This window comes from Diospyros lotus, chromosome 8 (genome assembly GCF_014633365.1).
Source record: "Diospyros lotus cultivar Yz01 chromosome 8, ASM1463336v1, whole genome shotgun sequence".
Classification (NCBI taxonomy): Eukaryota; Viridiplantae; Streptophyta; class Magnoliopsida; order Ericales; family Ebenaceae; genus Diospyros; species Diospyros lotus.
Window position 1 is genome coordinate 27,757,863 of NC_068345.1, and position 60,948 is coordinate 27,818,810.

The window sequence follows — 60,948 nt, forward strand, 5'->3', positions numbered from 1 at the left end:
GTGCACGGGACCGGGTGCGAAAGGGGGGCGTGCGCGGGAGGTTGTGCGAGTGAGCAGCTGCGCCCGCGGGCGGCTGCGTGCGCGGGCAGCCGCGAGCAGGGTGTGCGCGGCCGCCCGCCGGCAAGGGCGCGCGGGGCCGCCTGTGCGCATGGGGGGTGCACTCGGGGGTACCTCACCCCCGAGTGACCCTCTCTCGGGGGGGAGGACTGCGCGCAGATGCGCGCGGCTGCGCGGGCGGCCGTGCGCACGCCCAGCTGCGCCCGCACATCTGGGCGCCCCCGGGTGGGGGCACTCGGGGGTACCTCACCCCCGAGTGACCCTCTCTCGGGGGGGGGGGGGGAGGACCGCGCGCAAATGCGCGCGGCCGCCCTTGTGCAGGGGCGCGCGCGCGCGGCCGTGCGCACGCCCAGCTGCGCCCGCGCAGCTGGGCGCCCCCGGGCGGGGGCGCTTGGGGGTACCTCACCCCCGAGTGACCCTCTCTCGGGGGAGGACCGCGCGCAAATGCGCGCGGTCGTCTTTGTGCAGGGGCGCGCCCGCAGCCGTGCGCACGCCCAGCCGCGTGCTGCTTGGCCGGGCGAGCGCGGGGTTGCGCAAGCGCGGAGGGCCGCGCTAGGCGCGCCCGCGCCCCTGGGTGGCCTTCTTTGGTTCCTCAGGCCGCCACGTGGCGCTTCCTCAGGCCGCCACGTGGCATTTTTTCAGGCTGCCATGCTTGCATTGCTCTTCAGTATCTTCACGCATAACAGAGAGAAAGGGAGATTAGAAAGAATAGAGAGAGAGAAAAGAATCATGTAATTCAACAATAATTCCCATCCTCTAAGAATTAGCCTATTTATAGGCTTTCTAGCTTTCAGTTTTAGTTGTAACTGAAAGGTACAATGTGAACAGCAGCACTAAAGTACAATACAGTAATTGCTATAGGCTGCAATTACTGTTATAACCCTAGAGTCTTGACAATAACCTTTTTCAAGCTTATAAAGGCTGCCTTTGCTTGAGGATTTCATTGAAAACCGTCCTTCTTAAGCAGTTCAGTTAAGGGTTTACTAATAATCCCATAATTTTTATGAACCTCCTGTAATTTCTGGTCAATCCTAGAAATCCTTTCAAAGCCATAACAGTAGTTGGTCCAGGCCGTTCAACCATTGCAGCAATTTTCTTTGGTTCCATACTAACTGCTGTACCTGAAACATAGTCCAAGCTGCCTTCTTTGATCCATAGTGAATGGCTTAACCGGATTGGATTTTGGTAAAAGCCTTAGGATTCACATTTCCTTTAGACATTCCAGAATTTGCAGCCCTAGGATTTCCTCCAGGTTGTTTGCCAATTAATGGATGGCTTTTAGGCCGAACCTTATGCTTCCTAAAAATTGCTTCCAATGCCAATTCCTGTAATCTGGCTTTCTCAGCAGCCTGCTTAACAGTTGCTGGCTGCACCATTTTCACCGTAGATCTCAATTCTTCAGTTAAGCCACTAATAAAACTTGACACAAAATAAGGCTTATTTAACGATGGATGAGAAATAAGCAACAGTGATTTCAACTCTTGAAATTTGAGCTGATAACCCATCACCCAGCCTTCTTCCTTCAACTTATTGAATTCCTCTATCACATCAGCCATAGATCTTTCATCAAATCTATCACAAAAATCCTCCACGAATTCATTCTAGTTCAGTTCATATCTCATTCTACTCCATCCTTGATACCAAGCATCAGCCATATCATTAAGATATTTTGCTACTAGATTAACTTTCTGGGCACTCCATCACGTTATAATACTGGAAGACTCTTTCACACGTCCTAATCCACCATTTTGGCATCGGTGTGTGTTGGTGAGTTTGATAAGATCCTCTTACCTATACTACCCCCAATTCAGGTCTTTCCTCATCTTCCTGTAAGGTAGAAGTATGAGGGAGGATTCCTGCTCCTGTAAGGATCAGTTCTGAAGTGGATCTTGGAGGAAAATCTACTGGTAGGCTGGCCTGAGGTATTTTTGAAAACATGCTCAGGAATCCATCCAACCTTTGGCTGAATTGGAGAATTCTTCCTTAACTCCTCTCTCTAATGTCTGCACTATCTCATGAGTGGCAGCATTCTCAGCCCTGCCACGACTCACCTCCTCCTGAGTCTTGCACAATCCTAGCTCCATTGAGTCCAGCCTGTCCTCCAATTGTTTCATTCTCATTCCTTCTGCCATTATCTCCTTCCACAATTCCGATTCTGCTTGCTTCTTCAGCAGCAACAGAGGATCTATGCTTGCTTCTTCAACAGCAACTGAGGATTGGCTGCTCTGATACCAATTTGTCAGGAATTGGTTCCTGACCTAGGGTTTGTTCGAAGACAGAAATGAGGGAGAGAGAAAGATGAGGGAGAAATTAGGGAGAGAATTTAAGAGAGAGAAGAATTCAATCTGTTATTACTCAACAACCTCCCAAAACCATCTCGAGTAGCTTATATAGATACTCTTAAAGACAGTTCTTTCAGTTAAAATTGTAACTGAAAGTATACAGCTGTCAACTAACATAACAGAAAAGAATTGACAGCTTTCCTGAGAAATATTCTGGTACATCCAAGATCTTGGACATTGCTTTCATCCGAGATCTTGACTAAGTAACCAGAAAAGGTCATATGTACGGAACATTGTCCCAAAATACCAATCCTGTACCCGATACAAGTCATCTACCATTTGTAATCAGAACACAATATAGATAATACAAATGAGAATAAGCAATATGATATAGTGATGAACAAATGTAATTTATAGCCTTCAAAACACAGTAATCCTCAATACGACCAGAGGGGGCAACCCCCCACCCTCTCCTCAAAGTTTCTAAAATTCTGTCTGCCTGTGAAAATTTGAGCTTTTCTTTTTTTATAATATAAAGGAGATTATGAACATCATGTTATAGAAATAAATAAATAAATAAATGTATAGCCTTCAAGGCACATTAATCCAATAATAGGCTCGGCCAGGAAAACCTCCCCTCCCGTCCCCAATGTTTCTAAAATTATGTATGCCTTTGAAATTTTGAGGGTTTTTTTTGTCTTGGTAAGAAATTAGCATCTGCTCCCTTAGACTTTGAGAAATCCAAAACTTAGAAAAGTTCAATTTGAACCCTACTAGGATGCCCATGATTCTGCATGCTTGAAGGATAAATTTTAAGTACTTTGTTGCTTCTTCTTCCACGTTAACAGACCTGCTTTATCTTTTGTGACCATATATTGGCCTCTGAAACTGCATGGATATGCATGGTGCATGGGCCACTTGGCTGTGGTTCTCATGTTGATGTTGTAATTAATGGAAATCTCTGTTTCTTTCTCTCAGATTCCCTGCGATATACATCAGCCTTATCTGTGGGTTTGGCAGTTGTATTTGTGGTGATAATAGCAGGGGTAGCTATTGTTAAGTTGGCTAATGGAAGCATTGCAATGCCACGTTTGTTACCTGAACTTGTTGATCAGGCATCTTTCTGGAAGCTTTTCACAACTATTCCAATACTAGTCACTGCCTATATCTGCCACCATAATAGTAAGTTCTAATATCTACATCCTTTTTGTATTTCCATTTCAGAAAAACAGAAGTAATGGACTCAAAACTGTGTCACCTTCCAAATTTATTTATTTGTTTTTCTAACCTCATAAATTGAAGTATTCAACTGTGATCCAGGCATATGACCCATAGCCTACCTGTGTTGGGTTTGTGGTGCTTGGTTTATAATTTGTTCGTGAAATTATCACGGTGAAGGTAAAATATAAAGAATGCAATGCTACATCCTACCCATTTATTACTAATTTGACCGGGTTGCCCAGCTTTGTTCTGTAAACCTAGGAAGTTCAGAATATTGGTTAATGAAGCAGTTTTTTGAGTTTCCTACAGCTCAAAGACCAAAAGGTGAAATATACCTAATTGCTAGCGAGTGCAACTGGTATATTTCAGATCAGGCTGTATTAAAGTGTTCTTTTTAAATTTATAAATGTTTTATTGTTTTTAGATGTCATTTATTGGACAATATGAATGTGGCATATTGTTCAAGGGGAAAATCAACAAAATGCTCATATTTGTGTATGGATTCCATCTAATGTATTCAGGTGTCCCATTCAGTCTGGAGAAACAGTTTCCTATTTATAAAAGTATTGCATCATTTGAATGAGGCTGGCTCTAATAATTTTTCAATCAACTTTCTGCCTCTCAAGAACTTAAACAAGCTGTTGGATGTCTCATTAAATGTCCTTGCTTTTATTTGTCACAAAGATGGTGCGTAAATATACCAAGTCTATATATTGAAAGTGGTCCATTCAAGATGCTTTGTCTCATCTAACAGTTAAGACTTGAAGATTGGATGCACTTTAACTACTTCATCTACTCTTTATTCTTCTCCTTATTTCTGTCTGTTCCAATACAGTTCACCCAATACAGAATGAACTATCGGACCCCACCCAGATGAAATCAATTGTCCGAACATCAATTAGATTGTGCGTTATTGTCTACATGGCAACCAGCTTCTTTGGATTTCTCCTGTTTGGAGATCACACACTGGATGATGTACTTGCCAATTTTGATGCTGATCTTGGGATCCCGTATAGCGCACTGATTAATGATGTGGTGAGAATGAGCTATTGCCTCCACTTGATGCTTGTTTTCCCCATTGGATTTTTTTCCCTTCGCCTCAACCTAGATGGCCTTCTCTTTCCACATGCCATTCCCATTGCTTATGACAACAGGAGATTCTTCTCAGTAACAGCATTTCTTATGGGTTTCATTTTTCTGGGAGCTAATTTTGTGCCTAGCATATGGGACGCATTCCAGTTTACGGGTGCCACAGCTACTGTTTCTGTTGGATTCATTTTTCCTGCTGCTATTGCCCTTAAGTGAGTCACCTCAATTATGATAGATATACTCTCTTTGCAACATGCAACAATAGTCCATGCAAGAAACATTAAGATGCTTTGAAAATCTTTAACACTAGCTGGTAGCCATAATCTGCAAGGCATTTGTTTCTGCCTTATCTCTTTAGCCACCAATATGAGATTATTGTCCTGAATAATGAGCTTAAAGGAACTGTTACATATTATATGACAACTTCTTTAGATGATTTTATACCATCCAATATAAACATGTTATTTGGAAACATGTCCCTAAAATAGATTTTCATGTTTAATCATAACTGATTTTATTGAGGAGATCTGATTGCTTAAAATCAAGATATTTCGTAATCACCTATTCTTAAAAGGGCATAGAATTTGTCAGGTTTATGTTTCTCAGATTTAGATGTTGGTTCTTTTTTCTATCTAATGATGTGAAACATTTTTTATGTTCTGTACTCATTGTTATTCTGCTCTGCAGGGACACCCATGGGATTGCAGTAAAGAATGACAGACGGATTTCATTGGTTATGATACTTTTGGCTGTATCTTCGAGCGCAGTAGCCATCTGCAGTGATATTTACAGCATTTTCAACAATGACAATGTAAAGACAAGTTAGTAACCAGTGGATGATTATGTTTTTTGATCTCTGACACTCCAGTTTTTTTGTGAAGATAGGTACCATTTTCACGTTTCAAAGAGGCTTCTAATTAATAGCTTCCACGTCTGAAGAAAAATGTGCTAACTCTGGATAGTCATGGCTGGTGAGTCCCAATTTACCGAGGAGCAGAATTGTATTTTTATACAGTTGTTTCAAATTTGTATATCTAATGCTACTGATTGAAAATAATCTTTATATCTAACCCTTTTGTAGTCAAATATGAGTTTTAGCTTTTAAACAGTAGACTACAGTTGCTTAATTGAAATAACCCAATTTTACCTCGCCGCACGGAGACACTTGAGATTGAATTAACTGTAGAACTGAATTGCTTGTGGGTTTATTGTGGTTATTGCAATTTTCTGTAAAGATGAATGTTACATTTAGTGTGTCCCCTTCCATGTGGTGTTTATATTCTATGGATTAGGGGAGAGAACAAAGAAGATGATGAAAGAAATATCACCTGTAAGAATGGAATTGGTTTTTGGATTTTTATCTTCTACTGATGGATGACTCCTGCTAATGCCTGCAAAATAAGTCATTACTATTGCCCGTTGTGACTCCAGAAAGGCCTTCCCATGCGCAAGAGAAGAGCGTGGGATATGTCTGGTGACCGGAGACACAAGAGTAAGGCACGCAAAGAATAGCAAAAGAAGAAAGGTGATACTTATACCTGTACCGATGGTACAAGGTAACCTTTAGGGGCTCTTGGGTTCTTTGCTCGCCTAAGTCTCTGGATTAAAGTCGAGATTGGAGATGTGATTTAGTTCATTTCTATCTGTTTGGCATTTGATCGACTGTGATCTAGATTTAGCAAGGATGCATTTGAATTAGGAAGCAATGACCGAGATGGGGGATTATTCTCTAAAGTGGGGTGCTTGGCTTTATCCCCTTCCTAGGATAGGCGATTTATATGCTCAAGAGGTGATTAGCATTCCTTCATCGATTCATCACTTTTAGGAAATCTTGTCTTGTTAAAGCTAGATGCCTATATAGCATAAATGACATGACGTGGACATCAGACCACATCAAGAGTCCTCTACTTCCTTAGTGTAATGTCAATTAGAATAAGAAAATTGGTTGTTAATGATTCTGATAGAAGGTATTTCTTCTCATTTGGGAAGAGACGAAGTGTTTGAAGATGGTTCTGATAGAAGGTATTTCTTCTTTCTCTATCTTGTTATGTTTGTCTTCTTTTACTTGATCCTGAATGTTGGCCATGGTCAAAGGCCGTCGTTGGTGCAATGGTTGAAGGCATAACCATATGTTGGGGTTCAATGCAACTCAACTATAATGGACCTCAAAATATTTTAAACCATAAAAGGTGTTTGTGCAAATGATTCAAACTTCATATGATTTGAGAGTAATTTACTCTAAAAATTTTATCATATAACTAGAGATATGAGATATCAAACAAGTTTATTCAACTCATATTCAACGGTCATTAAATCTACTATATTAAGACTAACTTGTTAAATAAATAAGTTTAAAAAAAAAAAGATGATTTCTAAGGGAAGGCTTGGCATGACCTATGGCCTTGCTTAGGTTGATCTAGCTCGTGGGTTTAGGGCAGGCTAGGGCGTAGCCTCAAATTGTGGGCTTTGGTGGGCTAAATCATCTTTTTTTAAGTACTATTATATTTTTGTTTTTTTAAATGCATTCAATTTTAAATTTAAAAATTGAAATTTAATTGCTATATTTAAGCATTTAGTTCCAACTTACTAGTAAATAATAATAAGGTAAATTATATTGAGAACCCTTAAGTTTAGGAAAATGGTTGGATGGCTTTAATATGTCAAAAATGATTTGAGATCCGTCGCTCTTAACTTCTTATGCAAATGTACCATGTTACCCTTAATTTTAAACTATCTTCACTTTTTCTCTCATCGCCCATACTTTTTACCAAGACAATCAATTCTTTTCCTCGATCACGACCACACTTTTTATTATAATGACAATCATATTTTCTTCGATGGAAATTGCAATCACATTTTCTCTTATGATAGTGTTCAAATTGCAATCACATTATCAGTCAAATCTTCTTCTATAATCTTTTCTTTTTCTCATTTCTTTATTTCTAACTTTGCACTTGTGTTCAATTTGCAAATGAATCAAACCCACGTAAGTTCTAATCCACCTACAAACTTGAACCTTATTGGGGTTTGATTTTTGATTTTCAACAAACAACGGAGTTTTCTTGACCCACAGTATACAATGACAAACCCTTTGATTTGTTGGCCAATGCTAGAAGGCAGAAAAAGAATAAATCCATGGTTATGACAATAAGAAACCCTTTTGTCTTTCTATAGAGGATCTGAAATTCAAATTTTACTAGTCTTTGATAGAGAAAACCCTGTTTGGGTTCTTCCTCCATTGACGCAGTTGGCTAGTGGAACCTAGTTCTATGGACAAACCTAGACGAGGTTCTTTCATCCCTAGCTTAAGGTTATTTTTTATATGCAAAGGGTATCTATTTAGTTTTATCAAATCTTAAAGGTGTTTGGTTTAATTTACCTATAATAATACGCTTAACCTACAAACTTGGAGTGCTAACAAGCCATCACCTCAAGAAATTATAAATATTATAAGAAAAAAATCAAATGTGATATTCCTGATGATTAAGATGATTGTAAAAATTATTCTTGACGTTTAAGAAAATACAAATAAATACCCCTCTAATGTTTATTGCTAGTTGCAATTTTTCTTTTATTGCCGATGAACTCTAATTAAACATTATAAAATGATCAAAATACCTTTATATATAAACATTTTCTTCTCCTTTCTCAATTTTATTTCTCTCTTTTTAAACTCTCCCCCTCTCCCTCCCTCCCTCCTTCTTACATATCTAAGTCTAAGAAAAAAAATTGGATTTGCGCCTTCATCACATATCTAGACTGAAATGCATATCTACATTCATTATAGATTTGCATTTCCATTAATCCATCTAGGTTCATTGCAAACATTAGCAATGGATGAACCCTAGTTTATCCTTTCCCACCTTACTTTTTTTTTTTTTTTTCGATAACCCAGGTTTTGAACTTCACCCGACTAGTCCTAGGAAAGAGTGACATTCCCCCCCTGGTTCGCCCTTCAAGTAAATCCAGATACGCTCATAACCTATATAAACTCATAACAAACATTTGGGAAACAATTATTTTCTTTGTGGACCTCTCTTTATGTCATGCGTATGGAATCTCTGGAGGGGCGACAGGGCCCATCAAGACCCTGCCTCCACAAAGATTCAAACCTCCGATACTCACTTAAACCTCTTAGTGCCTGTAATATCGTTGTGCCATGCTTGTGGAGGCAACTCTTTTTCTCTCTAGCAATGGTCACTGGTTGTTGTCGACCATTATTTTTTTTATATATATATAAAGTTATGGGAGAAAAGAGAGAGAATGACGGATAAGATGGTCTCTTTGTTAACTTGTTTAATAGTAAGGGAGGTTTTTGATATTTTCAAAATGTGAGGGGTGATTTTTCCTAAAAAAATGCCTAAGAATGGATGAAATGGACTTTTAAATTTTTAAGAAAACTTAACAAATCTTATAGAAAATATTTGATGTTATTTTTCAAGATGGATAAAGTTACTAAAACTAAGCAAAGGTCAACCACAACACAAGAAGTATTATAGAAATTTGACTTATTAAAGTTTACATTCTCACCCCTCAAGCCAAAACTTAAGAGTTCCACTAAATATCAAAGAGAAATTTCACCAGCCTTTGTTAAGAGTTAGAAAACCTAATATAAATCCCCTTGCATGACACATATAAACTTGAGGCAAATAAAATAAACCCTCACTTTAAGTGAAATACAAATTACACATAAAGTGTAAAATAAAATTATGACTTATAACCTTTTTTATAACAATAAAGATGAAGGAAGAGCACTAGCCAAGTCATTACACCAAGTACATTTGAATGCTAAAAAGTTTCTTGTTGATCATCTTCTTCTTTTTCATACCTTTTAGAGTAAAAAGTATATTTCTTGATTGGTGATTGAGAATCTTAAATACTTCAAACATCACGGATTTATCTATTGGAGATTGTTTCTTCATAGGGTATTTTAGAATTTGAATAATCTTCTAAGCTGCAATTATATGAGAACGGACCCTTTGTTTACCTTTTTTTTTTTTTCTTTTCAACTTTGAAGGATCAAAGACTATCATCATAAAAAGATAATAAAGAACAACTGACCAAAGAATCATATTTAATTATCAGCATTAAAATAGGTAAGAAGTGTAGTTACATGAGATAATTTAGCATTTCAAATAGGACAGGTAGCCATTTGGTGAAAAACACTTATGTAAGGAGAAGAGCTTAATTTGTCTTTAGTTATAAATGAGAAAAGTTGTTTGCCTTCAAAATTGAAATACTTGAGGAGTTCCTTAGGTATTGTTAAAACATCAAAGGATAAAAAATAAGGAAATGACTATGACGTAAAAGAAGAAAAAGAATGTTGACAACATCTAATTCTAATTGATCAGTGTCAAGATTGATCGACTAAATGCTCTTCTCTGAAAGAAGGAAAAGTATTGTGCGATAATTTGGTTAACCAAATCATGTATTTGGTCGACTAATTTAACCTACGCCAAAAGTTTTCAAGATACAATAGATGCATTTAGTCAATCATGTCCTGCATTTTGTTAACTAAACTAGATATTTAATAAGACCATGAATTTTGCTTCTTTTGGTTGAATAAATTCATTCATTTGGTTGACTACATATACTCAACCCTCAACATGATACACATTACCTCAAACTGATTAACAATGTAGAGATATTGGTTGACTAAATAGAAACAAATTAAAGATAACACTAGTGGAGTTTAAAAAATAAAATAGTTGACTATGAAAATAGTTTGGTCAACCATTCTGATTGAGTAAACCTTTTATTATATAACACAAAATATTTCTAATATATTATTTTTAAGAAAAAAAATTATCATCTACAAAACAAAATTATATCCTTAAGATTTAACAACCATTCTTATAAATACTATCAAATTTCAAAGACATTTATTACAATACAGTTGTCTTTTTTTAATATATTTGATTTGAATGTTATTAGTTAACTATTTATATAATTTTTATTTTAAAAAAAAAAATAATTTCCACTAGTGTCTTGAAAGCCTAGAACTAGAATCATTAAACCCACCCGATTCATTTAACTTCTTTACTAATGATTCATATTTATAGATGTTATAATACATTCTGATAATATTGTTTAATAAAAATTCTATATAATTTTATGTGAATTGGAGTTGGAGCAGTAAAGTAAAGTAATACAAGAGGTTACGAAATACGAGGTACAACTATTTTTTATTTGTTTGGATCTCAAGAATTTCATTTTGTTCAAACTGTTCATATTCTCTCTCTCTCTCTCTCTCTCTCTCTCTCTCTATATATATATATATATTTGTATTTGTTTTCACCACAACAAATTAAAGCCAATATATATAAAAATTAAAGCCCATCAAATTAATCCAACAAATTAAAAAGCCCATCACTTCTGACTTCACCAATAAAAATTCCCAGTTTTCCCCCCTCAACTCTGAATATACATATGCTTTGTTTATCTGTCTGTCTACTCTTCTTCTTCTTCTTCTTCTTCTGCTAAAATTCGAAGAAAAACAAACAGTTAGGAGCTGAGACCCCCCTATACAAATACAACTCTTTTTTCCTGGTTTTCCAGTTTCTTTCTTTCTTTCTTTTTTTCTTTCCATTTCCATTGCCAGTACAATCTAATCTGCAGTCAACTTGTGAGTAGTTGAATAGCCTGTGTTAGAACTCTAGAGGGAAGCAACTCTTCTTCCCCTTGGATAAATCTCATAATCCTGACGGCTCCAATTTTGATCCGCCTGCACTAACAAACATAACGATCCGCGTTTTTGAGTTTAAAGTAAGAACCGGTAAACAAGTTTGCGGCCACCGAATCTCAACCGAGCTTCTTGCAGTCACCATTTGGTCCCAGATTGCTGATCGCAGGATTGGAATCAAATCCCATTTGGAGAAAGCTTTGGAGCTCATTGTCCCCCCATGCATTCTGCACGTGTAAGAAACGTAACGTGTCATGCGTCGATGCATTTGGTGACGATTAGAATACAACAATTAAGAAGGGTACTTTCTGCTTTCGATTCTTATGTACTCACCGGATGGATGGGATGGAATGGCAGGATTCCCTGCAAGGCTGACTGTGGAATACCTGGTGGGTAAGGGTGAGAAGTGCTTATTCCTGGAACAAATCCAGGAACGACTGCACTGCTGCCACGTGAGATCGGAACCTGCCCATAATTAAGGAAAATTAATTAAGGTGAAGTTTGGATCGGCAAAAGGTAGGTTTTGATTGATTTCTGCAACTCCAACTCACCTCTTTGGATAGGATTCTGTCTATATCAATGTCAAGTTCTGGATTGACAGTGGCGAGTTTCATCGACAGAAACTGCAGCAAAAATTTATGCAACTTCATTGAGCCTTGAACTATGTAAAAGCGCGCAGTTAATCGATCAATTGTAGTTAGTTGAAGAACGATTCACAAATTCTTGTTCCATCGTCCAGCCAACAATCCAGTTGAAGAATCATTCACAAATTCATGTTCCCTCATCTAGTATAATCTAAGAAAGTCGTGAAGAGGGATCGATCATTCGTATATCAAGAAAATTTTCACTAAAAGACACAGTCAATTGGCAATGAAATGAGAGGCAGGGAAAAGAATAGACAATATGAGGAGTGTGTTATACGACCAGAGTAATATAAGCAGAAGATGCTTGTATAGTCGTCATTCCTCATAATCAACAGGAGCCGAGGAAGGTTCCCATGTGTGGAGGGAGGGCAGGGCATCTAATTCTAACTCTAGACAATAGTCAGATCGACCAAGCAAGATGCATGTGTGCATGTATTATCTATTACTCTTTTGCATACAATCTCAATTATATAAAATAAGACAAGATCACCAAAGCCCCTTCAAAAAGAGAGAAATTGAGAGCCTTTTATTAAAGTTGTAGAATAGAATACCTCGACCTGTTGTTGCAACGATTGCACATAGTTGATAATCTCATCAAGCATTACAGCCTTCCCTGTAATCTGGATTTGTCAATAACCCCAAATTAACCGCACTTGTAGCCAAAATTCAAATTAAGCACACAACCATCAGAAGCTCTGGCAACATTTGATTATGGTTTTAAAGTCTACTGTTTACTTTCCAAAACTAGAGAAACTCAAAAGGACAGTAGGTTTGGCGAATTTCTTCCAAGAAAAATGATACTTGTTAAAGTAGTCTTAAGTCAATTTTATAAAACAACAAAATATCAATCATGTCTATGTTGTGGCCTCATCTAATTCCAAATCAACCAAGTTTTTCTTCCATCCACTTAATTTAGCCTTGAAGAAGATGACACAAAGAAACCATAGCCAAACAAGGCTAGAACCTCTTAATTTACCTTATTGCATCCTGGGACAAGTTCTTGAAGCAATCTCATTCGCTCACTAATCCTCTCTCTCCTGACCTGCAACGATTTAGCTGATCTTAACATGACACACAAAACGAAGAATAAACACATGATATAACTGCTGATGACAAGAAGGTACCCTTTCTGCAAGGCTGTGACTATTGGTTGCCTGGCCTCTTCTGGCCCTCACATGAATGTAATTTTCTTTGGACGTTTCCCCACTATTGGAATTGTCCTTCGCTTGTTTACCTGTTTGCTTACCGCGCAAATTCACACTCGCATTTTGTTTAGTTTTCTGTTTCTTCTCCTCCTGTTCTTTCGGGTATTCCAAGCCATCGCCTGAGATGTCCGTTTGCTGCTCTCCATCCACATTCTAAATAACAAGAAAATTCATCAACCGGGATAGTAGAAACACACATGATCAGAGGGCATTATCACCATTTGCATTTGAAGTACAAGCATATAAAGTATAAGGTTATTACCTTACTGGGATTGAAGGGAGAATTGGACTCGGGCATTCTAGATTTCCTTTTCCCACAAGGTGAGCTTCCCATTGCTTCCTCTTCTGAGATCTGAGAAGGTGCACCATTTGTTGAAGCTTTCTCAGTGCCATCCTCCTTGTTTGGGGTATAATTTGGAGGACAGCCAGCACTAGCAATCCGGCCACCGCCCTCCGGCAGGCCAAAGCAACCGACCATCTCCGAGAAGCTTCCGCTTCCGAAGCTCGGAAGTCTTGGGACCATCTCAACAAGACCAGAATCGGATGGGAAGTGAACAAGGTGGGAGGTGCTATGAATCCCCTGATTTTCCATTACCACAGAATAAGGTGAATTGCCAAATTCACTATGAGGAACCACTGGAGAAGCTCCAAAATTCTCACTCTGGCTCAGTGAAACAAGGGGATCCCAACTGGAACAGAAAAAAGGATTCGAACTCATTGCGATTCCTGCAGCCTTATCAGGGATGAGATTCATGTTCATCCCCGTTGATGGGCAATTCAGAATGGTGTCACCACTTCTATGCTGAAATCCCATTTCGTTAGCTGTATCCTCAGAACCCATGTTCTGAAGACAAAAACAAGGCCTCAAAAACCTTCAAAACAAACCGCAATGGCTGCCCAAACCAGGGCTAGATATGGTCGCAGCAAAGAATGAATTATATACAGAAAGGGAAAGTGAGTTTGACCAAAATTAGCTGGTTATATCTTGCAGGGCTCAACCAGGAACAAACAACCATGGCAGCTTTATAGAAGGCAGGGGTTAAAGCAAAAGAAAACCTCCCATTGCAGCATCCACAGTACACACAAAAGAAAAGGGGAAATCAATGTAGCAGGCATAAAATCCACGTAGCACCAGCTACTTGTTACTTCTTTCGAAAACCCTAGGCTCAAGTCTACTCTCTAATGCAGGGGGCAAACCAAAAAAAAAAAAAAAAAAGTAATTCCCAGAGACAAGAAAGTATGAACTTTCAGAGCATAAAGTAGGCAAAGAAGAAAACAAATGGCAATAGCTAAGCAACAGCTCACCGGACAAGCAAAAAGAAAGCAGATTCCCTTTTCTTCCCTCTTTTGCAATGACTTCTACATCCTCCCCACAATTAAACACTAATTTCAATCCAATCCAAGCTTGAGTTGAGTTGAATCTCTTCAAGTGAGACCTAAATGAAGATATCAATATTAAAGGGAATAGAGGCTGAATAAAAGAATTCTTGATATGGAAATACACGGAATGAATTTGAAGATATGATAAACGAGAAAGCCAGAAAAGAGTTGTTGGTGCAGAACTTTTGGGAGGTTATCAGATGGGTACCCAAAAAGGGGCAGAAGAAAGCATCGAATGAATTCGACTCGAATTACAGATAAATTGAAATGGACAGAGTCCGGAGACAGCGTTCCTGAATTTGGGTGTTCGATGGAACCCTGGAAGGCACCAAATGGTTGCTTAAATTCTACAGGACAAAGAAACCAAATTCACCAACAGGGAACTTGCAGAAACAACAACCGAGTACCGAATTCCTACTCTTTATAGATCAAAGACTCACTTTAGCTCTAGGAGGCTAGAGAGAGAGAGCATATAAAGTGACTGTAAGTGAGAGAGAGAGAGAGAGAGAGAGAGATTGGTGACATGTATGATTTTAAAAGACAAGACTAACCACTGCCAACTGCTCTCTGCTAAATTATTTCACAACTAAAGCCCTCTTTCTTCCAAACAAACAAAACTAAGAAGAAAAATCTGAAACACCATCCATCTATAAAAATATATATTTTTTATCAAAATTAATTTTTAAAAAGTTGGTTTTTTAAACGATCAAAAGCTCATGTTTATTTAATCTAGCAACTCTAAAGTTAAATTAAAAGATTAAAATTTATGTAATTAACTCATCCATAAAAGTCTTGACATGTTACTATTCTTGTTGATGTTCAAATAAATTTTTTTTAGATTACTTTAATTATCATAATAACTATGCTTGTTGCAGCAAAAGAAGTTATGGAAAACATAAAAATTATAACCAAACTTTACACTTTGTACAGTATACTACTCTCTCTCTCTCTCTCTCTCTCTCTCTCTGTGCTTGTGTGTGTGTGTATATATATATTCATTATAGAAAGACTGAAGTAATGGTTCTTCTCTTGTAGCCCAAGCTTGCTTTGCTTGACATCTCTTCTGTTTTCTTCTTTTATATATATATTATATATATATATATATTATATATTATGTTTTTTAACTGACACATTTGCCAACTATTCTAACAGACCTCTCTTTGCTGTTACACACTCATTTTTTCTCAGTGCCAACTAACCCAACAATTCTTTTGAGAAATGCCCATTATGCATCTCACCTCCATCAACCCCCATGGGGACCCATCCACCCCCCCAATTATTTCCCAAAACCTCTACTTAAAGCAATCACTCTAATAATGTGTACTACCCCAAATTTTATTTATACGAAATTTTCAATAATTGTATTAACATCATCCTTGTGATCATGGGATGCTTGACAAGTGTACGGTGGTGATGGGGCTCAAGGTAAAGGTAAAGGTGGTGCTTTGTCATGTAAACTGCATCGTAGTTTCTCAAATTTGTATTTTATTTTAATGAATATGTCAGAGGGAACTTTTCCTTTTCTTTGGAACTTTGGCCCTGAGAAAACACCAAGGAATAATGGAATCTCGTGACATAATTACCTCCTTGTCCTTGTGCTAATTCCAGCTGTGTAGTCGTAGAGGTAGAGCCTCCTCATCTCATTCTCTCCCTCCTCCTCCGGTCAAACCTTGGATTATCCGGTCAACACATCTACGGGTTATGATCTCGCTGGAAGTGTTGAAGCTATATATTCTTAATTAACGGCTAAATTTCATGCTCCCAGGCCATGATCCTGTGTGCAGCGGTACACTGTAGCGGGGGATCCGTGGATGTGATCATCGTGTAAAAAAATGGACTCTCCTATTTAGCCCAAATAGTATGGGTCAAAAAATGAGTGATAAATGGACACAAGATGTTTGTCGATTCATCAGGCCCGAGGAGTGAAGCCTTACTTGTCTTGTGCTCCTGCTTTTGCTAAAGGCTAAAAATTGGAGTTTACATTCATTCTTATTGCTATTAAGTTGAATCAAAATGGGAATTAAGTGATTAAAATGATCATTTTAGAAAGAGAGAGAGGGGCACATGAGAGATGAGATGAGATGCTTTGCAGTCACAGAAAGAATAAAGATAATTGGGGGGGGCTATGATATGATGGAATGGACGGGTGATGATTGAGATGGCACACCAAAACCCATCAGTGTGGGCACTCACACCAAATCATTCTTCCCAATACGTCTCAGAGTGTGGGGTTGGTTCTGCCCTTAGATTCGAGATCTAGGCGTAATGTGTGTGTTCATTTCATATTAATAATATTATTATTATTAGCATGGAACTGCATGCAGTTAATGTAGTAGTTTGATAATTAGGCGAAGCGACACCCTTTGCTTATTTCAAAGCAAATCATTGTACTTCAATGCTTCGTTTTTCTTTCTTAATTTAGAGTTCAATTTTTGTATACTTAATTTATTAAGTATTATGATATATATTTTATTTATTTCATAAAAAAACATATATACAACTTCAACTGATCAATCCAACCACTTCAATTTTCTAAACATTAATTTAACTAACATGTCACTGATTTTAGTGACTAATACTAAGAGGGTTTTAAAATGGCTATAAAATTACTATTATTGCATGCTTGCATGCATGGATAAGCTTTTATGTTGATTTAAATTATTATAAAGTATTTTAAATTAAGAAGATATAAAATTCCTATTATTGCCCGATAGTTACCCACACTGCAGTCACTCACTCCCTCCCACGTTGTCGGCCACCGCCACGCTTACCACCTCTCTATCCTGCCCTACTCTTTGTATCTTCGATCTCCCCTTTGGAAATCGGGAGTCACTGCCACCATCTTGGCAATAATCTCTCCCTCTCTCTCTGTCTCTCTCTCTCTCTCAATCCCAATCAGATTCAGATGAAGGCATTTCAATTCAGACTGGGGCATGAAGATTGGTTGGGCGCGAATTCTGAGCACCATTAATTGTTAGCTGTGGGAGGTGGCCAACGATAAGGACTAAGCGTAGATTATTGATTGAGGACATATATGGATATGGTCCTATCTGACTAAGATGTATATATAGATAGCTGCTTCCAACTTAATTTGGGTGGTGCATATATACTGTAAATGAAGAAGATACACACAAACACACAGAGTTATTGGATGGTGGTGGGGTTTAATTGGCCGATGGATGACTTATTGGATGTATTGTAATCGAATTTTCTATATTTCATAGACATTAAATACATAAACACAATAGTCAAAATTATATAATTTCATGCTAGATTGTACATTACAAGCTTAAATATATAACCGAATTGATCGATGATGAGGACTTCAATCTTCTTCCTAAAATGTAATATGAGTTCGATTCAACGATTTCTCTCCCTTGACCTAAATTGACTAAAAAAAACGATTATAATAACATATGACTTTCTGTCATCATATTTATAAGAAAAGAGAAAATCGATAACCACCTTAATAGTTTCTTCCATCAAGATAACTATCCTTCCACTACCCCAATCATCCCACTAATGATAATGAGTGATAACATAACATCATAATATGACAAATTGTTCAATGCTAGTTATGGTGATCATACACTATTTAATGTCGTGCACTCCCCTCCATATATCACATGGCCTATAACTCATCATAAATCATAATGGTCCACAATAATGTCTATAAAGATTTTTTCTATTTGTTTGAAAACAATAATGTGCGCGCACACATAAGAAATAAGAAAAACATTATATATATGTCAAAAACACATCGTTGAGCTTAGAGTGTCATCACAAAATTAATCATTATTATAACTAGGTCTCATTCTATGTACATATTTTTTAAATATCTTAGGTTGTAAACCTTTCGTTAAAGGGTCTGTTATCATAAGATACGTCCTAATGTGATCAATTGAACTCTTTATTCCTAAACTTCCTCCTTAACGGCAAAATACTTCAATTCTATGTGTTTGGCACCTCTTGAGTATTTGTCATTCTTAGAGAAAAAACTGCTGCATAATTATCACAATAGATTTTCAACGACTTATTTATGGTGTCGACGATTCCAAATCCTAAAATAAAGTTCCGCAGCCATAATGCTTGGATTGTGGCTTTAAAACAAGCCACAATCCCTACTTCCATGGCCGATGCAACAATGAAAGATTGTTTTGCATTCTTCCTTGATACTATTCCTTCTGTGAATAGAAACAAATGCCCAAATGTGGACTTTCTACTGTCAAGACATCCAACAAAATTTGAATTCGAGTATTCAACCATTTCTAAACTATTGGATCTTCTATATATGAGCATATAATTATTTGTTCCTTACAAGTACCTCAGCACTTTCTTTACAACTCTCTAATGATCCAAACCATAATTACTTTGATACCTGATTAACATACCGACTACAAAACTTATATCCGACCTAATATAGGTTTCCATATACATAAAACTGTACACAACTGAAGCATATGAAATTGCTTCCATCTGTTTTTGTTTCAAGTCATTCTTTGAACATTGCATGAGATTGAATTTGTCTCCTTTCTGTATTAAAACAATTCCAGCTGAATATTTATCCATGTTAAATTTCTTTAGAATTTTTTTGATATAAACTTTTTGAGGCAATCCCAACATTCCTTGTGATATGTTTCAAAATATTTCAATTTCTATCAAATAGGATGCCTTACCCATATCTATCATTTCAAAATTCTTTGAGAGTAAAACTTAAGTCTCATGTAATATGCCCTAATCATTAGCAACAAGCAAGATATCATCAACATATTGAATTAGAAAGATAAACTTGCTCTCATTAACTTTTATCCTTTGGCTTGGTATTCGGGAGTGTCTTTTTACCCTTAACCACCTCAATTTGTATCTTCCTTTCTCTATCAAGTGTTATCTTTGTCAACCAACAGTGGAGCAGCATGGGCACTTATTCTTTGCCTGTCCATATTTCAAGCAAGTCTTGGATTTCTTTTAGCACGAGGTGAAGTGTAGTTGGCCTTTGGCAGCAATGGGATGCTGAGGTGCTTTAGGTGACTCATTGATGGCGTGGCAACAAGCCTGGGGTGATTGGTAACTGCTACTTCTTCTTCAGGCTTTAGTGTACTTCCTTTAGTGAGAGTGGAATAATTGTGGTTTTCACGAGCATGCTCGATCAGCGTCCTGGCTTGCTTACTTGATTCAGAGTGCAATTTGGACTTGGTTATCCACTTTGCAGTTCCCTCAATCTTTACAGGGTTTGGCTCTGATCCATTTTTAGCATCTTCCTTTAGACTGTCTTTGCTAGCCTTGTAATTTTGTGGGCCTGCTCTGTGAGGCCTCTGGCTTGGTTGGTTCCTTTATGATGTTAGGTTTTCCATTCTTCTAGTGTTTAGCTTGGGGCATGCCCTAGCTTTATTGTTATTTTTCCTCCTTTCTATTCAACGAAGTGCTCATTTACAGAAGAAAAAAAAAAATTAGAGTACACATAGGTTGGATAGATAACCACCCAATCTTTCCTTATCTTTAACCATAAATCATGATTATATTATGAATCATGCTAGATGTACAACCATTTTGTACATCTTGTACTATATAAGGGGGTATTATGACTAAAATACCTTGCCTATCACGCGTCTCTATCCGTCTCATAGGCCTTTTTTTGGTCATTGGTACACCTTTATGTAGCCCAAGGTGTACACAAAGGTATACCAATAACATTTTCCTTATATTATTCACGTCTTAACCATTGTTATCTTATAGTGAGTCAATTGTGATTAATCTTGTGATAATTATCTAAATCATATTTTAACCATTATTATCTCAAAGAGAATTAACAATAATTATTTCAATCATATCTTAACCACCATTATTATTTAAAAAGAGTTAGATTTATTGCTCCAGGACATAGGTTGAGTAGTCGAATTAATGAGCAATATGCTGGTATCAATTCGATAGGTTGCGAGTTCAATTCTTGTCCTGCATAATAATTAAAAGTTCAACTTGTGATTTACCTCTTATGGCGTAATTGAGAGCACGAACACCGGAGGTCGTGTAAGGACAATCATCGCAAGAATTAGATTCATTTTAGAATTACAAAATGTGATTTCAAACAAATATGACTTAATATATGAATAATATCCTAACTGCATAATGCCAAAAATAAACAGAAAATGTAACAAGGGTCACCTTAGTGAAGGTTACGAGAGGGGTTGATCTTTCCTATTGGGAAGTCATTGATAGGGATAGAATATGTCACTATAGTGATAAATTGCCAAGCCCACTAAATAAAGATGTCGGGATCGAAAAACCAAATTGCTTGAGGATCCATCAGACAAATTGCTTGGAAATTTCTTATAATTTAATACGTTGTCTACTGTTCCCACAAAATTATTAAAACAAACTGGTTTGTTGCAGTGTTTTATTTTAAACTGTTTGGATAGGTTTCACCAAAAAAAATTTATAACTAAATGTAGAAAAATTATTTCTTAATGATTCTTACACCAAAAGTTCGACAATTTAGTTTATGAGAAATATATATTTGAATACACAACCACAAAATGGGAATCTCAATATTTAATCCAAAACAATGACATCATGGTATAGTCATGTGTTAATCTTTTTTGTTTGGAACATCTATATAAATTGCCTTACAACTCAATATCCCAATAGTCTATCTATTACTACGTAGTAATCCATTCTCATGCAAATTATTAACAAATTAAAATCTACGTAATTTAAATTTTACAAGTACGTAACTCACTCTATGGAGTCAAAGTTAACTAAAAATCTCTAACTAGGTAAGCTTCATAATTCGAAAATCATTTCATTATTTTGTTCAACAATTTTTTAATTGACCTTGGTCTAACTCGGTCCATGCTACACGTTTTGAATGTGCAAAGATAAATGATAAATTATTTAGTAACGTTTAAAAAATCATTTTCGTACATTATTCATGTTATATGCATAAATATTTGTTTTGACATTTTAGTGCCCTTTCCTAGGATAATTTTTACAAACCTTTACCAGTCTACGAACATGCAAGACTGGTGCTAAATGCAACCCTGCCATTCACCCATAGAAAATGATGCATCACTTCTCATAGTACTATATCAACCTTATGATTATATGATTATAACAATATGTATAAAAAGAAAAAGTCAATTTATTTCATATGCAAATTTCAAGAATCATAGATTCGTGCATTTCTTGTATTGGTCCATAATATATTTATTATGCTGAATAACGAGTTCTGAAAAGACAAACCCTAATCACATTTGATCTATCAACTCTAAAAAGGCATACCTAATAGACAAATGTCACAATCAAAGCACTTAGCCTTGTAACACTTGTTTCTCTTTTTCATCATTTCTTTTATCTTTTTGTATTAAGTTCACATAGACACTTGTCTTTTCCAAAGAAATTATAGCGCGCATATTCTCCACTTTTATATATATAGGCTCAAACCATTTGCCCTAATTTCCCATAATTTGAAAAACTTTAACTTTATTTTTAATTTTAAAATCTTTCTTCCTTGTTTTAAATAAATCTTTCAAGTCTCACTATTTTATAATTTACACTAATATTCGATTGTCAATTGAATTTATCTCAAATCCAATTTTTACAAGCCTCCTCTCAAGAGCAAATTTCTGACAAACCACTCAAATATCGAAATTTTGACAATTACACCAACATTCAAATTTTCAAATAAACCATTTTGATAATTCATTTAACGATTCTTTTTTCAAAATTTATGCTCCAAAATCCTCAGAAAGTTTTGACAATCTCACTAGTATCAAAATTCCCAATTTATTCATCAATTTCGTCTCTTTCAATGATTTTTTCTCATAATTTAATGATCCAAAATTCTTTAAAATCTTCAAGTGTTGAAACCTTTATTGCCATAAGTTTCCTAAAACATCAATGCTCCAAGAGGGTCGACGCGGGATTTGTTGGATGTCTTGGTCACTAGAGAAGAGAAGGAGAAACAGATTTTGGTGCCCTTGAGAGAGACACCATGACCATGATCAGTTGCAACTTTAAGCAGAAGTAAAGGCTCGTGAAAGTTGATTCAAGGTTTAGGGAGACCTTCAAATGCTCCATGGCTATGGCTATAGTAGTAGGCAGGGAGGAGGCACAACTAGTGAAAAGGTAGTAGAAAGTGAAGGCAACCAGTGATAGGGATAGCGATAGGAGAGAATATTATTGCTGCTTGTGCGTTTAGAAAGACATAAACATTTAGTCTTTTTAAGTATTGGACCACTCGATTGGTTGGATTAGTTGAACCGGTGAACCAACTGAACTGGGTTAGCTAAACTAGCTATTTTTTTATTTTTTATTTTATTTTATTTTTAAATAGTAAAAAATATAATAATAATTTCAGGTATCTAAAAAGAGTTGATGTGTACTATTAAATATATCATTTCATTTTTTATAATATCTGAATAATTTTTTGTTTTAATTTTTTATTTTTAATTAAAATTTAATCATTATTTTTATTTTATTTTTCTCATAAATTTGCATTAGCATTGGTGTATAATTTTTTTTAGTTATAAGATAATTAATGTCACTTAATACATTTTTGAATCTATTAAGCCTTACCTCATAAAATTTATTTTTTAAAATTTTTATATCATAATTTTAATTAATATATTTTTATTTTACTATATAAAAATATATCATGAACCGTGACTCTATTCCCTTTACAATTCGATAGTCTAGCCTAAATTTCAGTGCAAATATCCTTAAAAATTATATTATGGACTAAAAAATAAGATGCTTTGAGTATTTTTCTTTCTAAACATATTAAAATTTAAATGTGTAAACAGCACTTTTAATATGTAAATATAGAAGAAACTTATTTTGATTTTAATTTGGTCCTCAAAAAACCCAACTCATAGAAGAAATTAAATAAAAATAAAGAAAGGGGAGGGGGGGGGGGGCTACATTGTCACGCTTGGGTTTTTGTTGGGGGCTGTGGTCTCCCTAATTAATTAATTAATTAATTAAACCAGTGGTCCCTTCCTAACTGCCAAGCAATGATGGGTCTGATACCTACTACTTACTAAATAATCCTAAGAAAGAAATAATAGAAGAATCTCTATGGTTTTGCCTCTACTTTGGATTTGCTTTCCATACTCCACACTCCATGCCTTTGCCTTCTTTTTCGCCATCTTCACTACACCTACTTATACTTTTCAACTAGCTTTTCCTTCTCTTCTTTCTACAAAGTTTTGTCTCCCCTCTTTACAATATAAAATCCACACATAATAATATATACAAATTTAAGTTAAATGCCATCACCATATTCCATCTGATCTGATTTAAGAGAGATTGAATTGATTGGCCAACACAATAAAATTTGTATATTGGGTAACAAACACATAGAAGATTCAATCTCCTTGTTCCGATCCAACTTCACTCTTCATTGTGTGTCTATTACACTTGAATAAATCTAAACCTTAGGAACCAAGAATACCACCGAAACCACTTTTCATTAGACTAAGACTAAAACTATGTTATATTTATATACATATATATATATATATGATTAAGATATATATAGTATTTCACCAACTCTCGATAGATATTTTTATTTTCTTTTTGCTGACAAACCTTTATTCGAGGCTTAGAGAAAAACGAACAAGTGTTGTTGAAAGTAAAAGAAGTTATATTAATGAATGGTATGGCCGAAGCATGCGAGGGAGGGGGAAGAAGCAATCATCAGTTGAATGCTTTTTATTAAAGTTATAAAGCAGTAAGTAAGTAAGGCTACATGCACTTCATTAAGGAACTGCTGCTTGCTGCGACTCTTCTGAATTCTGATGTTCTCTATTCTATTGTATTCTATACATTTGCCTGCTGCTGCTGCAACGAAGAAAGAAAGAAAGACAGAAGAATTCATGCTCATCAAATCAAACCCATCAGTCCTCTCAAAACTGCAACACTAATCATTTCTGAGTGTCTCGTTAGTTTAATTAAGCCAATCAATATCGTAGTTTCTCCTACTTTGCAGTCTGTCTATGTCCTTCCACCCACCCATTAGATTAAACAATGAAACAGCGAAATATCCGCTTAGATTAGACGTGAGGTATAACTAATGGATTGTAACCTTTTAAGACAGGGCATCTCACATATATATATATCACTATCCTTATGTTTTATCCATGGCAACTGGCTTATGGGTAATGATACATAGAAAATGCTCTCCCACATTTTTGTAATTTATTTAAGTGCTATTCTTGGGTTATGATACATAAACACGTCTCCGGGAGTGTTTGTGCTTTATTTTCTTGGGATTCTGATACATAGTCTTGTAATATGAGAGGTAGTGAAATATGCAGGACAGCATTTTGAAGGAATGTAGCCATCACCCGGAGAGCATTAGTGCTCTTCTCATGATGTCGCTTTAAAGCTTCATACTCACTAAGTGGGACAGTTTGAGGAACCATTTCGGAGGCTCCAGGCACTTTTGTCAGAGTAATCTCCCGAGGTTTAGGATTAGGAAGGCTATTAACATCAAGATCCTATTCGTCGTGTATGTTACTCATAGCTTGATATCTTATGTGAACCATTTAATATTCTTAGGATTTTTAATTATTTCTCGCAGACGACACTAATTGTTATCACTTGAACACAACAATGAATTTATTAACTAAAAATTTTGTCATCAAGCCATTTAAACTCTACAAGAAAGAGAACGATTAAAAGGCGTAGAGCAATCCTTACGTAAATACTTCAATGCTTAAGTTAAAAACTGAAAACTTGAATGATAGTATTGAAATCAATATTAGAGGAATACTCTTTTTGGAACGAGGATCATCTATTTATAGAGGAGCATGGAGTTTTATGATAAGTATCCATGATATTTCAAGATCTATTAGAATTGGAATTCTTATGAATAATGTCTATCCTTATCACATAACTCTTTGATAAATTTTCGAATATCGAAATTATCCTATTTGCACTTTATTTGGGAATCCCACCCCCCAATCAAAGAAGAAATTTACAAGACAAACTTTAAGAGGGAGCTTGATTATGGTCTATGGGGAACAATAGTCACTAAAAAAAAATTAAATTTTAGTGACGATTCCTAAAAACCACCGTGCAAAACATGGAATTTTGCAATGGTTTGTAAACTGCTACAAAATATGCTTTTAGTAGTGGTTTTTTTAACATTTTGTGGCCATTTTGAAAAACCATTGCAAAATTCATTAAAACATTTAATTTTGTGACTGTTTTCAAAAAATTGCCGTTAAGTTTAAAAAATAATTAAATAATTAAAAATTAAAATTGAATTTAGTGACGATTTTTGAGAAACTGCCGATAAATTAAAAAAAATAAAATTAAAATATATTTGCAGTGGTTTTTCAAAATCGCCACAAAATTGACTAAAAATTGAATTTAGTGGCGGTTTTTGCGAAATCGCCGCTAAATTAAAAAATAATAATAATTTAAAATTAAAATTAAATTAACATTTGTAACGATTTTTGAAAATCGTCGCAAAAATCATTAAAAACTTTAATTTAGCAACGATTTTTCAAAATCGTCACTAAATTCAAAAATAATTCAAAATTAAAATTAAATTAAAATTAAATTAACATTTGCAGGGGTTTCTCAAAATCGTCGCAAAATTCATTAAAGATTGAATTTAGAAGCAGTTTTTGAGAAATGGTCGCTAAATTAAAAAATAATTAAATAATTTAAAATTAAAATTAAATTAACATTTGGGGTGGTTTTGAAAAATCGTCGCAAAATTTATTAAAAATTTGAATTTTAGTATTTTACTTAAGAAAATAATTAAAAATTAAATTAATAAAAAAGAAATATAAAATCTTAAAAAGAAATTTTAATTTTAATTTTAATTTTAATTAATTACAAAATTAATTAAAAAATTTAATTTAAAAAAATAAAAATAAAAATAAATTTAACAAAATTTTAATAATTTTAAAAAATATATAAAATATTTTTTTTATTTCTTAATCAATTAATTTAGTTAATTTAATTCAATTAATTTATTTTTAATTTATTCCTTTACTCTTTTAAAAAATAATAAATTAATTAATGTTTTTTAATTTATATTAAAAAATATAAAATATAATTTTGGAAAATAGTGATTGTTTTGACATATAATTTATATACGCGGTTATATAACAAGGGGGCTTGGCAGATTAGACAGTTTCGCGTGCACACGCGTACAGAAGAGGTCACGAGATCGAAACTGGGGAAGGGAAGGCTGAAAATTTAATTTTCAGCATCGCCATGTGATTGGGCTGGTGCGTACGGGTGGGCGGGTCCAAGTGGCTAGGCAAAGGCGGGCGGGCCACATGGGAGAAATTAAATTTTTAATTTTAGCGACGGTTTTTAGAACTGCCGCTAAAATTAAAAATTTTAATTTTCTTTTAATTTTTGTGACAATTCTAAAAATCGCCGTTAAAATTAGAAATTTTAATTTTTTTATAATTTTTACAGCGGTTCAAAAATCGCCATTAAATATTTTAAAAATCGCCACTAAATCACTAATTTTGCGGCGATTTAAAAACAGCCGCAAAAAATATGATTTGCGGCGATTATTCCAGCGACTAGTCAAAACTGTCGCTAAATGCTCCGCGGCGACTGATTTAGCGACGGTTTTAAAAATCGCCCCTAAATGCCAGTTTTTTTGTAGTGAGTAGTCCCCCAATAAAGGTATATGGGAGACTATATTGGTCTCTCAATTTTTGGTCTCTCGGCCTTCCAATCTCTGAGATACCGTGATGGACTCCTGGCTTTCAATCTCCAGTCTCCTAGAATTTCATATGATACCATCTTAAACTCATAAATTATTTTGGATTTTTAGACTTTTTTGGTCTTTTAGTGGATTTACGTCCATGACACATCAATTGCTCCTCACTTTTTCATTCAAATTTCTTGAAATGAATAGTAGACTATGTTATAACCTGCCCTTATTATTTTTCTTTTATTTGACAGTTGTGATTTTTCTTAGATTTTCTTTGTTGGATAGTTTGTTTTATTAATTTTGTCATCTTTTTGTCTTTTAAGTTTTTCTATGAAGAATGCCTTGGTTAGTTGTTGAGAAGTTAATCGACACAATGGTTCCAATTTGGAGCTCTTGCCCAATTTTCAATGTGGAGATTCATCCAACTCAGCTAAGGAAGCTTTTAGGGCTCTTTTACTTTCTTGCATCCTTTCCTTCTCGAGTTAGGGTTTGTTCCCCAATCTTTTGAGAGGATTTCGTTTTGTTGAATGATTCTTGTAATTTATTCCATTTTAGCAAGTCTTTGTTTTCATACTCTTGTGCCTAGGGCAAACCCTTGGTTCATAAGTAACATTTAAGCATCTTAGCTGGTCTTCGTTATTCTAAATCATTCTCGCACTTTTATAGTTTTTGTTATTTTTAGGCTTTTCACTTCTCTGGTCTTTTGGTTATTTTAGATTATTCTTATGCATTTATCACTTTTGATTTTGGAATATCCTAGATCATTCTTATGGTTTTATGTTTTCAATTTCTCAATCAGATCTCACTCATTTTGCACTTTTGATGTTAGGTTTTCTCTCTATCATTCTTACAATTTTTGCATTTCTAATACTAGTTTTGTCCTAAATCATTCTTACGATTTTTGCATTTTTTTATTCTGGATCATTCTCACACTTTCTGCATTTTTTATTCTAGATTATTCTCGTATTTTTTGTGTTTCTGGTATTATGTTTGCTTGTTTGCCAAGGTTCTGGCCTTTTTTGTGTGTTCATTGTCCTAATAAACACAATACACAGAAAATAAAATACAATAAGTTAAAAGTCATTTTATTCAAAAATTATATATTGAATAACAAGTATAATTGCTAACAACCTTAATCTCGCTTATGATACTTCCTTGCAGTGTGTTCAAGTGTTCTGATTTCTTTTGATAGTTTTAGGCATTCGAAGTGCAAAACATACTTCTCAGATCCATGTTTCATTGGATTAATAAGAACTTATATTCTCTTCTTTTGTTTCTTGTCTTGAGTTATACCTTTTGCTTTCAAGGTAGTTTGCTTATATTCATCCTTCTAGGCTTTTGTGTCTATGAATTCTCCTAGCTCCCTCCTCCCCCCAAATCAAAGCCTCTATTTGATTATTCAATTCATGATATTTGTCAATGGAATGCCCGTGAATGTTGTGAAACTGACAAAAAGTATACATTTTCTTTTCTAGAGATTTGTTAGTCTTCTTAGGGAATTTAATAAATTCTAACCCTTCAATAGCTACTAATATAACAGATAGGGGCTTTGTAAGCGGAGTATAATTTATGAATTAGAGTTGTGGGAGACCATTAGCTTTTATGAATTTTTCGACTCTTCCACTCATCTCGTCATCGAGACCTGTTTCTTTTTGCTTCTTGTCTTTTTCCTCTTGTCTACCAATTATTTGCATTATTTTGGCTTATAATATATACTCATTAGTCTGTCTGAATAAATCAGCTAATGATATTAGTTGTTTTAAGGCAAGGTATTCCTATAAAGGTATGGACTTAGTGCCTTAAAGCATAGTCGTGATTACCATGCCGACATACAAATTTAGAATTTCTAACATGGCATTTCTTAAAACAGTCCATATATATTATCTTAAAATTTCTTTACTTTCTTGTAGAATACTGAGTAAATAGCATCTTTCTTGCATTGAGAATTTATAGTAAATACTTTTATAAATTCTTTCCTCAATTCTTTAAATGAGGAAATAGACCTTTCATTGAGGTTATTGAGCCAAATTCGAGCATGATCTATTAAAGTTAACAAGAAAGTTGCACATAATAGTATCTTCCTAACCATGTAACATCATGACAGACTTATAGTTTTGTATGTGATCATGGAGATCTGTCTTTGCCAAAGTAAGAATTAATTTAGGGCATTTTAAATTTCAGAGGAAGTGGTTTTTTCATAATTTTTGTGATAAAGGGAGTTTTCATCCCATACAAGTCTTCTTATGCATTAACCAATTTCCTTTGTTATAAAACTTGCTCGAGCAATGAGATTAGATTGATTTTGTTGTGGCTTAAATGCTAATCCGACTGTTGTACTTTCGACAACTTCATGACATTTTTCCCCAAAATATAGGAGGGTTCATTCATTTTGGATTAGAGCCACCCAACAAAGGTCAATTAAAATGTTCTCATGGTATGATTTCCATGAAGACCCTCTTGGCGAGCATTCTCCCAAGAAGGTTCTCCTAAAGATGATCTTCCGAAAAGTTCTACTAGAGACCTCCTTCTAGAATAGTCCTTTGATTTTCTTCTTGTGGAATTCTTTGATGAACGGTCTCCCACGACCCTTTTTCAATCTCCTGGAGACGTGTTTGTACTTTATTTTCTTGGGGTTTTGATACATAGTTTTGTAATATGGAAGGAAATGGAGTATGTGGGATTTCGAAAGAATGTAACCTCTCCTAGAAAGCATTAGTGATCCCTTCATGACATCACTTTAAAGCTTCATACTCACTTAGTAGAACAGTTTGAGGAACCATTTTGGAGGTTCCAGGCAACTCCAACATAGCAATCTCTTGGGGTCCAAAGATTAAGAAGGCTATCAACATCATGTATATTATCCACACTTGAGATCTTGTGCGAACTATTTTAATATCCTGCCTTTTTGAATGTTTCCCACAGACAACACTAATTGTTGTCACTCAAATATAACAACGAATTTATTAAATAAGAACATCGTCATCAACCCACTTAGACTCTACAAAAAAAAAAAAAAAAAAGAACAATCAGATGATACAAGACAATCTCCTCGCAAATACTATGATTTTTAAGTTAGACATTAAAGACTTGAATAATAATATTGAAATTAGTATTAAAAATATACTCTTTTTGAAATAAAGACTCATTTATTTATAAAGAAGTATGAAAATTTATAATAAATATCCATGGTATTCTGAAATTTACTAAAATTAAGATTCTTATAAATAATATCTATTCCTTTCGTATAATTTTTAAAGAGATTTTTGAATGTCAAAATTATCTTGTTTGTACTTTTTCAGAAACCCCTAATCAAAAAGAAATTTACAAGACAATTTTGGAGAGACCATATTGATCTCCAAGAGACCATAATTAGGGATGACAATAGCAACCGAAATCATGGGGAACAGAATTGAAACTGAATCGAATGTGTGGGTAACCGAATCAAATCGAACCAAATATATATATAATATATATTTATTTATTTAATATATTATATATACACAATATATATTGACTAATGCATTTTTTACAAGTATTTTAATTAATGCATTACAAATATTTAACATTTGTAAAGTAATTAACAAATAAAAATAAAACGTAATCTTAAATTATTTTATTTTTATCAATCAAATAATTATATCCAAGAAGTTTGAAATTAATTTGTAACTTTATGTAAGAAGAATGTAACTTTATTAGTTTATTTTCGTTTGTTGTGGAGTTATCAACAATTTTTATGAGTGTTATTTATAAGAGTTTGTCTTTGTTTGTTGGTATAGATCAAATTAAAAAAATCATAGTTAAAATCGAAATTGAATAATTTGGTTATGATTCTTAATTTTTAATTTTTAAAACTAATGGGTAATGATTTGATTTTGATTTTAGTAATTTAAATTTAATTTAGTTATAATTTTGATAAATAAAATCATAATGATATGTAAATATTCCACGCGATATCATTTTAAGTTCTTAAATTATTTTGAATTTTTTAACTTTTTCAAACTTTAAATGTGCCTTTAGCGATGACACGTCAAATTCCATTCTATGTGTAAAGCCATCCTTCTTTTTAAGCCTCAAGTAGTCCATTATGTATAACTCGCTTGATGATGAAAATTAATATTTTTTCTAAATTTATATATATAAACTGTATTATCAAAAAATAATAATGTACAACTGAGATATATCTATATATATGCCACTGTATTTGAATATCTGGCTTCTCAATAAATAAATATTTTGTAAGAAAAACTCTTTTAAAAAACAATAACCTTCTAAGGCCGAGCCCCAGAAAAATAACTCTTACGTGCTTGTTAATCCGCATTCGTTCTTAATTTTTAAATTAATATTTGTTAATTAATATATAAATTAAAAAAATAAAATATAAAAATATTTCAGTCTTTTGACTTTTTCAATGTATTTGTTAAATTTATCTAGGAAAAAAAAAGTCACATAATTTTTTATTTAATATTTTTTAAATATATTTATCTCTTATTTCTCCCTCCGAATAAACATATCTTTAACCTTACAAATAAGAAGGAAAAAACACATTCCAAAAAATTTAATAAATAATTTGATAAAAAAATTTAAAATACTTTCCAACCAACCTTATTTTGAGCATTCCATATTTTGATATTGAAGGCATTTTAACATTATTTTGATATAACCATATCTTACTCATTTTAGGTAACATATGTTAAAATGAGTAAAATAATATTTTAAAAATAATATTATTTATATATATAATTTAATTTAGAGAATATGTTTGACAAAACTAGGACACCACACAAGTAGCAAAAAAACCATGATTATTATTGTTATTGTCATATAAGGCAGGTTCCATTGCCATAATTGTATACAATGAGTGGCGTGGCATGGTCTGGTCTACAAGTTATTTTCCTTCCTAACATTTTAATCCAACAGTTAAACCACATCCCAAAATACATATGTAAAGTAACTATCGTTTTTGGACAATTTTAACATTTGTGTCTGCCGTTAATTAGACATAAGGAAAGAAATAATGTTTGCTAATTAAAAATATTTATTAATATGATAAATAATAACAAATTATTTCAATGATATATTACCACTATCAATTTATTATATATACATATACAGACCGCAATGTTTACTATTACTATGTGTTATTCAGTTACTCCTCTCAATATTCTATGATTAAATAAAAAATCCAAAACAACAGTTCAACACACAACTGATCTCAATTTAATTATTATGCCAAACCATCAAAATAACACGTTATCTTTGTTATATTTTTTCCCAAGGGTGATGAATTGATTTGAAAACTAAAACAAAATGATTGAAATTAATCTAAATAGACAATATTATTATTTGTTCAAAATAATCAATGTTGCAAAAAGTTTGACATTTATCAGTATTAAGTTTATATAAATAATGCCAATTCATAAACAGCTAAAAATAAATAGCCAAACCACAAAACAGATTTTTCAATTTTTTTTTTGCTAAAGAATCGAGCTGAATTAAATCAACTTAATGGGTGGTTCAGGTCAAAAATTCAGTTCCATTCCAAACTAGCAGCATCCCATACTGTTTCTGCAGAAGACAGACCACCTACAAAATTGACTCTTTATTATTCTATTATCTGTTTCAACTTTCCAGTTCTTTCTTGCCAAAACTTAGGCAACTTGAGCTGCAAATGATCCAGCACTAATATGGTAAATATTTAAATGTTGTATATCACAAGTAATTTGGCATTATTATTATTATGATTATATTCACAAATCTACATATAATTTCCTACCGCCGCCATAAACAACTGCAACCTGCTAAGACTTTTATCTTACCATATGAAATCAGTTACATGAATTTTAATTTTTCTAATTATTTCTATTTATGCCCCTATCTCTTATAAAACCACACGCTTATAACTTATATTCCTCGGTCAAAAGAAATTAGTCTATTTGAATAGTTGATACACTTATTTTTATATGTGATTTAAGAATGCTTTTGAGTTGAGTTCATGACCAACTGCAATATGCAAGGCGATTGGTAAACTTCTATTCAACTCTCAAGTTATGTGCCCTCAAGCCCAGACTCAACTTGAGCATTATAAGCCTTGGGGAATGATATGTTGCTCATCGATGTATAGGCAAATCTTACGTTATCCGACGCGAGCAACATAACAATATATAACAATCTCGTATATAAGTGTTTTAACAAAATAATTTTAACTAAAACTCTACTCACGTTGATCAATTTATCAAACATTTATTATATAATTAAACTAAACTCCCCTCACTTCACCTTAATCTGAAACAGGCCTAAGTGTTCATTCCGTTTCTTAAACATTTTTCCTATGATATGATTAAATATTTCCTGAGGGACCACCATTTTTCTTGATAAGCAACAACACATGCATTCTAAAAGAAGATAAGAGGGTAACTTACCATATATGCTGTTGACCCAGAACAGTGTGATAGAATTTCAGCAAGCAACTTGGTTTTCAAATTTCTTATAGCTTCAATAGAAAAACATTCACAAAAATAATTTCAATTCATACGGCAAAAACATCAATCCCGTTCACAAACAACCATTAACAAAATGGTATATTGCATGTGATGCAAAGAGGCCAATATTGAAAAAGAATCAATCTATCAAGTGCTTATAATTCTAAAAAACGAATGCCGCTCACATCTGATCCCCAGATCCTGAAATTACAGGAGTATTCCAACGCATAGAATTTTTAATCCCCAAATCCAATAATTTTATCTTGTACTCTCTAATGCAAAGAAATCTTCATAATAATTGGTTTATGCATGAGAGAGAGAGAGAGAGAGAGAGAGAGCTAATCACTACTAACAAAACACCAAAAAGAAAAGAGAGAATTTGAGAGAGACAGAGAGAGAAAAAGAGAGAGGGGGGGGTGACGATGGATGCCTCAACCAGTATAACACAGACCAAAGTCTTTTTCAGGATAAACATTTTATTAGTAATAAGGGCAATGTTTAAAGAATGACAGATCATAACAAATCCTCACACCAATACATGATTACACTTATACTTCAAGAACCCCAGGTACCTATATAGCTGTGCGTATCAGCTTTTATACATAGGTAGAAAGAAGAAACACTTGAGCAAAATTACTGAGAAATAAATAAAGAACGATTTGAAAAGATTAACTTTTATTAAGGCTTGTATCCTTTATAGGATGTTCATCACGATATTATCTGCTTGTATTTTTTATTTATTCCTAGCATTAAATCCTAGCCTAATAGAACATTAGGGTACATAAACACCTTAATCTGTTTACTTTTTCCATTTTAAACATTTTTGGAATGGTGGATTAATATGCAAGTATCAGCTCTCAGCCTAGAACTACTTTAATGAGGTTAAAAGGATCATGATTATCCCGTGCACCCTAACACAGATATTGAAAACCCATGATGAAGTTCCAACAGTCATGTTGCCCAAAATAAAAACAGAAAAGCATGGTGAATGGGATCAGAACAATTATATTACAGATGCCTGAATCCTGCACCATGAATTAGTGACATCAAAGTGACAGAAAGTAAAAAAAAAAAAAAAAGATCTAGAGAAACATCAATCACACAATCATAGTAAAACAGCCCTAAACCAGCAGTGTCAGAATTCACTAGCCTGTCGATGCCAGATAAGAAATGCAAAGCAGTTAACTAAATTTACAAACAGTGTACCACCATTAATCAACCATGAATACCTTTCCCATTCTGTCCGCTGGAAGTAGAGTCATAGCTTCCACCCATAAGTGAAGAGTTTCCGTTAATATTTTCCCAATTAATCCGAGCATTACACCAGCCCCACCCATTCCCTCGGTTCCATTACGTACTGGCATCAGTACCCATTCCTCCAACCCCACCATTCAAGTAAGCAGGATAGACAGTAGCAATGTTGCCATATGTTGATTGATTTCCCCCAATGCCAAGCACAGAACTATTCCAAGGACTCCTAGGGGCCATAAGGGACGTGGCATAACCAATTCCATTGAATTCCCCAAAAGAGAAACCGGGACCACAAAGGCTTGCCCCATAAGGATATCCAGCAGCTCCAACATACCCTGAATGAGGTCCATAACCAGGGAAAAAGCAATATTGAAGAGAATAATGGGGGTAATTCACACTATGATAGCTGTCAAAAGTATCTTTCCCACTAACCACCCTCATGTTATAACGCTTGTTACCATTTTTGCTTCCTTCCCTTGGCACAGCCCTCTTCACTTCCACTAGCTTGCCAGTCAATTCATGAAAGCTCTTTTGCATTACATCCTCAACAGCATCCTCGGAATCAAAAGTGATAAATCCAAATCCCCTAGGCCGGCTGGTCTCGCTGTCGTGCATAACAACTACATCTGCAATCCTACCAAACTTCTCAAAGTAACTCTTGAACTCTTCTTCTGTCAAACTAGGTGCTAGACCCCCTACAAAAATCTTCTTAGTCCTAAATTGATCAGTGGTCCTACTATCATTTTTCCTACTATTCCTATTGGGAAGTTTATTCTGATATTTATTTTGGTGTTGTTCACTCCTCGGTATCGCTTTTTTGACTTCTACCTATAAAAACATTGCAAAATTAAACAATTACAACAAAGAAAACAAACCTATAAGCATACATATAATTTACCATGAATAAAGACAAGCCAGGAATGGAAAAGGAAATTAAAACAAAACAGTTGCATTGTATCGAAAAAACAATCTAGTTATAGGATTTTCTTTTTCTTTTTCCTTATCAAATAAAAAAGAAGAAACAGAAAATCATAACATGTACCTAGATGAAAAATAATTACATATATTGCTATTAAAAGCCTCAGGCACTGGAAAATTGTGTCATTTGTTTTGCGTGACATGTGAACAAAATTTTCAAGCAAGATCAGCAATAAATACATATATTTATTTCCCATGTACATAATTGTCACATTCCCAGGGTTACCTAGGGTTGAGACTGGAATTAGGGGAGAAATAGGAATGAGAGAATTGAAGGGAGGGAGTAATCAGAGAGAACCGAGAGAGGGATAGAGAGAATTAGAAGGAAAGGATTTCAATCTTATTTCGCATAGCATCCCATCCTGTTACAAATAGCCCTTTTATAGGCATAGTTGGCTACTAACTGAATTCATAACAACACCCATGTGTTCCTAACATATTGCAAAATATCTCCTAACAAACTATTGTAACCCTATTATAATATTGCCCCTCTATTGCTCCTAGGGTTATGACAATTCCCCCCTTCTTGAGATGTTTCTTGTCACCAAGAAACTTATTATTGTTGAGCTATTATTTCTTCATCCAATTCACATTCTCATTATCTATTTAATCTCTCTTTCTCCTTGGCCCATTCCTCTTCGCTTTTATGTTCCTTCTCTTTTGTTTTTCCTACACTTGAAAAATGTTGTCTTCGCAGATCTTCATGCAAAGGCTCTCTTTTCCCATTGATCTATAAGTCCCAGCAATGTCTCGGACAAGGGTGGATCCATGTGTGAGCTGCCCTGAGCTGAAGCCCAGGGCAGCCCACAGCAAAAATTAAATTGCTAGAGTAAATTTTTTTGATTATTTAGTCTTAGCCCAACCCAAACTCAGTCCAGCCCACCCTAATTTTTCCCAGCCCAGCCCACTTGCCTGCAAACCCTTCTCGTCTTCTTACTCTGTCGAACTCGATCTCGCTCACAGCTCACCCTTCGCTACCTCTTGCTCTCTACCTCCTTTTCTCTTGCTCATCCGCTCGTGCTTGGCCTAGCTCTCTGGCTCTCTCTTGCTCTCGCTCGGGCTCGACCTCGGCCCCTCTTGCTCTCGCTCGCCCTCGCTGCTTCTCGCACTCGCTCTCTGCCTCTCTTGCTCTCGCTCGGGCTCAGCCCTTCTCGCTGCCTCTTGCCCTCGCTCTCTGCCTCTCTTGCTCTCGCTCACCCTCGCCCCCACGCTCGCTCGGCCAGTCGGGTTCGCCCTCTTGCTCACTGCCCTCTGATTCAGGTCTTCGTCCCCCCGCTGGCTCTCTCTTGCTCTCGCTCGGGCTCGACCTCGGCCCCTCTTGCTCTCGCTCGCTGCTTCTCGCCCTCGCTCTCTGCCTTTCTTGCTCTCGCTCGGGCTCGGCCCTTCTCGCTGCCTCTTGCCCTCGCTCTCTACCTCTCTTGCTCTCGCTCACCCTCGCCCCCACGCTCGCTCGGCCAGTCGGGTTCGCCCTCTTGCTCACTGCCCTCTGATTCAGGTCTTCGTCCCCCCGCTGGCTCTCTCTTGCTCTCACTCGGGCTCGACCTCGACCTCGGCCCCTCTTGCTCTCGCTCGCCCTCGCTGCCTCTTGCCCTCTTGCTCTCACTCGGGCTCGGTCCTTCTCGCTGCCTCTTGCCCTCGCTCTCTGCCTCTCTTGCTCTCGCTCACCCTCGCCCCCACGCTCGCTCGGCCAGTTGGGTTCGCCCTCTTGCTCACTGCCCTCTGATTCAGGTCCCCCCCCAAAAAAAAAAAAAAAAACCGAGATTTGCTTCATTCGAACCCAGGTATGTTTTATCTCTTTCAATTCTTTGATTCTCTCAATTGACAGATAAATCTAGATAGTTTTTCTATTTTTCGCCCATATTTTTTTTCCTTGTTTGTGCTTGATTTGTTGTTGAAATCTCAGCATTTTTCAGCATCTTTTAAGTGATTTTCTGCTAATTTTGTGTTTGCTTCCCTATTTTACTACTGTGTTTAGTTAGGAACTTAAGAATTGGCGTGGCTGGAAGCCTGGAATTTGTTATTATGAATCTGTTATTGAGTATTTGCATCGACCATACTTTTGTCTTCTCTTGTTTAAACTCTAGAAATACAGTTGTTGTATTGCCTTGCATTTGACTCAAATTTTGAGTTAAATATTTTAATTGTTCGATTATTGAATTGTGCTATTTTTTGTTTATGTATCTTAGAATTTAGGACGAAACAACTTTCTACGAAAAAAGGAAAAACATTGTTATCTTTTTTCAGAAAGAGAGATTATCACACTAGTGAAAGTACTTCAATTCATAGCGAGTAAAATCAATCTAGCACAAGTTTAATGAATTTTTTGTTTCAAAATTTCGTCGAACACAAGTTTAGTGAAAATTTATTGTACTAATTTTTTTGTTACATAAAATTTTTATTACATTAACTTTTTAAATTTCAGCCCCCCCCCCCCCCCCCCCAACACCCAACCTAAATTCCTGGATCCGCCCCTGGTCTCGGATCTTCATACATTAACTATGACAGTGCATGGTAGCAATAAGTAGTCCGGCAACAACCTTTTCTTTCAACAGTTCCTCTATTCAGCCCTAATGTTCGGCTCCCACAGCTCAACGACTAGATCCATGCATTCTTCGAGTAAGCCAACTCCTCCTCCAGAACAAACTAGTACAGTAGTACTTCCATCATATCTAAATGGTTTGATATCCACAAGAGAATGCTGAATCATTATCTCCAAGGTAAGGCTGACCCCAATAGTACAAGGAGGAATTGATTGGTAATCACTAGTCCATATTTGATGAAGCAGGTAGTCATAGCAAGCATTGTCCCTTCCACAATTGATGCAAGATTATTCTCCTTCCTTGAATATATCTGAAAAGGCAAATCACTATGATATCCCTCAATTGGTAGCATTAGGCCATCAACAAACGCATGGTTCTCACTTTTTCACACTCTTAAATAGCTGAAGAGCTCTGACAATTCATCAAGTGCCTTGCGTGTAAGCCTGTCAGCAAGAAGGGCACTTCGCAGCCTAGGAAGGTCCCGGTCTGCAACTGCACAAAACCTTAGTCCTATTGCCTGCAACCTATTTACAGTCACTTCTGTAAGATTAAGTTCCTGCCTAAGTTGGCGTCTTATTACCACCCTTTTTGAGTTTCTTTTGAATGACAGAAGATGCAAAGAGCCTAGCCAAGACAAAAGCTCTGCCACCTTCTGCCTATGCTCTACCTTTATTCCTGCCCCATACCAAATTGCTCTCCGATAAACGTATGATATTTCATAACGTTTGGAAGATGATTTTTGGTTTGCAAAAACCCAATTCACAAAGAGTAATTTCAGCTTGTGGCCAAGCTCAATCTTCTCCCCCCATGAATCAAAAGTTTGAAAGCACTCCTATTTAGTTATGGAAAGAAGTCAACCCCTGAGCTGCACCTGTCAACCTTTTTATCAATCTTTGGCCACTCTTCATCAATTTCCAGTAAAGAGAAAAAGTAGGTACCAACTTGGCCAATATGATATAAAGGAACTCAACTCCAGCCATTTCTACAAGATCTGGATCCTGGTTCATCTCATCTTCTGCCTGACTATTAGCCAGCATCACCAATGAATCAATATTTTGTTCCCATGCTACTTCATCATGATCTATTGCCCGTCCTTCGAATTTCTTGGTAATTGTAACATGATTCATTTCAACGGATTTCTCCTTCGTTGAAGCCTCAATAATTCCTCCAGTAGCTACCCTTCTTCCCTTGTCATCCTGAATGGCCTGCTCCATTTCAGGTCTTTCCTCACTTCTTGCAACAACCATCCTAATCTTAGGGCCTTGGTAGTCTTAGGAATACCTCCAATCTAATGGTTGCTCTTAGTATAACCGCTAGGCTGTTGCCTGTGCTTTCTAGAAATGATTTCTAGTGCTGTTCCATGCAGCCTTGCCCTCTCAGCCGCTTGTTCTACTATGGCAGGACACATCATTTTCACAATAGGTCTCAACGCATCGTTAAGACCATTAATGAATTTCAACACAAAGTAAGATTCCTTCAAGGTCGGCTGAGAATTAAGTATCAATGCTTTTTGTTGGATGATTCGAAGTTATAAAGGAAGGAGGCGTGTGTTGTAGAAAACAGATGGATAATTCTAAGTGTTTAAAAGTTAAAGTTAAATCTACTCCTAAAAGTTAGGAGATAGGTCCCTTAGTTTTCAGGGGATAAAGAACCTAACCTTTCTCCTAATTTATAGGAGAAAAGTTAGGGTGTATTATGTATAAATTTCTCATACGTTTCTATACAAATTAATCAAGGCTTTTGATTGTTTTTGGCTTGTTTCATGGTATCAGAGTCATCCTTACGATCATAACCAGCCTTTGTTCGCTCTTCAACCTTTCTTTGTTTCACCCATGGCCGACGCCCAACCCAATCCTACCCTAACAAAAGCTTTAGCTACCAGCTCTCCGAGCACTCTCTTTCCTTCTCTTTCTCAACAAAATTTTCTCATTGTCCCCATTGATAATCACCTTCTGCAAATTACTCAACATAAGTTAAATGGGAGTAATTTCAGAGAGTGGTTCCAATCGATGATGTTGGTGATTAAAGGGAAGGGTAAGACAGGATATTTAACAGGGTCTATCCCTACTCCACCAACAACAGCAGCCACTTATGGCGTATGGGAGGCAGAGAACTCAACCATTATGGCATAATTGATAAACTCTATGGAGCCTAGAATTAGCTGGACTTATCTCTTCTACAAAACAACAAAGGAGATCTGGGATTCAGTCCAGGAGATGTACTCGGACCTAAAAAATTCATTCCAATACTTTGAAATCAGGTCAGCCATAAGATCTACCAAATAAGGTAATCTAAGTATTACTAAATATTTCAATATTTTGGTAGAGTTGTGGCATGAAATAGACCTATTTCATACTATTAGTTGGGAATCTCCTACAGATAGTCATAAGTACAATAAGATGGTAGAAAGGATCGAATTTTTTATTTCATATATGAGCTTAACACTGATTTGGATGAGGTCAAGGAAAGGATTTTGGGTTCAAAACCTTTACTAGCTTTAGAGAAGCTTTTGCAAAAGTCAAGAGGGAAGAAAGCAGGCGTAAAGTCATGTTAGACCAAACTGATCTTATTATAAACCATCAAAACTCAGCACTAGCCACTGCTAGATAGGGGGAGATCTTTCCAAGAAATTAGGGAAAGGAAAAATTGTGGTGCGATCATAATAAGAAACCATCCCACACGAAGGAGACATGCTGGAAGATCCATAGAAAACCAGCTAATTAGAAGACTAGAATCAAAAAGTAAATACCAAGATCAACATATGTTGCTGAAATTTCTACAAAACCAAAAACCGATACCAATCTAAATCTTTCTGAGGAACAAATTCGGTATAGGCTACTCAGTCGAGGTATTGCTACTCAGCCCACAACATCTATAACATTACAAAGCAACACTCTATTCCACTCCTCAATTTCAAAAAGGCTTCCTAAGAATGTGTGGGTTGTAGACACGAGTGCATCTAACCATTTGGCAAGTTCCAAAACCCTAATGACTGACTATACATCTTGCAAATTACCCATTAACATCTCTATGGTCGATGGTACAACATCCCTTGCTTTGGGTTTTGGAACGGTGTGTGTACCACCATTGAGGCTGAAATATGTCCTACATGTGCAAGGGTTAAACTGCAATCTTTTATCAGTTAGTAGGGTAACTAAGGATATGAACTGCAGTGTAATTTTCTCTCCATCCCATTGTTTGTTTCAGGATCAAGTCTCGAGGAGGATGATTGGCAGTACCAAGGCAATGGGAGGTCTTTACTATCTGGAAGGGGATCCTCCCAACTCTCCTACAAATAAGGCAACTCTAAATGTAACTTCCAATGCCAAAGTCTTGTTATGGCATAAACGTTTAGGACATCCTAGTTTTCTTTATCTTAAATCTTTGTATCCTGAAATTTTTATCAATAAAGAGCACAATTTTTTGTGTGAACCATGCACTCTTGCTAAACAACCTAGATCTCATCATCCTATTCAATCTTATAAACCTTCAAAACCCTTCCATCTATACATAGTGATATTTGGGGCCCTTCTAAACACCCTAATATCACCGGCTCTAAATGGTTCATAACATTTATCGATGACCACTCTAGAGCCTATTGGGTCTATCTAATGAAGGAAAAATCAAAAGCTAGCAACATTTTCAAAAGATTCCATAGATTCATTTTGAATATGTTTCAAACTTCTATTCACATCCTTTGGACTAATAATGGTCGAGAGTATTTTTCTAATAATTTCACTAACTACTTAGTTGAACATAGAATAATTCATCAAAGCTCATGTTCTTACACACCCCAACAAAATGGGGTGGCTGAAAAGAAAAATAGACATCTCCTAGAAGTGGCACGAGCTATGATATTTACTTATAATGTTCATCATTCCTATTGGGGGGAGGCTATTCTCACAGCTGCCAATTTAATCAATCGTCTTCCCTCTAAAACCTTGAACTCCAAACTCCTCTCAGCATTCTGTGTGATATATACCCCCATGCTCCCTATCTCCCTTCGCTTGACCCTAAAGTCTTCGGGTGTACTGCATATGTTCACAACAATAGCCTATCATGGACAAAGTTAGATCCTAAGGCCAAAAATGCATCTTTATTGGGTATTAACCTTCTCAAAATGGGTACAAATGCTATTACCCTACAACCAAAATTTTTTTTATCTCTATTGATGTTGCCTTTTATGAGAACCTACCATTCTATCAATCTGATAGTTCTCAAGAGGTGCCTATTAACCCCAACTTGGATCCTATCGTTTCCTTTCCTCACCTTGATCCTCCACTGCTAGTATGTTCTCAAGGAGGAGCATCTTCGTCTTCTACACCTAAGAACACACTGGTAGATCCTATTCCTCCTCGTTCTAATCCTACTCCTTCTCGTTCTAATACTCCTATTACCTCTAAACCTAAAATTGCAGTGTCTGTTCCCCACTGTCCTCCACATTTAGAGCCAAATAGCCCTTTGCTTGTTTATTCCAGACGTCCTAAATGCCATCCAGAACCTCAACAAAATCAGCCATCTATTCCAGAGGCTGGTCCATCAAATGATACCACTGCTACCAAGGAAGACAGGACTGACAACAATACTACCGGGGAAGATGATATGGATTGGGCCATTCATATTGCTCTAAGAAAATGGGTAAGATCATGTGTAAAGTACCCTATTGCTAACCATTTGACTCATGCACAGATATCGCCTCAATTCAGAGGATTTGTTGTAAATACTGACAGCACTGAAATTCCATGGGATATTAAAAGTGCCATGAGTAATCCTAAGTGGAAGGCTACGGTTATGGAGGAAATGAATGCCCTAGTGGGGAATAATACATGGGATGTTGTGAAACTGCCCCCAAACAAGAAGGTGGTAGGATGCAAGTAGGTTTTTACCATGAAATATAATGCTAATGGTAGTGATGAGAGGTATAGAGCAAGATTGGTAGCCCAAAGGTTTACACAAACCTATGGAATTGATTATGAGGAGAGTTTTGCTCCTATTGCTAAGCTAAATTCTATTAGAGTGCTATTATAACTTGCTATTAATTTAAGGTGGCCTCTATTTCAATTCGACATTAAAAATGCCTTTCTTAATGGTGATTTGGATGAGGGAATCTATATGAAGATCCCCCCAAGATTTGAACAAAAAGCTGACAATGGGAGTGTGTGCAAACTCAAGAGGTCCTTATATGGCTTAAAGTAGTCTCCAAGGGCATGGTTCAGAAAATTCAACATGACTCAAAGCCGATTAGGGTATAAACAAGAACAAGTTGACCATACCTTGTTTATAAAACCCACTGAAAATGGAAAAAAAAATTATTCTAATAGTCTTTGTTGATGATATTATTGTAACAGGGGATATGCAGGAAATTGACAACTTGAAGAAACAATTGAGAGCTAAGTTTGAGGTTAAAGACTTAGGAAGCATGAAATATTTCCTAGGAATGGAGGTAGCTCGAAGCAGAAAAGTCCTATTCATTTCACAAAGGAAGTACACACTCGATCCATTGAAAGATACAGGGATGTTTCCATGCAAACCAACAGGTATTCCCCTAGAGAAATGCTGGAATTCGAAAGAAAAGGAAGGTAATACTCTTGTAGAAAAAAGAGAGGTATCAAAGGCTAGTTAGGAGATTGATTTATTTGTCATTTACTAGACCAAACATTGCCTATGTTGTAAGTGTGGTTAGTCAGTACATGCATTCTCCTACTCAAAAACATATGAATGATGTGTTTCATGTTCTAAGATATCTGAAAGGGACACCTGACCAAGGTCTAATGTTCTAGAAAACTAATGAAAAGGGAACTGAAGGGTTTGTGGATGCAAATTGGGCTGGATCACATGAGGACAATAGGTCAACATCTGGTTATTACACCAAGCTATGGGGAAATGTGGTTACATAGAGGAGCAAGAAGTAATCGGTGGTTGCTCGCAGTAGTGCTGAAGCTGAATTTCGAGCCATTAGCTCAAGGAATGTGTGAGGTGATATGGCTAGAGAAGATAATGGAAGATTTGATGATACATTTATCTTAGCCAACAAAGGTATATAGTGAGAGCAAATTAGCTATCAGCATTGTGAAGAATCTGGTTCAGCATGATCGAATGAAACATGTGAGAATAGATAAAAGTTTTATAAAGAGGGAGATTGAGGAAAGAAGCATCAGCTTATCCTATATTCCTACCACAAATCAGGTTGTTGATGTGTTTACAAAAGCTATGGCCAGGTCGGGGTCTGAATCATTGGTTGACAAGCTGGGAATGACTTGTATCTATTCTCCAGTTTGAGGGGGAGTGTTGGATGATTCGAAATTATAAAGAAGGAGGCGTGTCTTGTAGAAAACAGATAGATAATTCTAAGTGTTTAAAAGTTAAAGTTAAATCTACTCCTAAAAGTTAGGAGATAGGCCCCCTAGTTTTCAGGGGATAAAGAACCTAAATTCTCTCCTAATTTATAGGAGAAAAGTTAAGGTGTATTATGTATAAATTTCTTATACGTTTCTATACAAATTAATCAAGCCTTTTGAATGTTTTTGGCTTGTTTCACTTTCAATTTCTCAAATTTGACCTTATAATCCATTACAAACCCTTCTTGCGTTAGGTTATTGAATTCATCTCTAAGTTGATTTAAGGAAGCAAGAGTACTCCTTAGAAAAGCATTCAGCCAGAACACGAACCTGAAATTTTTGTGAAATAGAATCATCAAGTCATCCCACTTTCTACTGGCATCCTTAATTACTTTCCTCGTTGCCTCACATTCTTCCTTGAATGTTTTCCCAAATGGATGTGCACTTTCAAGAAGTCCTTCGACCATCTCCACCGTTCAATTCTTTGAAAACTCACCTCTTCAACAGCTTAACTGCTTCCAGTACTCACCTAACCTTCTATTCAACAAACGCACTTGGATCCACCTCAGCCACTGGTTCAGGAAGTTGCCCTGACTTAATCTACCTCAAATAGAATCCACCGAGATCTGGGTCTAATTCGCCTTCAATTCTAGACTCGATTAACTGGAGTAGAAGGAGTCAGTGACTAAGGAACTGCTCTGTTGTGATCTAACGAGGAATCAAGAGAGTCAATTCTAGTCCAACTTCCTGCAAGAGCAATTTCTGGCAATATTTTGGCTCTAATCTAGCTCGTCAGAGATCGCTCAGCACTGTTTCAATTAACAGCAGAGGAACAGCCTCATGATGCTACCAAGTCAGCAACCTATAATTGGCTTTTGTTGCTTATGGCTAATGATCGCATAGGTCAAACAGCTGAGAATTCCTCCAGATTGAATCGCACTCGCTAACGTTCAGTGATCGTTCCAAATCCGCTTCCAACCGTTCCTTCCTTCTCTCCTAAACCCGATAATTGTGTTCACCAAGGTTTCCACCAGAAACCACTTTGACTCTGCTTCGCTTCTCAATTTCGAACCAAGAGTTGCTTTGCTCTTTCGGTAATGACCCGTCCTTTGATTCCTCAGAATTTGATCGAAAATGCTGCTTGCACTCACCCGTCAATAGCCAAGAACCACTAGTTTAGACCGCCACCAGAATTCATACATTCGAACCAAACTGCTATGAGTTCACCAAAATCACAACTGAGAAACGATCAGCTCTGATACCAATTGTCACATTCCTAGGGTTACCTAAGGTTGAAATTGGAATTAGGGGAGAAATCGGAATGAGAGAATTGGAGAGAGAGAGAGAGAGAGAAATTAGCAGAAAGAGAGGGAAAAATCAAAAACAACAGAGAGAGGGATAGAGAGAATTAGAAGGAAAGGATTTCAATCTTATTTCACATAACATCCCATCCTCTTACAAGTAGCCCTTTTATAGGCATAATTGGTTGCTAACTCATAACAGCACCCATGTGCTCCTAACAGATTGCAAAATATCTCCTAACAAATTATTGTAACCCTATTACAATATTGCCCCTCTATTGCTCCTAGGGTCATGACAAGAATTTGTTTTAACAATAGGAAAAGTTACATTTATTTTCCAAAGCTGTCCACCATGGAATTCTCTACATATGTTTCAGATATTTCTTAATGAGAATTGTGAACCAAACAGACAAAAATCAGTTCTTGAATTCAATTTAACAGGTCAATGTAGGACCTAAGTAATTGAGTTGGTTATTAATGGATCTGGCCCAAATTTGAGTATTTCCAAACTGGCCACCTGCCCTCCTACATTGTAGATTAGAAGTTACTGGATTGTCATTGCAGCTATGCTACATGGACTCGGGTATGAGTGTCGGATGCTAGTACGTATCTAGAGGTCAGACTTCTCAATTTTATGAATTTCAGGATATGGAGATATGTGTCCAAATGGAGGACATGGGTACAGCAATACAACATAGAGAACAATAAATCTCACTAACCTACCCCTATACTTAGTTCTATAGCTAAAACTTATGGTTATGAATTAATTAGGATCCATTAATTGATAACTATATATATATATATGTAAATTTAAAAATAAATTCATTTTATATTTGAAATTTACATTCCATTGATTTTTTAAAATTATAAAGTTCAAATACATTATCTTCTAAATCATAGAAAGAATAAATATTTTTTTCTGGCAGGCCAACTTGTCTTTGAATCCCCAAATGAAAAGCCCACTCTCAAGAGAAAAGAAGGCTGACTCTGTCAGCAATAAGAAAGCTGACTTATTAGTTATTTAGCACTCATTTCCTTCTTATGCTCATGACAATAGAAATGAGTTGTGGTTTTAAAAAGAAAGTAGAGGTGGCGACAGCGGCTTAAACCAAGAAATTCACCCAGAAGATCTTGCCAGCCGGAAGTAGTCTCAAAGAAGCATTGTTGACATGTTCGTCACAAGCCAAGAACTCATTCGGATCAAGACAACCTCAATCAAAGCCAACCAAAGATGCAAACCAGGTAGGCACAGTTCTCACAACCCAGATCTGGGTTCGCCGAAACTCAGATCCTGGTTTTCCAGATCTGGGTTTTTCGGTTAAGATAACTTGACCGTGTTGACCAGGAGGCAACCATGTCGACCAGAGAGATGCCACCTCTAACGCATATTCCATACAGGTACAGGTGTCAGGTTGTGCCGACACCGGTACAACGCTTAATAGTGCCAAGTCCATGTAACACAGCATTGTAGTGTTGTCCTTTAATTAGGTTTTCTGTTTTTCTGTTATTTTACTTCATACGTCCTAGGTCATACCTCTCTGTTTTGTATGTGAAAAAATAGAAGGATGACATGCACACTTCTGTGAAAGGGCAATTGAATTGCATTGGAGGTCCTTAAAATAAAAGACTTAAAATGAAGGTTTTTGATAGTAGGTTATCAGTTACCTATGGAGGCCTACACAATATATAAAGATTAAAAATATCTAACTAAAATGAACATCAGTAATTAAGAAGCGTAAATGTCACTGATTTAGTATTATATAAATCTAATTTATGTTCATATTGCTTATTGCATGTGTCTAGCATCTAGTATCCATTCCATGCCATAAAAGGATTACCACAAAAAAGAGAGTACTAACTCAGTGTTCTGCTCATGTTGAAGCTCTGTTAACTTTTTAATGCCAAAATTTTCATTTAGAGATTGCTTATCAAAGTTTAAACACCATTAGTTTCTATAAAGTTTAATGGCAAAAACAGAGTCTCTGCGTATGAGGCAGTTTGTGATATTTTTTTGCAGAGATTATAACTGAGAGAAATTTTTAGAAAGAACTTAATCAGTGAAGTAATTTTACAAAATTTAGCCTTAAGGATAATTTGGTCAGTGTTGACTACTAAACTCAGTCCAAAAATCATAGAAATTTTATAAGGTATACAAAAGGCAGAAAAAAATCAAAAGGCAAAAAACTTAAATCCTAGTAAAGAACGAGAAAAAAAAACACCAGTAGCATAATACAGCATGTAATTGAAGAATAGCATACCGTTCTTTCAAGAATTAAATGGCTGTCTTGCAGAGCCCTATCAACAGAAGAGGAGTGAGCGAAGGAAACGAAGCCGAAGCCTCTGGGGCCTCCAGTGGTGCGATCTCGGGCAATCACCGACCCGACAACCTCTCCGTACTTTCCAAAATGATCTCTCAGCGTATCCTCACTGGTCTCCCTCGAAATTCCCCCCACGAACAGCTTGCTTTGCTCCGCCGTCTCCACCATGTTGCGCCGCTCAAACAAAAACCCAACACGCCCGCAGCCGTCTTCACCGCTCGGTGGGATTCCAAAGCCCCTTCCACTGGCAGAAAGAAACGCCTGAAGTCTGAAGACCGGGAGCGAAGCAGGTTGAAACCCAGAAACTATAACCCTAAGAGGAGCAACCGGTTTTACTTTACCCAAATGAAAAGAACGATTGGGAAAGTCAGGAACTTGTCCTTTTTCCCCAAATTGGTCAATGGTTATGCTATATGGTCAACTAGTACGCGTCTGATGTCTCCCTCTGCATTTCGGCTTCTGTTTCTGATTGGGCTTCCCTATAGGCCCATACTGAATTATCACTGGGCTGCCACTCGGCCCATCACTTCTCATGCAGTTTTAAGTCCAATTGTATTGGCCCATCCTTATAGCCCAAGAACTCATAAATGGGCTGATGGCTCTTTGGTTAGTAATTTTGTTTTCTTTGTTTGGTAACACATAATGTTCCTTGTATGCCTTGGACTTATCCCTTGCTTATTCATGCACGCTGACTTCTATATACAGACAGTTCCACACAAAGGAGAAATGTCATTATGTCACAAAGGAGGAATGTCATTATGTCACAAAGCTAATTAGGGAGGACGAATCTTGGGGTAAACAAGGTTGGTACTACTCGAGTCGATGATGCATATATAGGTGATGGCAAGGCTAGTTGGCAAGCTTTGGGAAAGCCACCGTCACACAAGAATGCACCAATATTGCATATTATTATGATAAGCCATGCCAAGATAGGGTTGCTGATTACCAAATTATGAAAAGTTTTCATCACAAAAGTTCATTATATTCTTAACACGGGATATACAAGTAATGCACAATACTTGGTTTTATTGTGTGAATTAGAATAATGATAGAGAAGAGAGATAATAAACTTATTGAATGTTGAATCGGATGTGTTGGTCCAGCAGAAAAGCAATTAGAAATTTAGGAGCCACCGAATGGGCATTTCCTCGTTCCATTGTGGTTTGGCATTAATGGCAACCATGATTGGTTTGCAACAGTCTAACTAGAGCTTATTTTGAGAGTTTTTTATTATTATTATTATTAAGAGATTTTTTGTCTTCATCAAGAGTTATTAACAGGCACAAATTGAGCAAGGTGCGGAGATAGTAAGCACCAATGGTTTTCCATCAATCCAAGTTTTTTTTTATAAGTCATTTCCTACAAACGACAGATTGATTTAGAATGCTATAGCTATCATAATGATTAGATCTTCTCATTAGACTTACATAATAAGGAATTAGACTTTTTGAGACCACTCATGGGATGGCCCTCTAACACTTAAGTCAATGTGAGTGAAGGCCTTAGAGTGAAAAGGTCAACATGAAAGGAAAAATGGGAGAAAGAAAATAAAGAGTTTAGGGTTTTGTATTTGGGCCCAATGGGTTGGATCTAGGCTCAACATAGGTTTTGCATTAGCCCAGACTTGGACTATTCTCCAAGTAAAATTACCACATCATATATATACATAGATATCTATTTAAATATAAATTACTAAAGGAAAAGAAAATACCTTATGAAAATTAATTTGAGAAGTCAATTTTTTGGTTGCTATTGGAGTTTTTCTATACTTTTGTCTTCCAAGCATGTAATTAAACTTCATGATTGTTTGTATGTATCTCATGCCATAAGGAATCTAGTGTCAATTCCAGGCTTGTTAATGAAAATTATGAATTTTCTTTTATTAACAATATGTGTTATATTTATTATGATAACAAATGTGTTGGAAGGGTACACTTGTTAACGATCTTTATATTTTGAAATTACATGAATTAATTAGAGAAATGAATGTAAATATCATAGTCACTAGCAATACGAAACGTTCTCGCCATGATGATATTGATTTCAAACATTTACAGCACCTCAAGTTTGGTCATATTAACGACAGAAGGATTAATAAGTTGGTCAAATGTGGATTTATTGATCCAGTAGGTTTTGAACCCGAGCTGACATGTAAGTTCTACCTTTTTGGGAAAATGTGTTACCTTAAAATATCTCAAAAATGTGTTACCTTAAAATAAACGCCTAAATAAGAAAATAAAATTATATATAAATTGAATAAAAATTAAAAAAAATATTTAAAAGGGTAAATTATACTTGGTAACCCTAAAGCTTAAATCAACTTAAATTATAGAAAGCCTGTCACAGATATCATAAATCAAACAAGCTAGAAACTAACTTCTTGAATGGAAGAATTGATCTAGTTACTTGAGAGCTCGCATCCAATTTTGCACAATAAGTGGAGTTTTAGATTTCTTCCTTTTGTAATAGCAATATCCTTCTTTTACAACTTCTAAGTAGGATATATGTTCAAAGTTTCACAATTGTTCATGTCAAAAAGGAATGACAAGTTGATGCACAATTGGTGTAAGGTTCTTAATTATAAGAGAATTAAGCTGACAAATCAACAAACAATTTAATTACTAGAAAAGCTAGAAGAATATTATGGCAATAAGAAGTTCTGGAAGTTTATAGTTGTAAAAGAAAATAAAAAAATTACAAGTTAAAAAGCTAAGTCACAGAGAACAAATATGAATAATCAAAACCCAAAACACTACTTACCCTAAGCCCAGTTCTAGTGCTCTACCATTCTCCTTTTATCACTCTTCATACTCAAACTGTACTGTATCTTTCCATTAAAGTAAGATAATGTAGAAATTCCATCATCAATATATTTATAAGGAAATGTATTAGATTGTAAGAAATTTCAATCAAACTTCTCGAGTAATGGTAAATTGTAAAAGAGATATGATGACATTGTATTGGGATTGGTTGGAAAAGTTACTATGTTGCTTAAGTTAGACATAAAGTACGAGAGATGAGAACAAGAAGTTAGAGATAATTTAGAACTAGTCTCAATAAATTGTAGGATTAGGTCTCCTTGTTAGACAACATTTAGGAGTCATGGTCCTAGAAGAACTTGGAGGGATTAAAATTACCCTTGCAGACAACCTGTCTCAGATATAGAGAAATCAATTTATTCCGATTTTATCAAGATTTGGAATGTTCCTTATATTGTAGCAACTCCAATCTTAAGTAAGATCGACTTGCTTGTGAGTCTGCAAAAGCTCTTTCGTTCTAGTTATACAAGGCCCTTGCGGAGTATCAAAGGCAAGCAAGAGCTAACTATTGGGATAAGGGCAAGGGAGGATTGGCTAGTAAAAGTAATATCATTTTTTTCAAAATTGGAGCTAGTTTGCATACACCGATGCCAAGGTTGGCCCTTGAGTGTCGTGGCTAAGGTTGGCCTTTGGATGCTAAGGATAAGGCTGGCTTTTGAATGTCAAGGTCGAGGTTGGCCCTTTCAGATCATTTGAAAGGTCACAGTCCAGGATTCCAAGAGTTAGGCTAGTACTATTGAATTGACATGTAATTAATGACTCAAATAACATGTGCAACTTTAGTTTAGTCGATACCTAAACATCATATTAGGGCATGATGACCACATACCTTTCTAATCATACCATGATCCACATGTGTGGACTAACGTGTCCTAGTTAACTTTTAAGAACAATTGTGTCCATGATTAGCTAATTTTTCATTAGAATTAGAAGCATCCCCTTTACCTTTTTATATAAATTCCATACACCATTTCAATTTCCTCTTTCTTGCTTCAAAAGTATTATGGGTAACTTCTTCTCTTATGTCTCCATATTGTTTACTCACGTAACCTCCAATTTTATTTCCTCTTAATTTTAAAGGCTTAATCCAATGTAATAAACACTAAAGGGCTAGAACTCATCTCCTAGAAGAGTCATCCTACAAAAGATATGATCGAGAGAATTTTGACTCTGTGAAATTAAAAAAAATATCTCTCATTAAAGTTCTTTTAAGACAACACATGTCCTAGATTATTTAGGTCAAGGTCTGGGTCAAGACACAAGTAAAAGACTGTTCATGCAGCATATATAATCATGGCCCTTCCTTACTTTGTAGTATACTTATATAAATGAACAAATTTCAAAAGGTAGATATGTCATTTATTATGTATGATTACTTTATTCTACCTTTAGTAACGAGACTAAATTAAACTTCGAAAGATATACCAGGGGGACTAAGCCATGCCTTTGCAGGTCAAGCGAGTTTTGCACAAGCTTAGGGGTGCGGACAACTACCGAACGCACTCTACTTTGGACAAATCTTGTGGTGATCGACTCTAACCATCATTATTTAGCACCTATTATGGGACGAATTTCTATAATACCCCCGGTATTTTGAAAAAAAAAAATATTTTTTGTAATTGAGATGAATTATTTATAATTTATTGGTGATTTTGGATTTGAGAAATTTAATGGAAGAAATTAAAATTTCTATTTTTGGAATGAAGGATAAGAGTTTTTTGGAAAGTTTTGGGGGTTTTTGTGAAATTTCAAAAACTCGTAACCGATATTAGTATAAATGTAATGAATTGCACATTAATAAGTGAGGAGCTGGCTAGGCGGGATGGTTCGCGCTCGAGGGAGCCAGGTGGTGGGCGTGGGTTCATTCTACAGAAGGTGCGGCTGAGGTGATCTTGTGGAATTTTTTCTAACCATTGGGGATGCCAAAACAGTGTCGTTTTAGGCATAATGGTTCATTGTGATCCCTTGGTATAATGACTTGTTAGCACATTTGACTTAGAACATTCTAGGTATGATACCAACTGTCTTCTATATATGAGTTTAATTTGTTTGAAAGGATTTATATGTATGATGCAAAACATATAATTTTTGGGTAATCAATAATCACTACACTAGTAGTAAGCAATATGCAGCGATCGACTCCTTATAAGTGGAATCCTTCAGTCTCAAGTGATAGTTCCGTTTGTCATTGCTATTTATTTGCTCGTTTGTTTGGGTAATCAATCACTGCACTGCAGGGTCGCCAGTTTTAAGACTTTGTTTGGGGGTGAAATTGACACAAAAACAAAATGGATTGGGAAGTAATATAATTAAAACGTTTTTCTTTGTCTCAAACCACTAACCAATAGAAATAGAAATGGATAAATATTGAAAACAAGTGATTATATTACTACACTTCCACTTTCTCAATAGATCAGAGAGAGAGAATAATAAAGTTAAAATTTAAAAATTGTTAAGGTTAATATGTATTGTCAAGGCACAAAGTTCCTTTTTTTTTTTTTTTTTTTCTATTTTCATTTCATACATTGTAATGATAAGAAAATTCTTAAATGTCTTCTAATACCTTAGACGATTAAATCATCTTTCCATTTGGATGCCACTTCTCATTTTAATCGAAAGATAATATAGATCTAATAACATCAGTGATATCTATTTAATTTGAATTCTATACTAGTTTTTGATAAAATCAAAAACTTAACTGACTTAAGCATAACTATTATATATCCAATGTAGATATCTGTTAGATTCTATCTTTTCAATGTTTAAAAATAACTCTGTACAAACAATTAAATCAATCACTACTTCATTTTAGCATCTCATGTCAAATATCAAATTCATTAGCTCTCCCACTCTGAATAAATAACTTTTCAATTTGTTCTTGGGAATTCTATAACTAAAATTATGTGATTTACATGAGTTTTACAATTATGGGCATAATGGTTAATTTTATGCTATGTTTCTCATGCAATATTAAGATTAATTTACATCCAAGTGATCCTCATACTTTCCCACGAAACCTCAGCTTAAGTCAGTATTTTTACACATTATGCCACCTTAATAGATGCTCGCTTCATTAACTAGTCATCATCAGGAAAACCCAAGCTATATTGAGGCTCAGAACCCAATTGTCTAGGTTAACTCGATGAACTTAGAGAATCCTTGTGAAAATCCATGCCCTACTAGATTGGGTAACCCATGTTGGAAAACTAAGTCCATCATCTAATTGAACTATTAATTACTTTCTTTAGTAATAAGGGAGAAACCCTTGCCAAGAAGTCGAGCATTCTCAACATGATGATGGACATTAGAGAAATTATCACTTTTACTATGAGGAAAAACAACATAACTCTTTGAGTTAACACCACTCCCAAAGAGAGAAACATCATGCCTCCCAAATAAATGAGCATCGACGTCTTCAGAGGAAAATACCCTAATACTTTTGAGGCGAGGATCACAAGCACCAACATTTAGAGAATGAAGGTTCAACCTTTTATTGAACTTGAGAAGGAAAAACTCCCAAGAAAATAGTCTTTGACATCTAGAGATGAAGATGACCTAAATGGAAAAGAGAAAGAAAGAGTCCAAGCTACTTTAGATGGCATGTGGTGTCAAGCCTTCCTGATCACCCTAGAAAGGAACATTTGCTATTAGTGTTTCTGGTTACCCAATTACCCAATCCATAGCTTTAAGTATTTGAAGGTGAACTTATTTGCACCCCTTAGACACCTCAAAAAGACGATAATGGCTCCGGTTAATATTCAATAGGGAAGAAATTATTCCTTAAGGGATTACATGGCTTAGTTTAACGAGAAGGCCCTCGACATTAGAAACTTCAAACAGTGCATAGTTATGGTCACATTTTAGAATGATCTAAGAGGTAGATAGTTGTTTGACTTACTAATTAAAAATGCTCCCAGTTTATTTCTCATATGTCTTCAATCGAGTCATAAAGTATATAAATGAGGAAGAGATTCATCAAGTACAAAAAGTTGAATAAGTAAAAAAGAAAAAGAAAGAAAAGAAGAAGACATCGGGGCAAGAGGCTAGGTTAGTCACTTGTATAGGGAGAGCATAAGATTGAATTGGTCGACCCAACCCCTTAAAAGGTCCATTCAGGTACACTTCTATGAATGCGATGAGAAATCCTCATGGCCATTAAAAATAAAGACTACCTAAGGTTGTATAAAATAAGGACCTTGGCTTATAAGTGCGACTAGGCTACTTTTGATTCAATAAAGACCACGGTCATAACAATGAAAATTGTAAACTAAGAAAAAAGATACAAGATTTAATAAACCGATGATGCCTTTAGTAGTTTGTTACTTAGGAAGGGGAAAGGATTCGAAGGGAACATTATAGAGGGAGGAGCCCATCGAAAGTATTAGTCCAGCTCAACAAGATAAATCTTACACTCCCTTTCAAAGAGAATGCAAGCAAAAGTTAGACGATAATCCTTTGTTGGTGTTCTACACCTTAGCAATCAGCCATGCTCTAGGTGAGTATCTTAAAGCAAATGAGCTAAGGAATAGTGATGAGTGTCCTTTATACACTTAGTTAGGCCTATAAACTTAGCATTTATTCATTAATGGACAAGATTTCTACTTAATTTGGTTTAATATTTGGTGATGTAGGTGCAAGTCTCATGTTAAAGATACTTGGAGCAAAAATGATGATTTTAGTGCATGATTGGAGCTAAACCAAGCGTTGAAGGCATGGTTGGATACCTTTCGAGGTTGATGTTGATGAATTCATTAAACATCGAGAGCAAAACATCGAAGTTGAAGAATCAGAAGTCCAAGTGACAATAGCTCACGACCTATCACGACATGCATTCTGCAATATGATTGTTGTGGGAGAAAGGCACTGGAGCTCACAGTCCTATCACGGTATACATTCCACAATAGGATCGCAGTTGGTGCTAGAGTTTACAATCCTGTCGTGGTATGCATATTGTAGTAGGACCTCAGTAGGGCACAAAGCTTTGCCGAAAATGGTGTTTCGAGCCCGTTTTCTTCCCAATTGATCATGGATTGACGTCTTTCTAATGCACGACTCTAAAGACCTAAAAAACATTACATTAAGATTGATTCTTCATGACTCAAGGATGATGAACACGGAGAAAGAGATGCAATCAAGCTGATGAAGGAAGATGAAAATGTTTGGAAAACATTTAAGAGTTGGGTTGTATTTCTCTTTTCTTTCTAGTATTCTAGGTCATGAATTCCTATTCTATTATTCTTCTATCTGTTGAAATCATGTCTGGCTAGGCTTTTTGCAACTAGGGTAAGTGATAAAATCTTGTTTTTTGTTGGTTTAATTTGAAGTTACTCGTTTTTTATGTATTCTTATCTTTTGGGTTAATTGTTTATTATACTTTGATTTTATTTTGATATTTGATTGTCATTAAAGCGTGTTTGTGATTTATATTGCTTTCAAGATATTCAATATAAATTAGCATATGGTAATAAATAACATAAGATTCTATAATAGGTAGATATACTATTAGGCCTTATGAAATAATATTGGAATGATCATTAAGAGTGAATGCATGCTTATATATTCGAAAATTGATCAGAAATAATTAATCTCATATATATGCATAGAATTGAATGACCATCGAGAGAGACTTTTGGTTGACATAGGATTATTGATTTTCAACTCAGGGCAAGAAATAACAAATTCAAGTAATAAAAGATTAATTCATAAAAAAAACGATGGTGGATTCATGAACCCTAGTGCCTTAAAGTGTGAGTTTCGAAATAAAAAAAATTGTTTTTGTGCGTCCGTACTTCATGATTTAGTTATAGTTATTATAAAATCGACTGTTAATAGTATTATAATTGTGTGCGGCTTATTGAAGTTAAGCGTAGTTAAAGTAGGAATCAATAGGAAATTCTCATGGGTTCGACGCTCTAATTATCATTATATTACTTATTACGATCTATCATTTGCAAGATAGATTAGACAGACAAGTGGCAACCAAAGATATCATAAGTTTAGAAAAATAACTCGATGAGCAGTGGTGTATAATATATTATATATGAATATATATTATTGTATATAATAATACAATTATGTTATTATATAGTAGTAATAATATATTATATATTCTATTATTTATATAATATATATATTATATACCAAAATAAAGTTACGTATTTAAAGTTTTAATGAAGTAGTGTAGTTGTAGGTTTTTTTTTTTCAATAATTCTAAAAGGGTATTTTTGCTCTAAATTCACTTTCCCACCACTTAGAAAGTAGTTTTACCATCTATTTTGAAGAAAATCACATTTTCGTAAAATATAAAAAAGTAATAAGGTCATTATTTTAGAAATGTGTTTTATCAAACATAAGAATTGAATTCATGAGAATCACATTTCTAGAAAACTCACTCACTTTCTTACTTCCAAATGCCACCAAAGAGTCATACAAGTTGTTATGTACAATTATACTTACTTACCAATCATAATTAATAAATTGAAAATACATTATCAATCTCAACTCTATTACGAAGGCAAATTATGTTATTTTTTTATATAAATCCTATAAATAAATGGAGTTAATTATTAAGAATGTCCAAAATCAAAATAAATAACATTTGTATTGCCCGTATGAATAATCGTGGGGCCTACCAAAGTAGTGAAAACTTCAACATATGTTATCATATTAAAAATAACTTATATAGATGCTGATAGGAAATAAAAGTAAAACCATATCTCATCTTATTGTACTCAATTAGATTGACTATGCCTATTCTAGATTAGGTGCATCAAAGTGCATAAAAATTAAAAAATATGAATTAATCAGCCGATCTAAAATTCCTATGTTGAATTCTAAATAAGAACTTTTACCAATATTTTGTTAACTTAAAACTTAGCCTAATTTATAATAAGTGTAAGTGTTAAAATAAATTTTGAATTAGTCCAAAATACATAAATTAGACTAATTATGATTTTAAAATGGGTCAAAATTAGTAAATGGCCTTCAATTTAGGCTGTTCGTTGGGTTATTGGCTCGAGTATAATTAAAGCGTAAAGTACGTTAACTTGCATTTTTTTATTTGAGTCTCCCAAACAGGGTCACTTTTTGCAAATTAGGTCAAAATTAAAGTCTAAGAGCTTAGGTTTAGCCACTATAGTTTAGTGTTCTGAATCGATGTTGGGTCAAGGTGGACATATTTATATTCCTTAAGCCTTATTGAAGTATAAATCATAAAAGCAAATAAATTTTAAATGTCATATTTGTTATGTGTGAGTGTATATCTATTGTCTCAATATTATTTTATTTTAATTTAATCCGAACACCTTTCCAGAATTTTCTCCTTGCACGTCTTAGATTCTTGCCCAGCAACTATCCGAAATTTTCGTGGCGGCCCCAGCAACTTTCCAGAAAACATACATGGCCACTTTCCTCATTTCATGGGTTGGTGTTGGGCTGTCCAATGCTTTATATAATTGAGCATACAGTTTCACAGAGATATATATATATATATATATATTCAAAAGCTCCATTCTCTCTCACTTCTGTTACTTTTGCGAATTTTCTATCCATTTTAACTATTCACCGGAGAGAGTTCAATCTCATTTTTAATCTTTCTTCTTTCAAAAAACAAATAGCAAAATACCTGTTTGAGTTCTGCCAGCTTCGGTAGTTCTTGGCTGCTATTTTGCCGGTGAGATCGTTTCATCCTGCTAAGACTATCGCTATAATCTGGTAGCCGCCGGTGCAGGGCGATTCTGTCTTCTGGACAACGCACTTGCTCGACTCGATCTGAATTAAATTTCTTTGCTCGTTGCAGTGTCGTTTACTAAGGCTATTAATTATAGCTTTTTGTACCGGTGTTTTATATTAATATTATTGCTTACCCCAACAATCTGAAGACATAATTTTTATAAGCTGCCATGGCTACCAACACTAATGTTCCCGATGCTGCCTCTTTTGCTGCCCCGGTCACTGGTCTAAACATAACTCCGGCCACCGTGCTTGGTGCTGCCTCTGCCACTGTTGTTGGGCTTATTGTCGCCAAGGCGACTCCTCATGTTGAAAAGCCACAACAATTTAATGGTGAAGATTTTAACAGATGGCAACAGAAAATGGTGTTTTACCTCACCACGTTGAATTTGGCTCATATCCTTAAGGAGGATTGCCCGGTGACTACCGAAGAAAACAAAACTCCTAAAACTGAAGCTGTCAATGAAGCCTAGCTGTATTCTGACTTTCTGTATCGGAATTATATTTTGAGTGGATTGACAGATTCACTATACAATGTCTATTGCAATGCCTATCAAACGTCTAGGCAACTGTGGGAAGTTTTAGACAAGAAATATAAGCTGGAAGATGTTGGCACCAAGAAATTTCTTATGGGGAAGTTTTTAGACTTCAAAATGGTTGATACCAAATTGGTAGTCAACCAGATGGAAGAATTGCAAATCATTATTAGTGATTTGCATAGTGAGGGAATAGTCATAAATGAACCATTCCAAGTCGCTGTTGTGATTGAGAAATTATCACATTCGTGGAAAGATTTCAAGAATTATCTCAAGCGCAAGCGAAAGGAGTTGTCTATGGAGGATCTAGCACTTAGACTCTGTATTGAAGAGGACAACAGAAAGGGAGATAAAATATCTCACAAGTTTGAAGCAAGGGCCAATATTGTTGAGGCTTCAGCTGCAATGTCCCAACTTAAAAAGCAACAAGCTAAAAAGAAAAGTAAGCACTTGGGTCCTAAAAATAATACTGCTAACAAACGCATCCAAGGCAGTTGTTGGGTGTGTGGCAAGACGGGTTATAGAGCTATTGATTGTCGTCACAAGAAGGGACAGAGCTCTGGAAACAACTAGAGCAAAACTAAGCCTAGTGAGACCAATGTGATGGAAGATGACAATCTTATTACAGTCGCTTCTGATGTTTGCATGGTTACTGACAACAAAGGCTAGTGGATTGACACTAGGGCCACGAGGCACATTTGTAGGGATAAGTCTCTGTTCACCATTTATGAAAAATTAGACTGCACTGAGAAGCTGTATATGGGAAATGCTTTAGCTTATACTATGGAAGGAAAATGCAAGGTCATGCTGAAATGGACCTCTGACAAAATACTTACCCTCTCTGATGTCTGGCATGTGCCTGAAATTCAAAAAAATTTAGTTTCTGGAATTATGTTGAACAAATATGGGTTTAGGCTTGTATTTGAGTCAAACAAATTTACTTTGACTAAGGGGAGTTTGTATGTGGGAAGGGGCTATCTGCATGATGAAATGTTTAAACTCAATATATTAGCCCAAGTTCCCAAGAATAAATAATAAGAATAACTCTTCTGTTTATATTGTTGAGTTGTGTGATGTTTGACATTCAAGGTTAGGGCATGCCAATTATCGTTCTCTACAAAGAATGGTAACTTTAAGACTATTGCCTAACTTTAACATTGATAAAAGACATAAATGTGAAGTTTGTGTTGAATCAAAGTTTGCAAGGAAGCCATTTCCACCAGTGGAAAGAAACAATGAATTACTTAATTTAATTCACAGTGATGTTTGTGACATGAAAAGTACTTCTACAAGATGTGGTAAAAAATATTTTGTCACATTTATTGATGACTATAGTAAATATTGTTATGTATATTTATTGCATAGTAAAGATGAGATCTTAGATGTTTTTATAACATATAAGGCAGAAG

At 35.5% G+C, this 60,948-nt stretch overlaps 4 protein-coding genes across 7 annotated transcripts in view; 2 read left to right on the top strand and 2 right to left on the bottom strand.

Annotated features, from left to right (window-relative positions):
- Positions 1 to 5,760, top strand: part of LOC127808884 (amino acid transporter AVT6A-like) — a 17,788-nt gene extending 12,028 nt beyond the window's left edge. Inside the window, exons 3-5 of one of the 3 annotated variants that reach the window (XM_052347580.1) lie at positions 3,318 to 3,521; positions 4,396 to 4,595; positions 5,337 to 5,760. In XM_052347580.1, the coding sequence (XP_052203540.1) occupies positions 3,318 to 3,521; positions 4,396 to 4,595; positions 5,337 to 5,366 (434 nt within the window). In that variant the 3' untranslated portion in view covers positions 5,367 to 5,760. Of the gene's footprint in view, positions 1 to 3,317; positions 3,522 to 4,395; positions 4,862 to 5,336 lie in introns of all 3 variants that reach the window. The other 2 variants (XM_052347581.1, XM_052347582.1) reach the window with 2 other exon arrangements.
- A 5,208-nt stretch (positions 5,761 to 10,968) lies between these two features.
- On the bottom strand, positions 10,969 to 15,114 carry LOC127808479 (transcription factor bHLH74). 2 transcript variants are annotated; one of them, XM_052347042.1, is made up of 9 exons: positions 14,744 to 15,114; positions 14,486 to 14,616; positions 13,443 to 14,024; positions 13,100 to 13,333; positions 12,952 to 13,017; positions 12,527 to 12,595; positions 11,883 to 11,954; positions 11,665 to 11,796; positions 10,969 to 11,558 (listed from the first exon to the last, which is right to left on the bottom strand). In XM_052347042.1, the coding sequence occupies exons 3-9, from the start codon at positions 14,019 to 14,021 to the stop codon at positions 11,451 to 11,453; spliced, it is 1,260 nt and encodes a 419-aa protein (XP_052203002.1). In that variant the 5' UTR covers positions 14,022 to 14,024; positions 14,486 to 14,616; positions 14,744 to 15,114; the 3' UTR covers positions 10,969 to 11,450. The 2 variants fall into 2 exon arrangements, with proteins under 2 accessions (XP_052203002.1, XP_052203001.1); XM_052347041.1 differs by having other exon boundaries at positions 13,443 to 14,616; positions 14,769 to 15,113.
- Positions 15,115 to 34,661: 19,547 nt separating this feature from the next.
- On the bottom strand, positions 34,662 to 48,835 carry LOC127807953 (heterogeneous nuclear ribonucleoprotein 1-like). Its single transcript, XM_052346206.1, has 2 exons — positions 48,394 to 48,835; positions 34,662 to 35,806 (listed from the first exon to the last, which is right to left on the bottom strand). Exons 1-2 carry the CDS (start codon positions 48,619 to 48,621, stop codon positions 35,078 to 35,080), a joined length of 957 nt encoding a protein of 318 aa, XP_052202166.1. The 5' UTR covers positions 48,622 to 48,835; the 3' UTR covers positions 34,662 to 35,077.
- Positions 48,836 to 59,173: 10,338 nt separating this feature from the next.
- On the top strand, positions 59,174 to 60,112 carry LOC127808592 (uncharacterized). Its single transcript, XM_052347166.1, has 2 exons — positions 59,174 to 59,336; positions 59,526 to 60,112. The coding sequence occupies exons 1-2, from the start codon at positions 59,174 to 59,176 to the stop codon at positions 60,110 to 60,112; spliced, it is 750 nt and encodes a 249-aa protein (XP_052203126.1).
- The last annotated feature ends 836 nt before the right edge of the window (positions 60,113 to 60,948 follow it).

What these genes read in the sequence shown, in the direction of transcription:
- LOC127808479 (XM_052347042.1), bottom strand. Translation starts at nt 14,021, where the DNA reads ATGGGTTCTGAGGATACAGCTAACGAAATGGGATTTCAGCATAGAAGT. An exon ending in CTCCCTTCAATCCCAGTAAG is followed by an intron (nt 13,334 to 13,442) that starts GTAATAACCTTA and finishes CTTGTTATTTAG; the next exon opens with AATGTGGATGGAGAGCAGCA. An exon ending in CGTTGCAACAACAGGTCGAG is followed by an intron (nt 11,955 to 12,526) that starts GTATTCTATTCT and finishes TTTTTGCTGCAG; the next exon opens with TTTCTGTCGATGAAACTCGC.
- LOC127807953 (XM_052346206.1), bottom strand. Translation starts at nt 48,621, where the DNA reads ATGGTGGAGACGGCGGAGCAAAGCAAGCTGTTCGTGGGGGGAATTTCG. An exon ending in ATTTAATTCTTGAAAGAACG is followed by an intron (nt 35,807 to 48,393) that starts GTATGCTATTCT and finishes ATGTTTTTATAG; the next exon opens with GTAGAAGTCAAAAAAGCGAT.
- LOC127808592 (XM_052347166.1), top strand. Translation starts at nt 59,174, where the DNA reads ATGGCTACCAACACTAATGTTCCCGATGCTGCCTCTTTTGCTGCCCCG. An exon ending in AAAGCCACAACAATTTAATG is followed by an intron (nt 59,337 to 59,525) that starts GTGAAGATTTTA and finishes GTGGATTGACAG; the next exon opens with ATTCACTATACAATGTCTAT.